The sequence below is a fragment of the Dasypus novemcinctus genome, chromosome 16, assembly GCF_030445035.2.
Source record: "Dasypus novemcinctus isolate mDasNov1 chromosome 16, mDasNov1.1.hap2, whole genome shotgun sequence".
Classification (NCBI taxonomy): Eukaryota; Metazoa; Chordata; class Mammalia; order Cingulata; family Dasypodidae; genus Dasypus; species Dasypus novemcinctus.
The window spans coordinates 91,406,510-91,476,302 of record NC_080688.1 but is presented as its reverse complement, the minus strand read 5'-3'; the positions used below and the strand labels follow the sequence as shown (position 1 = coordinate 91,476,302).

Here is a 69,793-nt window from a genome sequence, read left to right as displayed (position 1 = left end):
TTGGAGGGCCCACGGATGCCCCCGCCCCAAGAGCCCCCTCGCTCGGGCTGTGGGTGCCGCCTGAGGACCCTGCTCGGGGAGGGGCGTCCCCGCTGCCCCAGATCCCAGCCTGGCTTCTTGCTCCAGTGCCCCTTGGGCTCTGCGGGTACCTCCACCGTGAAATAGCTGTTTCCTCGGGTCCCGTAAGTGAGCGCGGGCCTCGTCCTACTGATCCACAGGTTGTCTGAAATGATGACGTAGTCCACGCCGGAGAAGAAACGCTGCTTTTCTTTTTCAACAAGCTCCTCCAGGGCGACGGAGCCCGCTTCCTCCATTCCTTCTAAGACGAATTTGATATTGACGGGAAGGTCCTGCATTCAACAGTGGAACAGCCCGTCAATCAAAAATCGCCCAACTCGTCCATTCACCTTTTAAAAAGCCACGGTGGGTCGTGGTTAATGTAACTACATTAGCCTCTGTATACATTCAATGGATGGCTCATTTACACTCTCAGTGGTTCTGCTTACAGCAATGGAGCTTAACTGCAACTGAAAAAAGAGAACTGGGAAGCAGATTTAGCCCAGGGGAAAGAGATTCCACCTACCACATGGGAGGTCCGCAGTTCAAACCCAGGGCCTCCTTGACCGGTGTGGAGCTGGCCCAAGTGCAGTGCTGATGTGCGCAAGGAGTGCCCTGCCACGCAGGGGTAACCCCCGTGTAGGGGAGCCCCACGCGCTAGGAGTGCGCCCCGTAAGGAGAGCCGCCCAGTGTGAAAAAGTGCAGCCTGCCCAGGAGTGGTGCCACACACACAGAGAGCTGATGCAGGAAGATTATGCAGCCAAAAGAGACACAGATTCCCGGTGCCACTGACAAGAATACAAACGGACACAGAAGAACACACAGCAAATGGACACAGAAAGCAGACAATTTGGGGGGAGGGGAGAGAAATTTTTAAAAAAAATCTTGAAAAAAAAAAAAAGAAACAAGAAAAAGGAAAACTGAAGTTCATTCCCAGTACGGCTCTCCGTGGTTGTCAAGTGAACCTTGATGATAAAGAATTTAGGGAAGGAATTCCTAAAGAAAAAGCGGCATCCTTGCCGCAAAGGTCTCCCGGCCTGACGTTCTCTCCTTCTCTCCAAAAGGAACTTTTCCAGAAAGCGTACTCAATTACAAACAGCTTTTCTGTCTTCTTAATTCTGAGCATTACAAATGAGTCCTATCGCCTTTGAAAGAAGGTCTAATGTTTAAGCCTCGGGGTGATTTTTATTTCAAATTGTCTAGTGTTTAAGCCTTGGGATGATCTCTTTCAAGAAGCTGTTCTTTTGCAATGACCATTTCCACCTGCCTTCTAGCCGACCCACAGGCTTTGATCTCGTGGCACAAGGGAACCCGAGGTTTTCTCTAGTTAATATTAGCGCGCTGAACAGCTCCTTTCCATTTTCCACGCTGTGCCTGTCCCCCTTGTGGTTTTGATCCTTTTGGGTCCTTATCTGCAACTTCTTAGCTTGGGGGGCCACCTGAAGGGGGAGGTCAAAGTCATCCCAGAGCTCAAGCACCCCGGAAACCTCGAGGTCAGGGCGGGCGGCCGCGCCGGCTCTGCGTAGGACGGCCTCGCCGCGACAACCAACGAGGGGCAGAGGGCTGCGTGTCGGGAGTGAGCGGCCTGGGTCCTCCCGCTGGGGTGGCGCCTGCTGAACGTATCTCTGTCCACCCGCGGGTCTTAGGAAGCCGAGCTGGTGTTCTGCAGCCGTCACAGTCATGGTTTGTGAATGTTCACCTGACCAGCGAGCCCTCCAGCCGCGGGCCCAGCAGAGGGGCTGGAGCGGCTCGTAGGAACCGCCACCTGGCCTGGGCCCTGGCCCTGGCCATGACCCTGACAGCCTGGGCCCTGGCCCTGGCCCTGACCCCGACGGCGGCCCAGCCTTTCCACCTCCCAGGCTGCCCTCTGTGCTTGCGGGGGGTGGGTGTGGAGCCTGGCCCAGAGAGGCCGTCTTGTGCCAGGCCCCGGGCGCAGGGCCGGAGGGGCCGGTCCTCACGGGGCCGGAGGGCGCCCCGCGTGCCGCTGTCCCGGCCCCCCTGCAGCCTTGGAGGCAGGCCTGAGGTGCCCCGACTGGCGACCTGCAGGGCGGTGGGGATGCAAGCTTTAGGGGAGCTTCTGCACCTTTTAGAGTTGAAGTGAAAACAGCCAAGCAGACACTGATCTTATTATAAGAACTTGCTTATACATTCTGCTTTCCTTTCCTTGTGGAGAAAAAAGATGAACAAGAGGGAAGGGGAGAGGAGGGAGGGAGAGATAAAGAGAAAAAGAGGGGAACGAAGGCTCTATTAAACCTTGTGAGTATATTTCATGCTCATGGAGAAGAAGATAGCTTTGAAGCGGTCGACGTGACCCAGCTAGAAAAAGGTTCTAATTTATTAAGCTTGTCTTTTAAAATGAGATAAAAGCCGCTGACACAAGAGTCCTTAAACCCCTCCGCCCTGTTTCAGTCCCAGGGGAAAATAAACTGAAGAGGAGAAGCCCTGGCCTCGGCGGAGCTCGGGCAGGGCCTGCGGTCCAGGCGGGGGCCCGGGCAGGGGCATCGCCGGGCCCTGGGCCTTGCGCTTGGGCTGAGTCCCCTGGCGCTGCGCTGGTCCCGTGGGTGGTGCCCCCAAGCCGGGCGGGGCCTGCACAGCCGAGCCTCGGGCGCCGCTGGGCCTCCAGCCGCCTCCGTCCTGAGAAGGAGCCCCTTCCCCAGAAGGTGGGCCTGCGGCCGGGAGGGTGCGGGGGGCACGGCTTTGATCTGTGAGCGGTGCCCTTGTCCTTTTCCTCTGTGAAGCCCCTGAATAGGGCCCATTTCTTTCTTAAATACCCAGTGTGGAAAAGTGCTTAATTCAATTAAACCGTGCCAGTAAGATTAGGAAACTATAACAAGACTATGGATTTTTCAAGTCAGCTTCACAAAATCATAATTCATCCCCCAAGGTCACAGAGCTAATGACTCCTGGAGTCAAGATTGAAATCTGCTCTAATTCCTGTGCCCTTCCTGCAACCCACAGAGCCAACACAAAGGATCACTGTTACACTATCACACTGAACAATTTTTACATTAGCTACTTCTGAATAGTAGGGTCAAATAGCAATCCCGTCACTGAAAATTAACTGGTATCAGCTTTCCTGTTCCAAAATGCAATTCACGGAATGTTCAGCAGCGGACACCCGGTTTGAGCTGAAGAGAAACCCTGTTCCAAAGAGCCTTGATGAACTTTCTAGAACGCCGAGGCCATCTCAGGGGCTCAGCGTGCCGTGACACGGTCCAGGCAGGACTGGGGAGCCCTCGCGGAGCCTGGCGTGTGCAGGGCGCAGTGCGTGTGCTCCCTGGGTGATGAGGCATAGGAGGCTTCCCCTGGAAGAGCCCTGGGTGCTGGGGGTCTGTGCTGGCGCCACCCCCTCCCCTACCCCGTCTCCTCGGCGTAGGCTTTGCCGCCTCTTGCCCGAGCTTCCCTGAACGTGAACCTGGAGCAGCAGCGGTGGAGGCGTCTCCAGGCCAGCCCGGGAGGAGGGCCGGGCTAGACCACGTGAGCCCATGGTCTCGGCCAGGTCTGCGTGGACGGGACGCAGGCAGTCAACGGAGCCCCCTTGGAGAGCTGGCTTCCAAGCCAACACCCTGTTTTCACAGAACAGAATCCAAAGCCCCGGGAGCTGAAGGGCTCCCCACAGTCGGGCCTCAGTTTGGAGTCTTAAGTGCTTTCAGGGGAGAGAAGAGTGGTTAAAATGAAACCTCTCTTTTGACAACATCCCGTGAGACGGTTAAAGATGTGGGCCCGGCTTCACCACGGACGGGCCGGGCGGCTGGAGGGAGTCGGCACGCCTGCCTCCCGCGCTCTCCTCCTCCACGTCACACCCCTTAGTGGACTCCCGTTGAAAACCAGGGGGCTCTCATGGGCTCAGACAGAACGTCACGTGCCAGAGGTTTCTATCTTGATGATTTGCAAAGCAGCCAACTAATTGTCTGCAATATCTGCATGTCTCTATTAACAAAACCCTACAAGAAGGAGAGCAAAATTTAAAAAAACAAGATAAGATGAAGATAAAAAGGACAGGTCGCAGCAGATAGTAAGGGAGCTGCCGGCTCATCCCGTTTTGTTGCTGTGTCTTGACTCGTAACCCGGTGGGTGGGTCAGGCTGGCGTTCATCCTTCAGTACCACTCCCGCCACTTACTCACGGGCCTCTTCCAGCAAATCCCCTACACCGTCAAACCTCACCCTCCCAGCTGTTCAGTGGGCGCAGATGAACAGGTGGGTGTGAAGAGTGAATGACATAAGACAGTTTAAAAGTCGGATCACAGCGGGCAGCTCAGATCACCACGGCCTCTCCTTCCCCCCACGCATGACCACCCCCCTACCTGCTCGAGGGCCGCAAACGCGCTCACGGCGTTGAGGAAGGCCAGGACAGGGCCTTTGTTGTCTGTTGCGCCTCGTCCGTAAAGTTTTCCTTTAAAAACAGGGAAACAATTTTCAGAAAAGCACTGGTCCCTCTGCCAAGTTGAATGAATTAAAAACGAATGTGCTTTTATGGTTAATCATTTTAACAGTGTTTTTGGTTTTCTTCTAGGGACACATCTTGCTCGGAAATGACAAAGTAAGATTTCTTACATACAAACATTATGGTCATCACTAGTCAGGGAATGTAAGATAATTTGAAATACACAGATCCCGTTGACCTTAATGGTAATGAACTGTTCTATCCAACTTCACTGAAAGGAACCTGAGGATTTGTTGTAGAATGTCACGGAACAGCCTCTCACTCTGAATTTTACAATGAGCAGAAGAAGAAAAGACATGCAGGTGTGTCTATTACCCTTTCTGGCTTTTAATTTTCTTTATAAAATAAAAATTGTGCTCAGTGGTCCTGAAGAGGAAAGCATGTGGCCTGGACAACTGTTTGCCCCACAACTGAAGAGCCTCCACGCTGCAGAGCTAATCCACCCTGTGGAGCTAATCCACCCTGCGGAGCTAATCCACCCTGCGGAGCTAATCCACCCGAGGGCTTGAGTGCTCAGTTTCTTTCACCAAGGAAAGGAAATCAGCTTCACTGAACCCACTGAGCAACTGCGAAACCGTGTACTAATCACCCTTAACACGACAGGCTAAGACCTGGCGCCTGGGACAAAGCCACGTCTTGACCTCCTCCATGCTGCGGCTCCCCCACCGCCCCAGAAGCACGCGGCACCCGTAGGTGGGGACTCACTGACCGTCTACTTCGGTCAGCGTGTAAGGGTCGGTGAGCCACCCGTCCTCCTTGCGGGCAGGCTGCACATCCAGGTGTCCGTAAAAGCACACGGTGGGCTTCTCGGGGTCGTTCCCCAGGTCGGCCAGGATAATGGGAGGTAGCGGGAGGCTCTGCCCATCAGGCAGCTGAGGGGGACAACGGAACGCGTTAAAAACAACAGCAACAACTACACAGTTTCAGTCACCCAGGAAACGCCCCGGTGCGGCCCTCGGACTCCTGGTTCTGTCACTGGGTCTCTGTCCAGCCCATGGGAGTTTTCTGAGTGTCACTTTATCCATCCCTAACATAGGCTCTGGGAGGCGCTTTAACTTGACAGGTGAAACAATCCCACGTCAAGTCCTACCTAAGCCACACTGGCGACCCGTGTACTGCACTGCACAGGCTCTTCACTGAGAACTCAGGCCTCGGCTGGTGACCCCTAGGTGGACAGAGGCCCTGAGGAGCCCGAGGCCCATGGCCCTGAGGCAGGCTGCACGGGGCGTAAGGTGCAAGGTCATCCGTGATGGAGGGGATGTTCTCAGCAGTGATTCTGACCAAGGTCGCAGCTCTGCATACTGGCCCTTTGGGAAGGGACACTCTGGGACAAACCTGAGCCATGCAGGGCAGGGATAAAGGACCGGCCTCCACTCACCTTCTCCACCTGCTTCCAGGCCCCCCCTCCCCCGGTCCTCAGATGGCTACAAGTCAATGACGCAGTCTCAGCTGGGGCTAGGCAGAGGCTGTCATCCTTTTTGGAATAAGGGTTGTGGGTCTGTTTGTTGAGGATCAGGGGGACCCCATCATGCCAGCACCACAGAAGGCGTCGCTGGTCTCCCTGAGAAACGGGAGGTGACCGGCTGGGCCCGAGCCGCAGGGTGGGGGCTGCGCACCTGCTGGGTGCCCAGGTCCACCGCGTCCACGCCGGCCCCCAGGTGGCTGAGCTTCTCTGCAGCCAGGCCCATCATCCTCACGATCTCTTGTCTGAAGCCAGGTGTGGGCTGGACAGAGTCGCTCTTGACTGCCACCCACTCCTTGAGCGTCTGCGAGGAGAGGTGGGAGCAGTGAGCACGAGGGAGGGGGCCACTGGCCTGCCGGTGTCGGGGAGACCGTCGTGGCCAGAGTGAGGGCAGGGGCTTCCAGGGCCAAGTGTTCCCTGGCCTCTCCAAGCCTGGACACAGACAAATGGGTTGGCGGATTCATCCAGAGCTCCCAGCCGCAAAGCAGAGAATGGATATCCCCTATGGTACCTGGGCACTGCCCCCTGGGTGTCCCCCAGGATTGCAGTGCAAGGCAGATCCCAGCCACCATCCCCAGCTGTGAAGAATTAAGACCAGGGAATAATAAACAAAATGAAATCAAAGGAACAAGTGCAGGGAAGCGGATTTGGCTCAATGGATAGAGCATCCACCTACCACATCGGCGGTCCAGGGTTCAAACCCCGGGCCTCCTTGACCTGTGTGGTGAGCTGGCCCACGCGCAGTGCTGATGCGCGCAAGGAGTGCCCTGACATGCAGGGGTGTCCCCACGTAGGGGAGCCCCATGCACAAGGAGCGCACCCCGTAAGGAGAGCCGCCCAGCACAAAAGAAAGTGCAGCCTGCCCAGGAATGGCGCCGCACACACGGACAGCTGATACAGCAAGATGATGCAATAAAAAGAGACACAGATTCCCGGTGCTGCTGGTAAGGAAAGAAGCAGATACAGAAGAACACACAGCAAATGGACTCAGAGAGCAGGTGGGGAGTGGGGAAGAGGAGAGAAATAAAAAACAAAAAAAGAACAAGCGCAGCCAGCCACCTCTCCCCAGCCCGGGCCCCTCTGCGGGCAGCTGTCCTTCCCAGGACTGGGTTTTGTTTTCCTTCTGCTTCCCACACGTGCCCGTGGGGCCCCGGCGAGCGCTGCCACGGCCTCGGCCAGTTGCGGTGTCCTCTCCCGACCCCCTCCGCCTGGGATGCTGGAGCCGCTGGGCGCGTCGACCCAGGGTTTCCAGCCCAGTCCCGGTTCTGCCTGCGCACAGCCGTGTGACACGGAGCGTCTCACTCACCTGGACAGCGGTGACGCCACCTGTCTACCCAGAGGGCTAAGTGTGGTGAAGAGAGCACGAAGGCCTGGCCCCCAGCAGGCGCTCGAGAGGTGCCGGCTAGTGCTTAATTATTAACAGTCATTCACGTTACAGCGATGGGATGTGCGCTGCTTCTCCTGGGGTGGCCAGAGGTTGGTGAAAAACCACACGTATCTTGGATGGCTGATCTCGGACTCCACTTCCCACCTCATTTTAACCTGATCTCTCGATTCCTGTCACAGCAATTTTTTTTTTTAACTAAAGGTATTTTTTTAACCCTTAGGACTCTTCTCTTTACACATGTCGTGGGGTTCTTTTAACACAGAATTTACAGAGCAGAAGCAGCCCAGTTCTCCTTACGTTTAATGGAGGTTGGGAAGAGGAGATGTTTGGCTGAAAGGCCAGTCTCAGCACGTGCTCCACTCCACAACTCCTTCTCATTCCCGTATGAAGTCCAGCCTGCACGGCTGCCCAGCCTTCTAAGCTCTCGGAGGTGTTGGTGCCAAGTTCACAGTCCAACGTGGAGAAAGAGTAAGTGAAGGTCAGGCCTGGGCCTTCGGCTTTGTGCCTTCAGCACGAAGCACCAAGGTTGGATAGCTAACTGTGTGCACAGCCATGGTCCCAGACTTGATCGATCGATCCCAGAAACGTGGACTGAGCGTTTGGCACGGGCCAGACGCGGTGTCAGGTGCACGGGACACAAAGGCAGGAGAGAGGGAGCGTGCCAACATGTCAGAGTGCGTGAGGACAGCGGTGCGGGGGGCATGAGAGCCACGGGGGCCTGGGAAGTGGAGGGGTCAGCCAAGGCCCGGAGCAGGAGACCACCGGCCGGTGCACAGGCGAGTGGGCATTCCCGGGTGAGACGCGGGGGTGGGCGCTCTCCTGGCCCCCCGCCAGCCCCCTGCACCCCTTCGGCTCCCCGCTCTGCCTCTTTCCCCCTTCTCCCCTCCCTTCCTCCCTCCTCTCCTCCTCCTATTTTCCCCATCCTTCCCTCCTCTCTCTTCGCAGTCCTTCTCTCCCCCTCCTCCCTCTTCTCTAGCTTTCTATTTCTCTCTGCCTCTCTCTTTATACCCACGCACATCCCTGCACAGTGCAATGGACAGACGGGCATGGTGGTGGGTTAGGGATGAAGCGCAGGGTTCCAGAGCAGGAGGCAGCATGCACGCACTGTACTATGAAACAAACCCAGTTGCCTTTGACCTTTGCAGAGCCCTGGGGCTCCTGGCGCCTTCTAGCCCAGGCGTGTGGAGGCAGGTGGCTATTCCGCGGGGCGTGGCCTTCTGGGGAGAAATGGCTAAGAGGGACCTCGTACTAATGAGTAGTTAGTATTGCACTTCAAAGAAAGTCCCAGGCCTTTTAAGTGCAACGAAATCATCAGGCCAAAAAAATGCACGTCTGCCAGCAAATCATCTCATTTCACCGAGATAGCCGGTGCGTCCAACGCAAACACTGGGTACAGAGTCCCTCCTACCTCTACGAATTCCTCCTGGTGAAGGTCTATGTACTGGAAGACCCGCTCCAGCAGTCCGGAGGGCAGCGAGGAGGAGGAGAACATGCCCCCCTCCAGCAGCAGCAGCACAGCGAGGACGGACGCCGCCTGTAAACCGTGGACCGGGAGGAACAGTTTGAAATAAACACCAGTGTTTAGACTTTGAACCTTTCACATACTTCAAGAAAGCTTGCGGTGTCCAACACAGCTGCTACTTCCTACTGGACTAAACAGGAAAAGCGAGTTTACCTAGAAATATATTTTTGGCTACACGTTTCCCCCAAACACTTAATCTTCGATGCTAAGGAATTTTAATAAGATAGAAACCAAATAAAAGCTTGTTGTTTGTTTGTTTCTAGGTACCAGGGGCCGGGACCTCATATGTAGGTACCCAGGACCTCGTATGTAGGAAGCTGGTGCCACATTGGCTTCCCTGAGTTGGTTTTTTCATTTGTTGTTTGTTTTATCAGGAGGCACCGGGAACCAAACCGGGACCTCCCATGTGGGAGGCAGGTTCTCAACCGCTCGAGCCACATCCACTCCCTCCAACAAGCTCGTTTTTAGATCTTGTAATCCAGGTCATTTCTAGGACACCATCTTTTCCATGACTCCTCTTCCTGTAAAGCTAAGTCAGTGCTCTCCATCCCATTTCTTAAAGAGACATTTTATTTTTATTTTTCCCTTTATTTTTTTTTAAATGTGACATTAAAAAAATATGAGTTCCCCATATACACCCCAGCCCCTCACCCCACTCTTCCCACATCAACAACCTCTTTCATCATCGTGGGACATTCATCATAGCATTTGGTGAACACATTTTGGCGCACTGCTGCACCACACGGATAGTGGTCTACATTGTAGTTTATTACACTCTCCCCCAGTCCACCCCGTGGGCCATGGCAGGACATACAACGTCCAGCATCTGTCCCTGAAGAGATTCTTTCTAAGAGAGAGATGAGTAAGGTAATGAAAAAGCTTCTATGTGTGAGTAGACATTTTAGTAAAAGAAATCTCTTGTAAAGAATGTCTGAAACCCCATGCAGAACGGTGGGCTTTCCCACCGGCTCCTGAAATTCTAGTGCTGTAAAACGAGAGAAAACGCAGCCGATACATCGTCCCCGGGGCTGCCCTGGGGTGCTGAGACCACGAACCTCGGCTGCTCCCCGAGGACAGAACCCAGTGCCAGCTGGCCCCCCGCCTCGCCGTCCCTGCTCGGGGCTCCCGCGGGCTCAGCTGGCAGTCCCTGCCCTCCCCTCCCTCCAGTGCCACCCCCGCCCCGAGCCTCGACGTCACCCCCTGGCCCTCTGACCTCGAGGCTCCCGTGGGCTTGGCTGGCAGTCCCCGGGCTGGGGTCTCCCCTGCCTTCTGTCCAGTGCCACCCCAGCCCCAAGCCTCGACGTCACCCCTGGCCCTCCGACCTCGGTCCCTGAGCTCGCCCCTCCGCAGCGTCGCTTCCATCATCCCCTGGCCGCCCTGCCTCTGTGCCTGTCCCACAGCCGTGCCCCTGCCCTGGGCGAGGCGCCGTCCCCCTGGCTCACTGCTGGCCCCAGGGGCGCCGCTGGGCGGGCGGCTGGCGCTCGGCGAAGGCTGTGGGAGTCGGTCCATGCCAGGCTGAGGCACCCGGCGGCGTCCCGAGGCTCTGGGGGGCCGAACGGGGCTCCTCGACGGGGCGCGGCTGGACTGCAGGGAGTGCACGCTGCACAGGGGCTGGGGGCAAGCCCGGGCCATCGTCCCCGGAAAGCCAATATCGACACGCTGTCCACGCAGAGAAGGGAGGCTCTCGCCCCCAGGCCCCTGCGCGAACCGCTGTCCCGCGTGGATTGGCAGAGCCTTGCGGCTGTCCTTGCCCTGCCCCGCGGCTGGATGACCCCCAGGAGGGAACCCAGGGCGTGCCAGCCTTGCCCATTCCTTGGGGATGAGAGGCTGCGCCTCCCGAAGCAACAGAGGGGACAGCCCCCCTCTGGCTGCCTCGCGGCTGCTGCCACCGTGCCTTGGGCGTCCGCTACCTCAGCATTAATATAAGGCTCCGAAAACCTCTCACTGTCCCCAAACTCATTGTGTACTAGCGAGAAAAGAGCAGGCCTTGGCGAAAACGTGCGGGGTGTGAGCAACCCTGATAGGAGAACAGAAAACAAACTTCGGGAGAAGAGCTGCGACTGGAGCCTGAGCTCGTTTTCCAACATTTCCCGTTTCCCGCCCCTGAGACGCCCGGGAGCTGCCGCCTCTCCCTCTCGTCTCCAACAACGGGCCCCGATGCGCGCGGGAAGAGCTCAGGTGCCCCAGGCGCGGAGGAGGGACCAGCGGCGCCCAGAAACTCGCCCGCCACGCCGCCCGGTCACCGCCCTCGGTGTTCGCCTGCCACGGGACTGGAGGGCCCAAATCTCGCCAGGCCACACGTGGTCACAGCCGGAGAACAGACGCTGTCCTTGAGTGCAGCAGGCCCGGCACGGCATTCCATCCCATGCCGTTCAAGAACATGCATTGGGCACCAGCTGTGTGCCAAAGGGATGCAAAGATGAGGAAGCCACTGGGTGGGGTCCTGGGCCAAGGACATGATGGTGAGGGGCAGCCCGAGACCCTCGGGCAGGCGGTGGGTGGGGGCCGTGGTTGTGCTTGCAGGAGGCGGGTGCTCAGTAAGAGAGCGCACGCGGGTTCCGCCCCTGGCGCCCGTTCCTGCCGGGTCGGGGTCCGTGGGGGGCCGAGGCAGCCCCCGAAGTTCCCGGGGAGCGGTGGGGACGGTAGGCCTGGCCAGCTCGCGAGGCAGCTCTGGCCTTCCACCAGGTCTGAACCCGTCGAAGGCAAGGCCCGACTTCTGGGAAGCGCAGGGAGGTGCCCACTGGGGTGCGGGCCGGACGCCCTGGCAGGGCGCGTGGTTACAGGAAGGGGCGCCGCTGAGCCCACGCAGGCCTGGGCGCGCAGGCGCTGTCGTGCTCCCGACCGAAGCGCCTCGTCTCGCGACGTCGCCATGCCATTGCCTGCTTACCAGGGACCGTCTGCAGGTTTGCTGGGACAGCGGCTGATGGACTAGTTTACTTTTTTTTTTTCCATCAGTCACTTTCACGACTTCCTCTTTTGCTCCCCAGTCCCCGCAGCGCAGCCAGGGGCATCTTTTTAGAAGGTGCATGGTTTAGTTTCCTGCCGCCAAAGCAAACACCGGGCAGTGGGTCGGCTTCAACGATGGGGATTTATCGGACTGTGGTTTTGAGCGAGGAAAAGTCCAAACCCAGGCCTCATCGGGGCGATGCCTTCCTCCTGAAGACTGGCCCTCAGGGGCCTGCCGGCCACCCCGGCCGTGGGCGCCTCTGTCACACGCGAGGTCCATGGCCGCTCCTGGCCTCCCCGGCTCTCCTGGGCTCCCCCTTCTCTCCCGGTTATGCTGACCTTCAGTGTCTTGCTTTCCCTCTGTCTGAATTTCATTCCGTTCATAAAGGGCCCCAGTAACAGGATTTGGACCCATCCTGAGGCGCTGGGCCACACCTTACCTGAAGTCACCTCATTGAAAGGTCCTGTTAGAATGTGTTCACTCCACAGGAATGGACTAAGTTTTTGTTTTTGTTTTTTTTTTAAAGATTTATTTTTTATTTATGTCTCTCCCCCAGTGGTCTGTTCTCTGTGTCCATTCGCTGTGTGTTCTTCTGTGTCTGCTTGTGTTCTTGTCAGCAGCACCGGGAATCTGTGTTTCTTTTTGTTCCGTCATCTTGCTGCGTCACTCTCCATGTGTGTGGCGCCACTCCTGGGCAGGCTGCACTTTTTTTTTCGCGCTGGGAAGCTCTCTCCATGGGGCACAACCCTTGCACGTGGGGCTTCCCCACACAGGGGACACCCCTGTGTGGCATGGCACTCCCTGTGTGCATCAGCACTGCGCATGGGCCAGCTCCACACGGGTCAAGGAGGCCCAGGGTTTGAACCACCGACCTCCCATGTGGTAGGTGGACGCCCTAACCACTGGGCCAAGTCTGCTTCCCTGGACTAAGCTTAAGAACACATTTTTTTCTGGGGTGCAGAGCTCCGACTACACAGTGGATTACCTCATATCACTCTGAGCTGTTTTAAAACTTTTCAAGAATTCCCGTGCACTCGGGAGAGAATCCAGGCGTCCTTCTCTGGCCTGCAGGGTCTGACAAGGCCGGGTCCCCTCCAGCTGCACCCCCCCCCCCATGCAACTGCCTTCCTCCACTGTCTGTCGGTCCCTCAACCACCGCCAGCCACATGCTTCTTCCTACACCAGGCCCAGCAGAGCAACGCCGCAACGAGGACCCTCAAACACGGTTCATGGACTCTAAAAGGAACTTGCAGACACGGATGCAATTCACTTCCAGTGAAACACTCTGGCTCTGCCGAGCATGCCCCAGGCAGGCAGAAGCAAGGGGCACTGCGCCCTCATCGGACCCCTGCTCCACCTGGGTGGAGAACCCCTGCAAGGCTGAGCCAAGCCAGGGCTGGAGGATGTCAGGACGCCCAGGTTTCAGAAACCATCGGAGTGGGGCTCAGCTGGCATGAAATCAGAGTGATCTCGGAGAGAGCCCCGTCGTCACCAAACAAGGAGGCAGAGGGAGGGCCGCCTTCAAAGGAGGGAGAGAGAAACAGAGCAGCGGCGTCACGGGGACTCGCGGGGAGGACGTTGGCCTGGTGGCCAGGAGGGCCGGCATCAGGTGTCAGGCGCGGAAACCACTGCACCTCCCCACGAATGTCAGGGCCGCCTGGCTGCCAGCATCCCCAGGGAGTGGCTCCTGGCCACGGGCAGCCACGAGGCTCCACGGCAGGCTCCACGTGGAAGCGCCTCCTCCAGACGTGGCACCGCCCGGGCAGTAGGCCTCTGGCCTGTTTTGGGGCCCAGGGTCCAGAGAAGCTGCCGCTTCCCTTGCTCACCACTGTATGTTTTTGTTTCCTTTCTGGCCAGCGAGATGTTTATTAAGATGTTTATGGGAAAATGGACTTGGCCCAGTGGTTAGGGCATCCGTCTACCACATGGGAGGTCCACGGTTCAAACCCCGGGCCTCCTTGACCCATGTGATGAGCTGGCCCATGTGCAGTGCTGATGTGCACAGGGAGTGCTGTGCCACACAGTGGTGTCCCCTGCGTAGGGGAGCCCCACGCTCAAGGAGTGCGCCCCGTAAGGAGAGCCACCCAGCGTGAAAGAAAGTACAGCCTGCCTAAGAATGGCACCACTCACAGGGAGAACTGACACAACAAGATGACGCAACAAAGAGAGACACAGATTCCCATGCCGCCGACAACAATAGAAGCGGACAAAGAAACAGGACGCAGCAAATGGACACAGAGAACAGACAACTGGGGTGGGGGTGGGGCAGAAATAAATAAATCTTTAAAAAAAAAAAGATGTTTATGACTGGTCTGTGTCTCCTAAATTAAAATTTTATAATACACTCACATAGTGCATTGTTTGAGCGACTGGCGGGACGGTAAGAGTGAACTCAGGCTGTGTCTTGATCAGAAGCCCCTGCAGATTTCAGCTTCCTGGAAGGCCCGGTCCAGCGCCAGGCACGGAAGGGTCTCCACATGCAGAATCCACTGAAAACACTAGCACCCTGCAAACCTCCCCAAACAGAAAGGGAGCAGCGTGAGCGTGACAGTAAGAAGGCAGCAGGCAGGGAAGGCAGAGCGACAGGAAGGCATTCCGCTCTGACCATGCTCTTGAACGGCAGTGAAGTCCACTCCAATAGCCCCAGCGTGCAGGGCCAGGATGTGCCATTGCTAGCCAGTGCGGACCAGGCCAGGAGCACCCTGGTGCCCCCGCGCCGCTCCCGCAGACCCAGCCCCTGGCTGGTTAGGTACCAGGCTGCGCCTGGCGAACTGCAAGCTGTCAGGCGTGCAGGGCTCCTGGGCCCTGGGGCCTCGGCCCTCGTGCCAGGGCTGTGGGGAGCTCTGCCTGCCCCCGCCTTGGCCCTCTCCTTCCCCTGCCACCCCCCGTGTCCTCGGGATGGCCTCCTGCACCCCATTCCCGCAGGGGCGTGTGGGGACGGCGCCCCGAACTTGGCGAGCTCCTGGCTGCCGGAAGCCGGCTGTGCTGCGCCTTTCGGTGCCACGAGCGCCTGTGAAAGACGCCCCTGTTCCCAGGAAGCCCGTTTCAGTGGGAGGACCGCAAGGCCTCAAAGGGCTATTGTGGCCGCGGGCACGGCCAGGCTGCGGAGGGCCAGGCGGTCGGGGCCACCGACTCCCAGCGAGGGCAGGCCTCCGCCCCTTGGCCTTCGCCGGAGGTCATCCTGTGCCCGCAGCAGCAAGCCCGCGGTGGCGACAGCCTGCCAGGCTCTGCCACAGAAACCCTCTCCTGGGCCCCAGCTTGGGGCAGGCTCCCTCCAGCGTGGGCCCAGGACGGCCATCTGCCCGTCTGCTCACGAAGCCCGGGACGGGCCGTGGTGACCCGCACGCGCTCGCCCACGCAGGAAGCAGGTGGTGGCCAGAGACGTGGCGTGGCAAGTGCAGAGCCCACGTAACAGGTTTATGTCCAGGGCTGCTGAATGCCGTCGGGCTTGCGGCTGGCCGCCCTCCTCCAAGGCCATGGGCAGCGCCCCCCGCACGGCACAGCCTGCCCTTGCCAACCACCCCGACCCAGGAAACCAAGGGAAGCCACCGGTGCCTCGCTGAAGCCAGACCTCGGACATGATCTCTTCAGCCTTCCTCGGGTGACACCTCTGGGGAACAAAAGTAACTTGAGGCACCTCTTCACCTGCGCAATAATAGAATCACGTCCTTTTGCAGACAGAGCCAGTATTCTCTTTATCAGTAGAGGCAACCACACACGTTAGGGAAAGCACTGTGCTGAGCACAACAGCCATGACTTCCCGGATCACCGCAGCAGGGACCCCTGCTGCCCCATTGCACAGACGAGGAGCCTGAGGCTCTGCCCAGCGGTGGCACAGAGCGGGGCAGCAGGGGCCTCGCAGCCACGCTCCCAGCAGGCTGAGCCCCCACACCTGCCAAGCTCAGGACCGGAGCTGCCCGCCTGCTCCCACAGGCAACGCCGGTGAGGCGGGCAGAGGCTCGGAGCGGGCCAGGTATGGTGCCAGGTACGGCGCCAGGTGAGGCGGGCGGAGGCTCGGAGCCAGCCAGGTATGGTGCCAGGTACGGCGCCAGGTGAGGCGGGCGGAGGCTCGGAGCCAGCCAGTTACAGTGCCAGGCACGGTGCCAGGTGAGGTGGGCGGAGGCTCGGAGCCAGCCAGGTACGACGCCAGGCACGGCACCAGGTAGCCAGTAAGGCAGAGCTGGGTGGCGCGTGGGCCATTTACCAAGAACTGACGCGTTCTTCCCCCAAAGGAACACTTTCAGCATTTGCTAGGAGTTGAAAATGAAGATGGCATAGAAACAGACGACGAAAAGAGAAATCGCTTAAAATTATTTGAATTCTTGACTTGTTCAAGGTGAGAGAACAATTTAAAGTTACCTACTACAGAATGAAGCAGAAACTTTAAAACTCCAACAATTACTGTGAGACACTTCCAAATTGCCAGGAAAAAGTGACCTGGCTTCTTTAACACAAATCAAGTAAAAAATAAAAGAGGGTAGCATCTAGAATAAACAGATTTAAGAGACACAGCAACCAAATGCAGCGTGGAGACCCTATTCAGATTCTGACTTTAAAACCTACTGTGTAAAGACATTTCACTGGGAAAATACAAGAAATTTGACCACAGGTTGGCTCCCTGTGGCTATTATGGATTTATTGTGAGTTCATGATCTTACGGTGTGCTGGTGGTGGTGTGTGTGTATAAACTCAAGCTGCCCTGAGCTGCCTACAGCTGAATGAGGCATATCCGGGGTTTGCCTTAAAACAACCTGGGGGCTGGGAGTGGGTGGCCGGCGGGGGCTTTAGAGGAAACCCGGTGGGCCCAGGGCTGCTAACTGCTGAGAGGGGCTGCTGGCCGTGGGAACTCCTGCTACTCACCTGTCTACTTTGGTGCCTATTAGGAATTTTCCATTCAAAGGAGAGGCCTGGCTTAGAGGCAGCTGGAGCCTCGGCGAGCAGGGAGACCCCCAGGCCATGCCCATGCGGGCCCGCCCCAGGCGAGGAGCGGGCGGGGTGGCTGCTCAGGGGTCCTCTCGGGTTTGCTTGGAGAGATCCTGGCGCAGGAGAGCTGGAGGAGCCGCGCCACACGCGCAGCCTCCCCGGCCCAGCTTGGCCGCGGGGCCCGAGGCTCCAGCCTGGGGCCCTCCACCCCGCGGGCACCCCGCGGGCGGCGGGACGGCTGGGCAGGAACCAGCACGCGCTGACCAACGGAGGTCCAGCAAGGCCTGCTCCATGGCCCAGCAGGCTAAAGCCAGGCGCCGAGGACTGCAGCGCGGGTGGAAATAAACCCCCGGGCTTTCCAGCGGTCAGATCCCCCGCAGACGGGGGAGGCTCTGTTTGGGGGGGACAGGGAGGAATCTGGCTTCTTGTTGGAAGACAGCCTTTGCAGCAGACAGCCACCCCTGGTGTGGCCATCGGCTCTCCCTCTGCTAGCTTCCAGCCAGCTGCAGGGCAGGGTGAGCTGAGGCGTTGAGTGAGAGCCGGGACGCCGGGGGGTCCCAAGAGCAGCCAAGAGCAATCCAGGGGCAAATGAACTCGAACCAGGAAACTCCCTCAAAGGGCGAGAGCGGACCCCTCCACCAACACCCCTTTATGGAGGGGTGGTGCCATTGTTAAAAATGCAGCTTCCTGGGTCCCTATCCCACAACTGTTCACCCTAAAGGCGGAAAAACCGAGTTTAGGGTTTCTCGAGAAGGCTGCATCTAATTCTCCATGCCTCATCTGAGCTGGACTTGGCCTTTTGTAGACAGCAGCTAGAAATTGTGCTCCATCGTTTTAATAAGCATATGAGTCTTTGCAGGAAGAGAAAAATGAGTGTTGGAAGCACACACTGGTCTGTGTCCCTACCTCAAGCCCACCTGGAGAGCTGCTTGGGCCAAGAGCCCACATCCACCCAGCCTAACTGCCCCAGGCTAGACCCGAGGCTCTGCACACGGAGCAGGCGGGGAAGGCCTGGCAGGTACCACCAGACTCGCCCCTCGGACCTGCCGGCCCATCTGCTGTCGGGGGCACTTGGTCTCCACCACGTGAAGGAAGGTGTTGGCCTGGCTTGGGTTCAAGGCCCCAGTGAGAAAGCTTGACCCTTCCTTCTTTCGCTCGGTCTTGGAAAAGGCAACACTCACCAGCCACCGGAAGAGGGTGGGCCTCTCCATGGGTGACATGGACCTCGCTGGACTCCAACCTGGCTCCTGCAGGACAGGTGACCCCGGCTGCACAAGGCTTCACCTTAGAATCGCAGTGCCTCTTTCTAGGGTCTTTTAAGTATCAACCTTCTACAAAATTCTGCAAATTTCTTTGGTTGAGTGTGTGCATGTATTTGCAGTGGAAAATGGCCTATGAACAACAAAAAAATCACCACCCAATACAGTTGCCTCCTACTTATTTTTCTTAAGAGCAGCTTTCTAGCCTCTTGTAGAAAGCAGAAACAGAATCTTAGAAATCCTATAGAGAAAAGGCTCTGGTGGAATTTATTCAAGCAGTCCCCCTTGCCAGATGATAAAACCAGTAGAGCTGAGAAGCACCAGGATCTCATGCTGACACCCCTTAGGCACGTTCTCCCAGGCTGCAAGCTTCTCGGCTAGAGGATCGGCTGCTTTCTAACGACAGACAATTTTGATTTAACAGGGGAGAGTTTATGCAAAGTGGAATATGAACTACTTAAAAATAATGCCGTTTGGTGGTTTCTGGGCACGTTCAAGGGCCTGCGGCAGCCCGGGAAGGCACCCCCACTCCACGCCGGGCCACGGGCAAGCGCGCCACAGCCTGCGCCAGCAGCACGGGCGGGGAGCCTGCAGAGGCCGAGGGTCCACTCACCATTCTTCCCAGCTTGGGGTCCATTGGGCCTGGTGCTGGGCCTCTAGCAGCTCCCTGGACCTTGCAGGGAGGGGGAAAGGAGAGCCGGCCCCATAAATCTCCCTCCACCAGCTTCTCCCCCCACCCCACCCCCCAAGAGGAAGGCTGGTGCAGGGGCTCCATTCACAGCCGGAAACAAAGCGGCCTCAGAGATGCCCATTCAGCACAGAGAGGAGCCAGGCGGCAGGTCAGCTGAGGCTGGTGGAGGGGGGAGGCAGCCTGCGGCTCCTACAGCTTCCTCGGGCCACGTGGTGGCACCACCCGTGAGAGCGAGTGGCGCCGGGGCCAGAGTCGCGGCTGGAGGGGCTCCACAGCCCCCAGGCCAGCAGCCGGTGCTTTGTGACTGAAGCCAGCACCACGTCACCTCCAGGCCAGACCTCAACAGCCCAGGCCTCTGGCCCCACCCACGGTCCCCACCCGGCAGCTGGGCCAGGCCTGATAGGGAGGCCCCGGTGGGCCCGGGTCTCAGGGTTGTCAGAAGTCCCCAGGTCAACTTGGAGTTGTCCTGAATGATATTGCAGGGACAGAGGCAGGACATTATATATCCTGCCATAACCCACTGAATGGACTGGGGGAGAGTGCGAACTACAATGTGAACTGTTATCCATGTGGTGCAGCAGAGCTCCAAATTGTATTCACCAGGTGCAGTGAGTGTGCCACGATGATGGAAGAGGTTATTGGTGTGGGAGGAGGGGGGTGGAGAGTGGGGTAGATGGGAACCTGTTATATTTTTTATTGTAACATTTTGTGTGATCCATGTATCTTTAAAAGAGAAAGATAATTTTAAAAATGAAAAAAAAAGAAAGAATAAAATTAAAAAAAGCCCCCAGGTCAGGCAAGCTGCAGGCGGGGCCCTGTGGCAGCTGAGGCCCAGAGAGGCAGGGCTCGGCCCAATGCCCCCGGACCTGGCCTGGTGTCCTGGGACAACAGGACGGGCAGCCGGCCCCTCGGGTCTGTGGACCAGGATGTGGCAGCTCTGCGGGGGCGCCTGGGCTGCCCGCTGGGAGGCCCGGAGGTGCCTGAGGGGAGAGCGGCGAGGGGAGAAAGCCCCCAGCCGGCTCCTGAGGGGGACAGGGGGCCACCCACCCCACCCGGGGCTCCTCTCCCAGGCTTGCTGGCCCAGACCCCCCCAGGACACACGCACCCCAGCGCGTCCCCTGGCCCGGGCGCCCGGGCGGCCACCTTCCTCCTCGCCACGGGGCAGTGGCCTTTTCCACGTCTCCGTTTTCCTCCAAGGCCCTGCGACCATGTGGTGGCCCAGTGGGCAGCTCTGAGGCCCCGGCTGGGCTGTGGCTGGACGCTGGGGGGCCCTGTGCACCCCAGGACCGTGGCTGCACTCCTGAGGACCCTTCCGGGCGGCCTGTCCTTTGCAAAGGTGCCTGGCTCCCCAGGGCGTTTTGAAGGGCCAGGGCGCTGCGGTTGTACCTCGTCTGGATTTGTGAAACCCCCTCTGAAGGCCCAGCAGATGTCTTCCTTCCGGATAAAAACAAGGAGAGGCAGACCTTTATTTTTAATAATTTTCAAGATTCTGATCGTGCGCTATCTTTTGTATTCTGGAAAAAAACCTCTTTTACCGTGTTAAAAATCGGCCCTGCTTACGTGCGGCCACGCAGGGTCTGATCCACCCCCCTCCCCATGTTCCTGGAGGACCCCTGCTGCTGGCGGGGCAGCGGGCCACTGCCCTTCACAGGGGGCGCAGACTCGCCCTGGCGGGGTCCCTCTATCCCTCCCTGGGCAGAGGGGTCGTGGGGATCAGAGCAGATGGGGACCTGCGGTGGGGGACCCCTGGCCCAGGGTTCCACAACACGCCAGCTTCGCTCTTGGGGACGGTGTCCCCTCACGTCACAGCCCGCGGGCAGTGAGCCCCCTCCATGCCTGTGGGCCCCCGGGGTCGTCCCTGCAGCGCACCCGGGCGCCGCCCTCGCTGGTCGCCCGCGCTGGCACCCTCCGGGAGGACGGCCCTGGCTCCCCGGGAGGACGCAGCCCCCGGCTCGGGGCGCTGGCCCGGGGGGTACCGCCAGGCCCAAGGGGTCGGTGTGGCTGGGAGGTCCTGCTCGGGCTGAGGACTGCGGGGCCGCGTGCGCCCCGGGCCAGGGCGGAGGAGGGGGCGCCGCGCGCCGACGATTTTAACTTCAGGAGCCACAGGGCAGTGGGCCGTCGCACACGGAGCCCAGGCGCCCAGGCTGGGTCGCTGAGCCAGGGGCAGGCCCTGCTGTCCCCGGCCTCCTGGGAGCCGCGCCCCGGCCCTCCCTGCCCTGCAGGACTTTGCACAAGGTCCCAGCCTGCGGTCGTTGACGCTTCCCCGACGTGCGTCTTGGCGAGAGCCTCGGCGGCGCGGCCTCGGGCAGCCCGATGCCCACCCGCCGGGCCACGGGACCCTCTCCAGTGAGGGTGGACCTTGGGGGGCCCTTTCAGATGGTGCCCGGACCCCACGCCCCTGCTCCCCGGCCGCCCACCTCGGGAGCCTGCCTGCAGGGTCCTGACCCGCACCCGACGGGGGTCTTCTCCCTTCCTTTCTTCTCCACTGAGGACCTGGGTCTGACTGCAAGGAACAGCCGCCCTTCTCAAGCGTCTCTTTATTACCAGCATGGACTCAAGGGCACGGTGTTAGTCTGTGGGTCCTAACCAAGGCTTACTTTGTTGCGTCAGCGCTCTTGGCTTTAGCCATTGGGAGGACTTCAGGTTCCTCCCGCGTCCTTTTATTTTTTTTAACTTTTAAAACATTTCATTGTGGTAAAAAAAATATATATAGCATAAAATAGGCCACTTTAGCCATGTTTAAGTGTACAGTGGCATTACATTCCTAATATTGTGCAACCATCACCTTCCATGACCAAAACACTGTTTCGCCGAACAGCAGCTCTGGACCCACTGAACGCAGCTGCCCACTCCCTGCCCGCCCCAGGCCCTGGAAATCTACTTTCTGTCTCCAAGGATTTGCCTGCTCCAGGTATTTGTGTTCCTGCCCTTTTGTCTGGCTTCCTTCACTGAGCATGTCTTCTAGGTTCATCCGCATAACAGCACGTACCAGCCCTTCGTTCCTGTCCACTGTGCACAGACCACGTTTTGTTTCTCCGCCCAGCCACTGAAGGGCTGTGTCCACCTCGTGGCTGTTGTGCATAGCGCTGCTATGGACACTGGCGACACGCATCTGAGTCCCTGTTCCTTTTTACTTCTTTGGGGCATATAACTGAGGAACTGCTGGGCAATACGGTTAACTCAACTTTTTGAGGAACCATCAATGTTTCCCAGAGGCTGCACCATTTTTACAATCCCACCAGCAATGCAGGAGGGTTCCCATTTTCTGCATGTTGACCCTGTTTTCCATTTATTTTTCATTAATAGCCATCCAGTGGGTGTGAAGTGTCTCAAGCTGAAATTGATTTGCATTTCCCTGATAACCACTCTTTGGGGAGCATGCCCTTGCTTTCTGCTGCCACCAGAGGCTCCTCTTGTACTTTTCCTGTCCCTGCCCTTGTCCAGGCAACCCCTTCTCTAAGGAACCCTGCTGGGCTAACGAACTCCCCATTTTGTTCAAGCCAGCCTGACTTTCATTTTCGGTGACCAGTGCAGTCAGGAGTGGGAACAGGGGCACTTCTCTGAAAACATTACAGTAGGACCTTGTTTTGCACGAACTCAACACACACAAATTCGTGTACACATGATTGGCAATCAGAAAATAAAGGCAGAAAATTAAAATTTTTATAAATGATTTCTATGATTAATTTTATGCACCGTCGCTGGAGTGTTACTCACCTTATTAAAAAATGTCATGGGAGGTACATAGACCAATGGAACCAAATTGATGGCTCAGAAACAGACCCTCACAGGTATGGTCAAGTGACTTTGGACTAGCCTGTCAAACCCACACTGCTCAGGCAGAACAGTCGATTCAACAAATGGTGCTGAAAGAAGGAAAGAGGACCCCATCTCACACCTTATCCAAAAACTAACTCAAAAGGAATCAAAAACCTAAAAATAAAGGCAAGAACCATAAAACTTCTAGAAGAAATTGTAGGAAAATATCTTCAAGACCTGGTGGTAGCTGGTGGATTCTTAATGGGGATAAGAGGAGGACTGAGATGGACTATTGATGTTTAATGTATATAGAAGTTTTAATTAGCTTTACTGTAAAAGTGTGGAAATGTGTAGAATGGATGGTAAAAATAGTAGTAGTTTATAAATAGGGATGTGGCTGAAAATGGTAGTCTAGAAATGTAAATGCCAATTGACAGAATGCTAGAGAATAATCTAGGCACTGAATAGCATAGTAAACCAAGAGGGATGAGAATTGTGGTTGATGGTACAGGTGCAAGAGTGTCCTTTGTGAGCTACAGCAAATTTATATCACTTCTCTAGGGTCTTGGGAACGCATGGGAAAAACACAACTGGAATGACCTATGGACTGTAGTTAGCAGTAAAAATATTCTTGCATCTATGCTGAAGATGTACTGTTGATAATGGGGCAGTATGGAATATGTGAGCCAAATGTATACTATGGATATGGTAACAATCAGATGATATTATCTTATCTGTAATAAATGTTCCACCAGTGTAGTGTTGATAGAGGAGTGTTGCTTGGGAATTCTGCATATGTACATAATTGTTTTATAAGTTTAAAACTTCTGACATAAAAAATATATAAAAAAAATAATAATAAGGTGTATTGGGGGAAAAACACACCAAATGTAAGATAAGGTCTATAATTACTAGTAAAACTTTGACAATATTCTTTTGTAATTTGTAAAAACATCTCATGACAATGCAAGGTGTTGGTGGAGGGTTGATGTATGGGACCCCTGTGTGATATTACACATGTTTACTTTGTAAGTTCACAAATTTTATTATACACTTAATTGTTTGTTATGTTCATATATAAATGACATAAAGGTAATAATAGGGAGGGTTGGGGTAAAATACTTTGGTTAGTAGTAATATTTTGGCAATGCTCTTTAATCATTAGTTAAAAAGGTTTAACAACAATGCACGTTATTGGTGGTGGGAGGAGTCTGAGAGTCCTGTATGATGTTATATACATGTTTTGTAAGTTCACAACTACTACTATACACTTATTGTTTATGTATGTTTGTGTGTGGGTGATATATTTCAATAAATGTAAAAAATAAAAATAAAAATAAATTTAAATTTAAAAATTAAAAAAAACTTCATCAGAAAAAAAAAATGTGTCATGGGTATGTTCATCTAAGAGACACTACATAATGGGGTTCACTATTATGGGCGATTTCCAACTTACACGAAGGATCCTGGGGCATATCGACTGTGTAAAGCCGGGTCCTACTGTACTTATTTTTAACCACAAGAAGAGTCCGAAGACCTGTGCAATCTGCACTATTGACACATGTGGAGTGCGTGCTGGAGACCAGGCCTGTGTCCCGAGCCCCGGCTGCCCGCCATACACGCAGTCACCAGAGCACCAGGGGTGGGGGCCCGCACAGGTGGTGCTCAGAGAGGTGGACGGCCACTCTCTTAGAGGCTCCTCCTTTTTATTTAGTAGCACAGAATGAGACAAGCTCTTCCTTCCAGCTAGGTTAAGGTTTGAGGGAAGAGGAAGGAAAACAGAAAATGACGATAGCGGTTATGGTCTGAGAGGAGGGCAGAACTTGCAGGAGAGCAGAGGGTCAGAGAGGACCCCTGGCGGCATCAGGTGCCGACGCTTCAACCTCGTGAACTTCAGCAACCCTCGGCAAACGTCAAGTTCATGTCAATCCCAACTCAGTGACAAGCAGGACCTTCTGCTGAAGAAGTTGTGCTTTGTTGGACGTAGGCCCTTTCCTGGAGAGCTGAACGAGGGGTGACTCAACTGTCCCTGAGGGCCACTGATAAGACCTCAGGGACTGGCCGCCACAAGCCGCCAGAGTGAGCTCCTGCTTCCCAAGTAAAGAGGAAGATGGCGAGGAGGGAGGCGGGGTTCCTGAGCGGGACGCGGCGCTCCGGGAAAGCCGGGCCCCTCAGTGCTGCAGCTGGGACACTTCATACAGGTATGCGGCCAGCATCTTCGTCCCTTCTATGTAGTTATGCCTGATGAAGGAAGGATGGTTCTGGCTGGGCCGCCGCATGCAGGCAGCACCCCCGAGCCCAGGCGGTCCGCACTCCTCCCCGAGGGCCCGTCGCCTGGCCTGGCGGCCGGGGGTCCCGCCTGCACTGTCACAGGGCGCCTCATTTCTAACCGCAAGTTCAGTCAACCACCCCTCCCGGCCCACCCTGGTTCTGGTCCGCCAGGGTGCAGGTTTCTCCCCGGGCCTAGCGCGACCTGCCTTGACCTGGGTCCCCGCCCCTCGGCTGGGGGTTCTGATGATCGGGGTCCCGCCCATCTTAGTCCCTGACTGGCCTCATGGGGGGGCAGGAGAGAAGGGACGGTGGGGGGGGGGGCTGAGGGGAGAAGGCAGGGGGAGGGCCTGGGCAGGGAGGACTCTTCAGAGGAGGGCCCTGGCTACATCCGGGGCTGTGGGGGACGCGGGGAAGGTGTAGCCCGAGGCCCGCTCTGCCTTACCTGTTGAGCTTCTCGTTCTGTGAGTGCGCGCCATCGTCCGCCGAGCCCACAGGCAGCAGCATGACGTTCTTGCCTGTGGCCTCCTGGAAAGTCAGCGTCACGGGGATGCTGCCACCCTCCCTGGTCAGGTCAGGTTCAACACCAAACACTGGGGAGGGGACAAGAGCACCTGTGAGCTGCAGGCAGGGGTGGACTCGCCGCCACCCGGCCCTCGGCACAGGCTCAGGCAAGCTGCGAGGGAGGGGGTGCTGAGACAGCCCGTGCCCCACTATCCAACTAGCCCCCCACTACCCAACCAGCCCCCCCACTACCCAACCAGCCCTACACCCCACTACCCAACCAGCTCCCCTGCCACTACCCAACAGCCCCCCCACTACCCAACTAACTCTACCCACTACCCAACCAGCCCTGCACCCCACTACCCAACCAGCTCCCCTGCCACTACCCAACAGCCCCCCCTACTACCCAACCAGCCACCCCACTACCCAACCAGCTCCCCTGCCACTACCCAACCAGGCCCCCCACTACCCAACTAGCTCCACCCACTACCCAACCAGCTCCCCTGCCACTACCCACCCTGCCTCCTGCACCTCCCCACTACCCAACCAGCCCCCCAACCCGCCCAGCCCTGCACCCCCACCCTGCCTCCCCACTGACATGGTCCCGTGTTGGCAGATGGCGCCATGGGGGCAGCTGACCTGTCTTCAGGGCTCTTCTCCCAGCCAGGTAGTGGGGGTGGTTGAAGTCTGACACCCAGGGCTTCCCACCGTGGCCCAGGTACACCCTGAACTTGTTGGGGCTGTGCAGCTCAGCAAACTTCTTGGTCAAGTAACTTGTAACCTGGACCCAACAGAAGAGGCACAGGAGGGCTCAGCCCAGCAGCTGCCCCGAGCTCGGGGTCCGCGGTGAGCCTGGCTTGTCCACAGCTGGCGCCGGCCTCCGTAACCGGGAGAGTGGGAGCAGGGCTCTCACCAGAGAAGATAAAGGACAGTTTAATTCAGTAGCCATCCTGTACACAGCTACTCCCAAAGGCACCACCGTTTAGCTCACAGAATCGCGAGCCGTCGTTCACCTGTTCACCCAAAGGGTGCCGGGTGCCTGGGCACGCCCGCTGCCCGCTGCCATCTGCAGCTCCACACAGCCCAGGGCCTCCGTTTGTCCTCCCCACCTGATCCCATCGCCTCCTGAAGCCTTCCCCCAAGCCTGGGGGGCTTTCAGCATGGGGGGGGGGTCCTGCCCTCTGCCTCCCCCCAGCCCACTCCGGAGCCTCGGGGCCAGAGGTCAGACGTAGGTGCGCCCTGGCAAGGGCGAAGGTCGCGGAGGCAGCCTGCCTTTACAACCCTTATCTCAAAGTTTCAGCACTGCTTATTCTAAGGACTATGGAGCTGGGGCGCCAGGAAGCAGGGGCTCTCAGCCATCAGGCCCCAGATGGCCCTGGCGAGAACCCGGTCATGGGACCCCCGCCCAGCCCCACATGCCTGCTCGGTGACGACCTCAGGGGTCATGTTCGGCACGAGCCTTATCGAGAACTTGCCGATGACCTTCTTCGGAATCACAGTCTTAGCTCCAGCTCCCGAGAAGGCGCCTTCGATTCCATGCAGGGAGAGGGACGGGTACCTCCACCTGTGCATCAGGGTGTCTTTCTGCAGGAAAAGGACGAACGGGTTGAGACGTGCTGGGCCGGCTCCAGCACAGCCTGGGAGACCCAGGCCAGCTCCCCGCAGGACGGGGAGGGTGCAGCCCCGCGGGACCCCCACGGGAGCCCCACGGGCAGGACCAAGCAGCTGTGACGTTTTTAAAACCCCAGCAGCGCCTGATCTGATAACCCCCTGCAGGAGGTCTGCAGGGGCAGTGCCCTGCGGGGGCCCACGCCTCTGGGCCAGCACCTGCCGCGGCTCCCAGGACCCCACGCAGGGCATGGCGCAGAACCGGCACCTTGCAGGTGTGCAGCAGCGTCTTGGTGCCAATGTCCTTTGCGTACTCCTCCACATCAAAGTCGATGTTGTCATAGAGCGTGAGCTCCTCGTCAGTCACGGGGGCCACAGCTTCGTAGATGCCGGGGATGAGGATTTTCCCCTTTCTGTCTATCAGACAGCCTAGAGAAAAGGGGCCGAGGATGAAAGCTGTTCAACGTGCCGGAGGCATGGAACCAGGCGGCACCGCGCTGGTGGAAGGCACACGAGCACACAGGAGCCCGCGGGGGAAGGCGGTGAGATGCAAGTGACCCGCGAAGGCCGCGGGCAGCGGTGGCCAGTCCCACTGGAGTGATCACGAGGGGGACGTTTTCTGAGCATGTCAGCAGGCAGTGGCAGTCTCAGCATGCTGTGCTTATTGAGACGTGGAAGGGGGTGATGGCCCAGGCTGCACCGAGGCAGCGGCCAGCTCCAGGGTGGACACCAGGCGCCGGGCGGCAGCCGAGGTCCTGTGTACACGTACAGTCCACGGAACTCGGATGTGCCCGCACGGGAAGGGGCCTGCGGGCGACAGTGTGCTCTGACCCCTGGGAGCCAGCACCACAGGGGAGGAGAACTGACCATGGCCCTGGGGCCACCGAGCGCCTGGAGGAAAGGCCGAGTGCGTCACCATGCGCGTGGGAAGGGCTCGTGCCGTGCCCACCCCAGGGGAGCCCCGGGGAGAGAGGCGGGCGTTACTCCGCAAGGGCTTGCCAGGCAAGGGCACCCTGTGAGGCGCTTACAGAGCAACAGAGGCCTGCCCATGGGAACTCAGGCATCATGGGGCCCCGAGAAAGGAGCCAGTGTTTAGGGGAAACGTCAGACAAATGCCGGGGGTCCACAGCCGGCCGCGGAGGCAGAGGTGAAGCATGGTGAGCGAGAAGGGGCGCGGGGCGGCAACTGGCCGGGAGTGCTCAGGCAGAGGAGCCCGGCTGTCACCTGGCCACGACGGGGAAAGACTGTGCGGGCCCAACGCTGAGGTTAGGGCGTCGCGAACGGGGCTCTGCCTCTCCCTACGGTGGCACCCAGGGGCGCCCCATGCTCACCCATCAGGGAAATGAGGTCCGTCATGGCCTCGTGCACGGAGCCGCCATAAACGCCAGAGTGGAGGTCCTTGTCACTGCACTCCACCTGCAGAGAGAGGCAGCTGCACCTGATGCCACTGAGCTCGTTTCCATGTGGCAGAAAACCACACACACACACAGCCTGACAGGCAGCGTTCAAAAGCAAAAACTGACTCCCTCAGAGAGCAAAGCAAGGAGTTTCCTAAATTACAAAGTGAAGGCAGCAACAAAAAGTACTCTTGGAAATGCTACCCAGAGATAAAGGGGAAGTGCTAACCCAGGTAAGGGGTGTGCTACCCGTAGTTACGGTGGATGTGCTACCCACAGGTAAGCGGTGTGCTTCCTGCAGGAAGGTGGATGTGCTACCCGCAGGTAAGCAATGTGCTGCCCACAGCAGGATGTGCTACCCAAGTGAGCTATGTGCTTCCTGCAGGGAGGTGGATGTGCTACCCACAGGTAAGCGGTGTCCTGCCCATGGTGGGATGTGCTACCCGTGAGCTGGGTGCTTCCTGCAGGTAAGGTGGACATGCTACCCACAGGTAAGCGGTGTGCTTCCTGCAGGAAGGTGGATGTGCTACCCGCAGGTAAGTGGTATGCTGCCTGCAGTGGGATGTGCTACCCGTGAGCTGGGTGCTTCCTGCAGGAGCAGTACTACTTCTCCAGCACCCAAGGCCTTCTCCAGCCCAGTTAGCAAGACTCCTTGCAGGGCCTGCAGAAAGGGCACTACCTCACAGAGATAAAAATGACATGGCCTTGGCAGCCAGAGACCCAGCTTCAAACCCAAGCCCCCCACTTGCCAGTGGTGTCGCCTGGCCGAGTTACCTAACCCCCTGGTCTCTTGATTCCTTACCTGTAAAATGGAAATACTAGAGTGTTCAACTCTCAGCTACCATATTATCCTAGGTTATTTATAGAGCACACAGAACAGTGCTTTGTACACAGCAAGTGCTGTGTAATTTCTAGGACTTTCCAGTTTATAAAATACTTTTATATTCGTCATCTGGTATAATCACCATAATCTCCCTGGGAGGCTCCAATTCACCAGCTCGTCAGTAGCAGGTCCACTGTGGCCCCAGGCTCTCCCCACCATGCATCCTGCACTGAGCCTCCCTAACTGGTGGATGCTTCAGTTCCCTGCCTTAAGACAAGGCCATCATGGAATTAGAGCTGCAACCTTAACTCTAACCCTCAAAAGGAAATATTGCTAAAGTGCCTTGCACATGTCGCAGGCTTATAGACTCGCCTTTGATCTTTTCTCACTAACTCTGTGGCAGGCCTCTAAGTCAAGGCCCAGCCGGAAGTCGCTGAGAAACTGCCCTCTGGCCCCAGCTGCGCGACAGGGTGGCTTCCCTAACGCAAGCCTCGGGGACGACGGGCACGTGGTCCCGTCACTGCGTGGTGCCGGCCGCCTACCTCGATGAAGAAGTAGCAGATGCCGCGGAGCCCGTAGGTGATGCACGGCTTCTTCTTCCCCAGCCAGTAGTTGTCGGAGATGCACACGTAGTCCACGTCCTGGAAGAAGGTGTCCTTGCGTGCAAAGATGAGCGCGTCCAGGCCCTCGGAGCCGGACTCCTCCATGCCCTCCAGGCAGAAGCGGACGTTGACGGGAACGTCCTTTGGTGGGAAAGCGAGCGTTAGGAGGCACTGCGCCTTCAAGGGCTTTTCCTTCTTAGAAAGGACAGGAAACTACTGCTGCTTGGAAACCACGAATTTCAAACATCTTAGATCCTCCAGACCAAAGCCCTGGCAGCTGCCCGTGCGTCTGCAGGACTGCGAGTGCGCCCGCCTGGTCCCCACACCGCAGGCAGGAGCCTCTCGGAACGGTACCAGGTCCACGAGAACCCCCAGACCCACCCAGAGGCAGTAAGGACCGTTTGCCATCGGCCAATGTTGTGCCTCTAAAACCACGGCCACGGCCCCAGTCTGTCCTTGGTGCCATCACAGCCAGCACGCAGCAGTGAAGAACGAGCGCGGTGACGCCCCTATCTAAGAGGTCCTCAGCTCCACGGACAAGGACAGGTTTTCTAAAGAGCGGGACGGTGGCTGAGCACAATGCTGTTTATTCTGAATCACGTGCTACTTTTCCAGGTGTCCGCCCGACTGAGAAGAGGCATGTGGCACCCCACTTTAGAGGTGCAAAATGGAAGCCTTCCCTGAAAACAGGCCCGGGTCACAACAGGCTTGTGCAGCAGAGCCCAAGGGGGACCGAAGGCCACCGAGATCCAGGCAAGCACCCTGGGTGCAGCTGTGCTGCTGGCCTCGGCCTTGTCCTGTGCTAAGCCAGCCCGAGAGCCTTCTGGTCCAAGTCCCAAGCCCCCCACAAAAATGCTAATTATTCTATCACAATACAAGATCTTTACATGACAATCCAAGCCCATTGCCAACAACTGAGAAGACTGGTAAGCAACAAAATATTACGGTCTTTTTAGGAGTGGGATTTGTGCCAATATTTTTCTTTCTACTTTTTTGTATTTCACAAATTTCTACAATGAGAAGATATTTCAGTTATAAAAATGTATTTTAAAAAGTAAAACTGATTTTTAGGAGGAGCTAAACAGACCAGGAAAGGAATCTACCCAATGTCACAGAGCCTGTCTTATGTCCCAGCAAGTGACCACATTCTCAAGTTCAATCAAGGACTGATAATGCACTTTTCAGGTGCTGGCTGGGTTCTGCTGAGTCTTTACTATTAGGACCTTTGGTCGGCTATAAAACAATTAAACTTTTAATGTTTTCCAAGGCTGAAAAACAGAACCAGGACCTTAGACCTGAGCCAAGTGCTCTGGTACAGCGTGGGGCAAGTTTGCTATCTCGTATCTGGTGACCTTTGACCATCACACACTGTCCGTGAGGATGGAGACTGCCAGTGGATGGGCGATGTACCTGGTTTGTCTTCTGAAATGCTTCCAGGGCATTCAGCCAGCCAGCGACGGGCCCCTTATCGTCCGTTGAACCTCTCCCATACAGCTTCCCTGCGAGAGCAATCAGCAGGGTCATCGAGTCAGGACTTGAGGGGGCAGCGGAGAGGCCGAGCACCAGCTCCCGAGCCCGAAGCCCCTCGCCTCCTCCCAAAGCCCTGTGGTCACTCCGTAGGGAGCGGTCGGCCTCCATCCAACGCCACTACTAGAATTTACAAGAGAACTAGTCATAATCGAAGGGGCGGGCCTTAGGTCATAGCTGCCCCTCTCCCACTGTGGGCACGGGCAAAAGGCGCCAGTCCCTGTGGTACGTGAAATGGATGCTCAGCTTTCCCGGAAAGCTCCGCCAGTGGGTTAGTTACCACCTGTTCACCACAACCCGCCTGCAGGAGGGCGGGACGGGAGGTCTGATCTTAAGAAGGAACCACAATTCACAGATGTCACCCGCCCCACTTCTGAACCTCACTTGATGAAGCCTAGAGCACGTCTACCTGGGCCACCTCTTCTCTAGGTCACCACTCTCAACGGATGTCACCTCCAGTTGGCACCTGCTTCCCACTGGCCTCAAGGCCCCCACAAAGCCCAGCCCGACCCACACTCGCACAGAGGTCAGCAGCCCTGGAGGAGGCCCTGACGGGAACAGAGACGGGCAGCAAGGCGCCCCCGCGGCCTGTAGGGCTCGCAGGCTCTCTGTGGTGGGCTTGGCCGGTCGCTGACCTCCTCATCCTTAGATGTTCTCCAAGTTCAGCAGTTTCGACATGATCCACACCAAAACCAGACATGGCGTAAAGCTCAGGGAATTTCCTTTTACAAACTTAACCCAGTGTTTCACAAAAGCTAAAGATCAAATACAAACTCTAATTAAAAAAAAAAAACAACCTGGGGAGTGAGTGTAGCTCAGTGGTTGAGTTTGTGCTTCCTATGTACGAGGTCCTGGGTTCAATCCCCGGTGCTTCCTTATAATACATGTTAATATATTCTTGTTTCCACAACACACACTCACTGAGTAACCACTGTGTGCCAGAACTGAGCTCGCCAACAGAAATACCCCACTGCCAGTGCCCACCTGACAGCGGGGACACGGCCTGGAGCCAAATGCCTGCCGTAAAGGTTCGTCGGCGCAGGTGCCTGTAAGAGCCTCATAGAGGACGTGGGGGCTGGACGGGGTTTGCTGTGGGTGCCACCCTGCACAGAGGAGCGCAGTGTGCGGAGGGGCTGGAGGGCCACGAGCAGGAGCACGGGGAGGGGGCAGGGTGGGAAGGGAAGGTGGGCGGGGGCGCCAGACAGCCCTTCCCTGCCGCTGCGGCCTTCAGCCAGGCTCTGGAACAGCAGTTACATGTCCTCGTTGCTGGGGGCAGCAGGGGGTGAAGGGCAGAGCCCCAAGGAGGGTGTGATGAGACAGCTGAGGTGGGAGGGACAGGGAGAGCCAGCCCAGGACAGGGCCCGGGGGAGCCGGGGGGCCGCAAACAGGGACGGAGACGCAGATGCCCCGTCCGGGCACGACGGGGAGGGGCCGTTCACTGAGACAGGGGGAGGGACACAGAGGAACGGCCCCAGGGCCGAGCGGCCGCTGAGGGGCCTCGGTGCCTAAGTGAGGGCGAGTCTGCGCTAACCACCACCGCCAGCAGCTGCCCCGAGATGGCGAGGGCAGGGGCGACGCTTCATAAAAGGCTGATGGCAGAAGGTTTGCCTGCAAGGTAGAAGGCGTCTGGGAACTGGCCCAGGGGGAAGGAACAAATGGAGGGGGGGTCTTTACCTGCCAAGGACCGTGTCATGTGCCATGTGCAGAAGCACAGGACATTCCAGCAGTGAAGGCAAGAGAAGACCCCCACACCAAGAGGGGCTCTGAAAAAGAGCCGCCCAAAGCCGGGCCCTGCGTCAAGCGGGGCCCTCGCTGGACCAGCCCCTGGGGCCCTCCCAGCCGGGCCGGGCTCTGGGAAAGGCAGGTGCGTTCCCGGGACTTCAAAGCGCGGCTCCTGAGGCTCAGCCAGGGAGGCAGCTGTGAATGGGGGTGAGGGGTCGGACAACGGCTTCGGGGGCGGCGCTGCCCCACTGAGAAGGCTTTCCAGAAGAGCCTTCAGGAGTAAAGGGAAGGCCAGCGGGCCCCGGCCAAGAAGGGCCGCGCCTGCAGGAGAAAAGCCAGGCTTCCTGGAGTTCACCAACCAGAACCGCCGGCCCCCGTTCAGAACCTGCTGAAAACGGCCTGTAACGCAATGGCCAGAACCAAGAGACCACCAGCAATTTTCCAACACCAAGGCTGCAGGCACGCTCCCCAGACGCCAGCAGCGAGCGCCTCTCAGGTGAAGGAGACGCGCAGGGCTCTCACCGTCTCGCTCCACCAGGGTGAAGGGCTCGCTGTCCCAGCCGTCCTCCAGGGCCGCCGGCTGCACGTCCAGGTGCCCGTAAATACACACGGTCTTCTTTTTTGGGTCTGAGCCCAGCTTGCCAAGCAAAATGGGAGGAAGTGGGATCTCTGAGCCATCAGGCAGCTAGGAGGCAAGGGGGAACAATCAAGGCCTGTCTGTTTAAAACTTTGAGATTTGCAGCACATATTATTAAATATCTTGAACTTCCTTACCTGTTCTCACCAGTCAACTTCTACTACAGAGTATAAGGTCACACTGTTCCACTGAGGTGTCAACTAGCAACACCCCCTTTCCTACATTCCAAAGCACACAAACTGAATCATGGTCACCAAATGCCGGCAGCTTGAAAATTGTAAAGGCTGATTTTTAAAAAATTATTTAACAAAACATATTATAAAGGCTGAATTTAGAATGCAACTTAGCTTGCTATTTTCTGAAATAATGGTTAAAACCTACTGCAATCGTAAATCTGAATTAGAAGACACATTTCTGAGATTCTGTAGGCAGATCAAAATTGCACACTGGAAAGGCCAGAAACTACAGCACGAAGTAACCACAGCACGAAGTCATGGCACTCAGGTGAACCAGGGTAGCCCCAGCTGGTTCTTGCCGTGAGCTGTCTACAGGCCTTCTCGTCTACCCCAGTCCCTGAAGAAGCTGTCCCATGCCTCTCCCTTTGTCCAGCACAGAATTGGAGGTGACGGGAAAAGCAATTTCAGCCCCAAGTCCATGCGGGCCTTTCCCACTATCACGTCAGGCCTGCATTTTCACCCTGGCCCATTCGGGCCGCGCAAATAGGCCCCTATCCAGGTACCTCCTACATTCTAAGAGCAAATTCCTTGATGACGACAAGACATCCCAAGGAGATGGCGCAGGCAGGTGAAAACCACGCGTACTTCTGCTGTGGCTGCAGGGGAGGAGGGTTTCTATTTGGACCACTGCACACACATGTGGAAGCCTGGTTGCTAGAAAGCACTGCTCTTGAAAACACACCCAAAAACCTAACGTACAAACTGAATTGCTAACACAGCTAACCAAACAGTTTTCAACTAAGGGGCAAGGGGAGCAGGGTGGGAACAACACAGAATCCGGCACACAGGGTGCTGGGCTGACCAGAGGCCTCCCGGAGACCCTGGCTGTGAGCAGCGCTGCGGGGCCTGTCTGTGCTCCAGGGCCTGGCACTGCTGCCAGGTTCTCAAGGCACTGGAATTTGCTTACTCTGTGAAGCTGGAGTCAACTCGCCTAGCCGGCCCGGCTGCCCCGGGATGGCCATGGGGCGGGGGTGCTTCTCCTGCAGCCCCTGCCCTGCTCGCGCACCGGGCACGCAGCCCCTGGAGTTGCCTCTGCCCTCCGCTGCTGGCCAGGAAAATGAGTTTTAGAAACAGCAGATCTTTCGTGAAATCAGTTTCTATTTGATGTACCTCCTCTGAAATACTGAAGCCTTTTCTTCAGAAGCCAATGGGACCCAAGTACCTGGCTGAGATGCACGATCCGGCCTTTAGGGGGACAAAGGGATACCTGGGCTCCACTGCCTGCCTGCAGCCCCCGCCGTGCTTCCCCGTGCCCCGCCTCTGCGCCGGCCCCTCCACCCGAGCCAGCCCCAAGCCTTCCCTCCTCCTCCTCACCTTGCTGGGTTCTTCCCCTAGGACCCACCACTTCTCGCTTCCTGGGCGCCAGTTCCAACTTGGAGGTGGCCTGGTGGTTGGTCCCCACACTTTACCTGGGGTCTGGGACGGGCTCAGAGACAGACCCCAGTCCCAACTGCAGCCCGACTTCTGTGACCTTCTCACCCCACCACTGTGGGCGACTCGGTCTCCAAAAGGCACCCAGGGACCTGTTCAGGCAATGGGCCTTTTCACCATGAGCCCCCTGCGGGGAAACCTGCACGTGGGGGAGGGTGCCAGGCAATGGGGAACAAAGCCCGACAGAGCCCCAGTCCCAGGCCTGTGGCTCAGGATGGCAGGGCTGCAGGAAAGGCAAGAAAGGGCCCCGAGGGACCAGGAGGTGGCACCCAAAGCATGGGTGCCAGGGCGGCAGGCAGTCAGGGGAGAGCTGGCCAAACCTGGGGGGGTCAGAGGCGGGCAGCCGAGGCCCAGAACCAGGAGAGCGGGCCACGCACAAGGGCTGCCCATCACTGCCTGTATCACAGGCTGAACGAAGGCAGCGGGGAGCGCCTGAGAAGGTGCAGCAAAGAGGCCATGCCCAGCACCACTAGTCCACGTTGGCAGACGCGCCTCTCCAACCTGGCTGTAAAGATGGCAGTATTTTCTGGACCCCTCAGCACACTCAACCCAGGGATGAGCACTTGGGAGTGTCTCCTGAACGTTGGCAGGTGAAAACCAGGTATCACCTGTAAAGGGCAGCCAGCCTGAAAGAGTTTCCAAGTCGAAAATTAAATAAACTTACCTTTTTTCACCAGAATCACAGTACAAAGGCAGTGACCGTGCTGGGCCCAGAGACACGGGGCAGGCTCCCCCTGCCCTCACCCAAATCTCTACAACCCCTGCCCCTGCTAAGGCCAGATAACTCCTCCCCAGCCTCGACCTGAACGTCATACTCCAGACGTGGAAATCTCAGTCTAGATTTGAATGCCTTAGTCCAGATCTGAACGTCTAGTCCAGACATGGGTGTCTTAGTCTAGACTTGACCTCCCCCTGCCCGGCCCTGGCAGTGGGGCCAATGCCCAAGGACTCCCAGCAGTCCTTCCTGACAGTCGACGCGTGACCCTCCCGCCAGGCCCTGCCCCTGGGGTCGGTGACCGGCATCACTGCTGAGCACCCTGCCCTGGATCCCGGGTGGCCCCTTTCCTCCACGAGGCTGAAAATGCACTGGCTTCTGCACTTACATTAGATGACGACCAATTCCACCTCCATTCCTGCCCCAAGTCATCACCACTTTCTGAAAAATGCAACTTTTTGCCAAACGAATGTATGGGAAGACAAGGGAAAATGTTTCGTAACCTCACAATCGCATTCAGCAACACTGCAATATTTCAGTAGAACTTCTCAAACAGTGATGGAAATTTTCAATCACTTGGTTTAAAAAAAGGTGTTATTTAATTCAAAGTAGTGTAATAGCCATTTCAGCTTTTTGCAGAAGGTTCTTTCCTAAGAATTGTACTGTAATGACGGTGACAAACAGTAAATCTATTTACTGCAATGACATAACTTCTTCATGATTATTTATAACCACAAGATTTTTTTATATATTAGGAAAAATGGAGGGAAGCAAGTGAAGTATTCTTCAAAATAAAAATAATACGAAGAAACTAGGCTTAACTCCCAAGAGAGGAGGAAAAAATATTTGGAAGCTGTAGCATATCTTAAATCAACTACTAAATTTGTTGTCAGAAGAAAATCTCAAATAACTGGGAATCAGGAGGCCTGGATTATAATCCCGGTTTTGGGATGAACCTACGATGGGTTCCTAAGCAAGACACAGACCGTCTTCCATTTATGAAAAGAGCGGATGGAAGTGGAGGTCCACACCTCAAATTCCATGACTATGACTTCAATTCAACATCTAAATCATAAGGCAAAACGTGTTAAACTTGCAATATAAAAGAATATTAAAAACTTTGAAAATATACCACACAAAGCACATAACTAACAAAGGACTGACATCATGTGAAAATAAAATAGTGGAATAATGAAGCATCAAGTCAGCTTGTTCATTTAAATTAAGAAAAAGTTTTCATCTGTCCGAATCCTTCATTAAAATATAACTGACCTCCACCCCTCAAAAATCTCTTTTTCAGGAACCAGATCATGAAAAAATGCCAACTCTACCTACTGTGAAGCTAGAGAACTAGAGTACTAAGTGGAAGCTTTTTATTATTTTTAAATCTACAAGGATAAAGTGTAACTTCCTAGTTTGAAAGTTCACTAATTTACAGTGGGGAAATCTCAGCTATTTTTTAAAAATGGTCATTATGTTAACTTATTCTTGAAGAGTTCTCCTTCCTGGAGAAAAAAACTATCACAAAACCTTTGTCCCAAGCCAAATGAAATAATTGTACAGATTAATGCATGCAAATTGGACTTTTTTTTTTAAGATAGATTTGTCTGAAGTGTAAGGGCAAATACAAATTAAAAATCAGAAGAAAAAAAATTTAATTCTCCCTGTTATAAAAAAGGAAAGGTTTTCCCATTGCCCTTTCTTAAAGCACTTCCTTGGAAAACTTGCAAGTTTTTTCTCTGCCTCTTTGAAATGTATGTAAACCTTTTAGAAAGCTAAAAACACCTATTCAGTTTTACAAGCCAAGAATGCCCTTCTCTTTGAAATGAAATCTTCAAGGAAGATAGCACCCCTACCACCTAGCTCCCATGGGACCGCAGAAACCTAACTCCTGTTGTACGGAGAAGAGAACTTTATCTTTCCTTTTTAGGAAGGCAATCAGTAACACGGTTGGTCACCCCAATTACCAAGCCAACTCAGGATGAACCCCACGTGACAAAAGGTGCTGTGAGCCCCTCTTACTTGAGAACCTGAGTGGGTGGGAGCTGTCTGCCCGCCTGACGGAAGCGTGTGGTCTCTTTCCACCTTTGCATTCTCCAGCAATTGCCTCTGATGCACGTCACCTTTGGGTTTAATGCTTACTCAGTGGTAAAACCACTTTCTTTCTCTTCTACCTGGTGGAGGGGTTTTCTCCATTGACCAGAGACTCCGTCTTTAGCCCTCGGGAGTCACCTGCTCCCTTGTAGCTCTGCCACACAGAGGTTGCCGGGAACGTACCTTTTGTGTCCCGATATCCACCAGTTCCACCGAGCCGCCCAGCTGCTGGATGTCGGCAGCCGCAACTTCCATCATCCGTTTGACCTCGCCTCGCTTCTCGGGCCACGCAGACACACTCTGGATGGCCACCCATTCTGCAAGTTTCTGTTGTGGTAATAAGCAAAAACGGATTCTGAAGAGATAACCCTTGAGGGAGGAAAGACTTCAGGCACACAACGCTGATGCTACCTGTGGCCGTTCTGTTCTGAATCCACTGACTAGATGTAGAAGAATGGACCCGTCCTACTGGTTTTTTAGTTAAGATAAAAAAGTATATACATTTGTACTGACCCTGTACCAAGAACTATAGCATAAAAGGAAAATGTCAGATCGTGTATTTTTCACTATTAAGCATAAGATGAATGTAAACAAAGTTCCATAAATAAGTTTATACTGAATCTAACAAAATTATAAGTGAAGGATACTGGAAATACCTAACGTTTCCACAGCTCAAACTAGCTTACTTATCACCCTATCAATGGTCAAGGATTCTAAAGTGTAAGTTTTAGAAACAGAACTCTAAAGATTTCGCCTCAAATTTGTCGCCTATTAATACATAAAACTGCAACTGATGCCCTCAAAACAAGAGACAGGCTGCTGGATGGCAGCGCCCAACACACGCGCACGTGCATGTATGTGCACTTGGTATATGTTAATGTCCCCATGAGGGGGCGGGTCGTAAGTGAACCTCCTCGCAGGACAACACAGGTTAGAGTTGGAGTGGAAGGGACACGGGGCTACCTCCCCCAGGAGCAGGGGGTTTTGCAAAGTAGCCCACTTTATTGATGGAGGGCCCTAAATGTTAGAAAACTTTCCCAACACTGAGTGGAACTCGGCCTCTGTATAATATTCATGTTTGTCCTACCTCTATCCACTATGAACTTAAACAAAAATGTTACTCTTCTGTAATTTTTCAAATATTTAAAAACACTACCATGCCATGCGTCGAGACCATAGGCCCTCTCTCCTTGAACCAATCTTAAAGAACATGACTCTAGGACCTCTCACCACTAGGAGGGTCCACGGATGTGTCCTCCAAGTTTGTAAAACATGTACAAGAAAATCGCTTTTCTTTGGTTTCTTTCCTGCTACTTTAAAAGACACCGTACTGCAATCCACACAAGCATGAGGCAGCACGGGGTGCTGATGTGTATGGTCAAATAATATTAAATTATCCCTATTGCCAGGTTATACCTCATGGTCGAATAATACAGTCACCCTCCTTCCCACGCAACGGTGGTCAGAAGGTTTCCAATCATAGTTTAAGGAAAATAGTTCTTTAAGCTGTCCACCAGAAGAAATTAAACCAAAATCCCAGATCCATGCTGCTCTTCCTGGAGGCATACATGAGGACCCTCTATCAGAAGTGGTCCCTTTACCTTACGCTGTAACGAGAGGGAGAGGAACAGAGCTGTTGGCCGTATTTTATATACTTGACAACAGCCTAATTCACAGTAGCTTTTTGAAAGTTTCTCTTGAACCCCATGGGTTTCAATAATTTTAAAGTTTGCGACAATGAACTACCCCTCACCTTGATGTAGCGCTCCTGGTTTCCGTCGATGTACTTAAACAGGCTAGAGAGGACCGACATGGTTCCACCAGACAGCAGGCTGGAGAATCTCTGGAATGAAGGGCAGCGTCCCTCCGGCTGCTAGGCAGGAGCTGTGCCACCTCCCAAGGCTCAGGGTTATAGAAAGGGTTACTCCACCCTCCCAGCCGGGATTGCGACACCCTGGTCACAAGACTCGCAGGAAGAAGCAGGAAGAAGCTCAGTTCTTGAAGTCAGCAGTCTTGGCAACCAGTGAGCGGCTGGGGCAGCTCTGCCAGGCTTTCCTGCTTTCCTCGGGGAGAAACCTGTCATAAAACTCAGGTGTGAAAATGGCAGGTAACTGACGAAACTTAAAAGTAGATACTTCCCATTCACACCAACTCAAACCCTTTTTAAAAAGTTATATTCCTAATCCCAGGGAGAAGGTTCCCACTTAGCATCACCGTGGAGTAAAGGGGCACTGCAGGGAACCCTGGAGTAAAGGGGCACTGCAAGGAACCCGTGGCCAGGTGAGGCCAGCTCCCCAAGGCCACAAGCCCTCAGCACAGCACCAAGGCGCCCAGCCGGAAGGAAAGGCAGCTGATAAGGCCAGGCCCAGCCCTGCAGTGGCCACAGCGGAGGCCGCCTCCCAGAGTACTTCCTAACGCACAGTTGATTGCGCAGGACCCAACACTCTCCGTCCACCTGACAGATCAGGGGAATCCAAATGAATATGAAATTTAAAAAATGGTTCTGGTGTTGGGATTTCCAACATGGGTTCTCTTCCCTTCCTTCAACTGGCAATCTGGATTCTTTCAAGCAGACTCAAAGTAGCAGTTGCAAAGTGCCTCAGACATACTGAGCCACTTCAGCACCGGTGCTGAAGGCTGGAGAGGGACAATGCCTGCTGGGTCCCCGAGGTTGAGGTGGGAAGCCAGACGCCTGGTGTGCACTGACATCAGCAGTGACTTCAACCACTGCAGTAGAGCCAGGCAGCTGCTCAGCGGAAAGAGGAAGTCGCCGCAGCAGGCGGGGTGACGCCGAGGGTAAATCTTGCCTCTCAGCACCTTCTTCCTCCTCTGGGGACATGGACTGCTTCTCTACCGCCTGGCCCACGCAGAGGCTCTCAACTGAAAGGGCCTCAGCGAGACAGTCCACGCACGCTGGAGAGGCGTCTTAGGAGCATAAGTCAAAATCGCATCCATCGACCACCAAAAATGTACACTGGGAAGCTTCCTGTTTACATGAGAAGAAACTCCACATAGTAGCAGGAAACTGACAGCACTGGGTGCTTTTCACTTGGGCTGCTGGTCATTAAATTCCCCAAATCCCAAGCTCATTGTGGCAGATATACATTGATATTGTATTTTCTGCAGCCAAATTAACCAAAGGTCTTTTAGCTAAACATTCAAGGATGGGATTATCTAAATTGCACCTTTTATCAGAGGACAGTACAGAGACCAGGTTGCTCAGCAGCCCAGGCAGCTGCTTTGCATAGCTCAAGCTATATTAATCAGTCAAAGCAGGTTGGACCAGGTCTACTTTCTCCCTTTGGCTCACAGTTCTGGACTGCTCCTGTTTCACCCTCCAGTACCAAAGCCATTAAGTGGGGTGACTTTTATATGCCCTAGTGAAACCAGTTTATTGAGACAAAAGCAATTCGTTGGCTCGAACAAAAACTATTAATCTTACAAAATAAACTCACTCACTTCCCTCCTGAAACCTTAAATCCAGGAGGAGTAACATAATTTAAAAATTGAAACTTGTGAGAGCGGAAGGAGAAAAGGACACCTGCAGCACCTGGCACTCTTGCAGTACACGAACTGCTCGATTCTAGTCCCAGGGCTCTCCGTCCTTGCCTCTAACTGGAGGCCCATAACAAAGAGCCAAATCACCGTTTCATGTCTGTGGGAACACCTCTGAAGCAGGAGAGGAAACTCTAGTTGGCCCATCTGGAACTGGATTCCAGACACACCTCAGAATTACCTCTTCCTGCAAGCTTTAGGAACAATAAAGGCATTGGGAGAAGGTTCCCCTCAGGGCCTCCAGGGGGTTAAACGGAGTTGGCCCTGGGATCACCCATGCTCTGTCCACGGCTGCGGGGGTTAGGTGAGGACCTCAGCACAGGTAGATGAGCTCATCTCACTTAGGAGGAAGCCCAGGTTGACGGGCTAAGGCCCTGCCCTGGACCAGCAGAGCTGGCAAGGGGATTTCTGCCTCCTCTCGGGGGCTCTTTCGGTGCCTTCCATGCCGGTTGGCAGGGACCCCTGAAGAGGGGCTCTGTGGCCCCAGGGACAACGCGGGCCTGAAGCCTCGGGGACAGGCGGCTGGACCTCTCTGCGGGCCTGGAGGGGCCGGGCTCTGCGCTTACCCGCCTCGCCCTGCAAGCCCACCCCAAACCTGGGGGCCCCTCGCTCACACGCCCCTCCCGAACCAGCGCCGCCGCCCTTGTTTCCATAGCGACCGCGTGTCCCTGCCCGCGGCGGGGTGGGCCGATGGCCGCTCGCAGGTGACCCGGGCGAACGAGGCCCGCGCGGTGGAGAGGGCCCCGGGGCTGGCCAGGGCTCCTCCCGCCGGCAGGACCCCCGGGGCGGGCCGGGGCCACTCCCGGTGGGCTACGCGGGCGCCGGCGGCTCCGGAGGAGGCTGGGGTCTGGGGAGGGGCCAAGGCGCCGGCCGCCGAGGGGAACCCCGGGCTCGGCCCCGGGCCTCCCCGCGCCGCCCGCCGCCGGGGCCGCACACGTCAGCCCCGCAGGGCGCTTACCCGCCGCGGGCTCCGGTTCCGCACCCGCAAGCCCAGGCCACGCCCCACCACGCCCACCAACGCCGGTCCCCGGCGGGGGGCTGACGTCACCCGCCACGCCGTCGCTCCCGGGCTCGGTCGGTGAGGGGCGGGGCGTCAGGCACTGCGCGCGGGGCTAGGACCTCCGAGCATGCGCCGCTCGCAGGGGATGGGTGGTGCGCCGGTGCGCAGGCGCGGGGCAGGCGGGTGGTTATGGCGTGGGTTGGTGTGCGTCTGTGGGTCCCACCCGTGAGTCCTCGGGCCTTGGGGCTCCACGACGCCTCCCGCCGAGCCCGTGTGCGGTCGAGGCCCGGGTCGGGCAGACTCCTGAAAAACGAAGAGAACTTGTGGGCTCTTGTGCTGGTTGCACAAATTTCAATTTGACGAAGCTTAGCCCTTTACACCAGCACCTTTACGAAGAGTAATTTTATCATTTAGGTCCCAGATCATGGAAGTTAATGAGATGAGACACATTATTTACTGAGGGCCTGCTGAATGATCTTCTTAATCCTTGTGCGGTCATTTATCACTGGAATATGCTAATTTTCGTTGGAGTTTTCCCAAAAGAATTTGGAAAACATATTCCTCCCACGTGTTTTTAGGAGTGATTGCTCTGGGACTTTTTTTAGTAACGAGTTTAATAGTTGTAGAGGATGCAATATCCCACGTACTATGGGAAATTAAAATGCTGATACTTTAAAATAAATTACTTCCCCCCCCCCTAAGTATTACCTGGTTTGTTTTTCCTTTTTGATTTCTGTTTCCATTCTACATCCTGCAGAATTTTGTCAAATTTAATAGTTTTATGCTTAATGTCTTTAATGGATCACTATCATGCTTTTCTGCAACAAAATATGTATGTAAATTAAAGCTAGTATGTAATTTCCTATCCAAAAACTAAGAGCTAGACTTTTTTTCTGGATTAAATGCTCATTACTATTAGTACATGATTGGTTAAAACAAGTTAAATATATATTTTGGTAAAGAATTTTTAAATATAAAAATATTTATTAAAAATGCACCCTTTAGGGATGCGGATGTGGCTCAACTGATATAGAGAGGCTCCCTGTCAATTGCACCACCTCAGTTCCTTCTCTGCTTTAAAATAAAACAAAATTTACAATTAACTGGTATCCTTGATTAAGGAGGTATTCTCCAATAATTTAATGTGGTATTTCAAATCATCCCCTTGTTTAAAGCATTTGGGGTTTGTTTTTGTTTTTTACAGCCTGAAATGATATATCATTGTAAGATTTGGGATATTTTGCTTTGGGGCTGATTATAATAATAGCTGCCTTCAGAGGCAGAAAGTATGCTTGAAGGAGTTAACAAACGTACAGCTCTTAGAGCCAGGCCTGTCACCTAGTGATGTCTTCTAGGTGTAACTACACTTCTCCCTTCTCTTTATTTTGTAGAGGGGATGGGGGCACCTGCCAGCAGGGAGATGGGAGCGGAGGACAGCAGGCTAGCTCCACGGCCCTCGTGTTCCTAAGCACATCCGTTTTAGGAGAGGCTACATGTGGCATTTGAGCAGCTGGAAATTGGTGCCCTTAAAACTCTCTGAGCCCTCCCTTGAGGTTTGAAGACTACTGCCGTACGCCACTATTAAGAAGATGAGCTGCTTTTTGAACCTACATGTGCACACCTCCGAATGCCCAGCAGGCGGCCCTGCACGTCCATTTCTGGGTGCATTGCAAGGAGTACCGTTGTGATCTTAGCTTAAGGAAATAAATAGGCTCCTCTTCTCTGCTGGATTTGGGGAGAGCAGGGGCAATATGAGAGAAAACAGGAGCGATGCGGACTGGAGGCTCCAGGGTGGGTGCTTCAGAAAGAGAAACTGTGTGACCTTACACTGAGGATTTAGAGCACGTAGGCCTACAAAAGTTGCTCTTGATTATGGAGCCCCTCGTGCAGCATTGGTCGGAAGCCTTCGGCTTTGTGCTTCCAGTAGCTGCAATTTTCAGTTGACCAGGTCCCAGGTCAGTTCTTTTTAGCCAAAGACAACAGGATAATCTGTCACCCTGGAAAACCAAGAATTTGCCTAGGAGCAAAGTCCACTTTGGGGAGCATAATTACTTTCCCGAAACCCAGAATGCAGAGAAATAGCAGAGAATGACGTGTCCAGGTGACCGCCACACAGGAAGCAGACCTGGTGATCACCAGACAGGCTGCATAAAGAAGAAACAAGGCGAGGTCAGGCTCACACAGCCGCAGATGATGGCATCTTGGCAGCTCGTTGGCCTTGAGCAGCGAGTACTGTCCGCTCCAGCCGGCCTGCATTCGATCTCCAGACCCAGGTGGTCATGCTTCCAAGGACTCATAGGCCCTTCCAAAGCAGTACAGCCAAAGCCAGACCCTTTGTTTTCCCCCGCCTGCTTCACCTCTGAGAATTGTCCCCTCCCTCGAGCGTGTGGGTCTGGCCTCATCAGGCGAGCCCTCTGAAAGAGGATCCAGAGGTCGGCAATGAGAGAGCCTGCTGCAGATGTTCTCCTGGGAGGCTACAAATGCCACATGGCAGCAAGTGGCAGCAGCCTCCGGGAGCCAACGGCTCCTCACCATGTAGCCATCTGGAAATGAGCTCTGCCACCAAGCAGAAGTGCTTGGAAGCAGGTTCTTCCCCAGCCAAGCCCCGGATGAGAGCGCGGCACAGCCAGCACCTTCCCCGCAGCCTGGGAGACTGAGCAGAGGGGCTAGCCTGTGAGCTGATACCTGCTAAATACACAGCAATGCATAATGAATACCACCCGCAGCAGGTCTCCTTCGCAGCTGGAGGCTTTTGACTGGTGAGAGATTCCTGTGGCTTCTCCTGCTAAGTGACTCTCCATTTAGGCCCTTCTCCCCTCGCACAGTCCTCACTCAGGTTTGGGCCTTTGTCTTTGCTTTCAGTGGTGGTCGGTGGGCGTGGGATGAAGTGAAAGCTTCCCGATACAGCATCGCCCTAATGCAAATGGCATGACCCTAATTGTAGGAAATCCTGAAAAATCCACAGCAAGGCTACTAGAGCTAATAAACCCATTCCATAAAATGGCTGTTACGAGATCAACATGCAGGGAAGCGGAAATGGCTCCACAGACAGAGCTTCCACCTACCATATAGGAGGTCCAGGGTTTGATACCCAGGGCCTCCTGGCCCATATGGTGAGCTGACCCATGTGGAGTGGTACCACACACAAGGAGTGTCGCCCCACACCAGGGTGCCCCCTGCACAAGTGTTGAGAAATGAAAAGTATAATCTTACAAGAATATCTAACGAGACACTCCTGCCCCTGCTTCTGTAAATCAGCCTGGGAGAACATGGCCTTGCAGGAGAATATCAAGTGAACAACTCCTGCCCCCCTCTTCTGTAATCTAACAAATGACTCCTGCCCCCCACTTCTGTAAGTCAGCCCACAAAAGCATGGCCTTGTACCTGCATTCTGTTTCTGTAAACCCGCTTGCAAAATTTTGCCTAGCAACGTGTTGGCCAATGAACAAAAGTCATGTTGATCCCACATGAAATCCTACACAAACCTATTAAAGCTGAAAAACGGCTCAGAATTTGAAGATTGACTCTCCTCTGGGCCTGTGTGTAATAAATCTACTCCTCTGCCTCTCTGAGTCCTGTCTTAGGTTTTGTCTGAAATTCAGAACTCCTGGCTTAGTGGCCCCCATGCAAGGAGTGCAGGCCTGCGTAGGAGGGTAGACTGCCCAGGAGTGGTGCCACCCACACGGAGAGTTGACACAGCAAGATGACGCAACAAAGAGACACGGAAGAGACGATATGAGATGCAGAGAGCTAGGGAGCTGAGGTGGAGCAAGAGAATGATTGCCTCCCTCCCACTCTGGAAGGTCCCAGGATGGGTTTCCAGAGCCACCTAATGAGAATACGACAGACACAGAAGAACACACAGTGAATGGACACAGGGAGCAGACAATGGGGTAGGGGGAAGAGGGGAAAATAAGAAAAAAATAGATCAACATGAAACATTGGTACTTTTACATGATCAATGAACAAATCGAACATGTCTGAGATGGAATTTATTATGTGATCTTAGAAACTGACAGTTTATTCATTGCAGACATATAGTCCTATGAATGCAAATTCTTACATTCTTCACCTGAAACGTCCATATTCAAAGATTTCTCTCATTTCCACAGCCCTCCCCCATTCCAGGCCTTCATGTCCTTCATTTTGACCCTGTAGACGCCGTCCTAGAGCTGGACCCCCTCGGCAGCCTCCACGCTGAGCCTTCCCCCCGATGGTGCTGGGGAAATAACAGCAGCCCGCGTGGACTGAGGGTTACTGCATGCCACGTGCCAGCGGTCATGCTAAGCACTCACGTGTGAAGTATTTGGGGGAATTTCAAGTCCCAAAACTTTGTTGTACAAACGTGAAACTTAATTTATTATTTTTTTAATAACAGAACTTGATTTTCACCTCAGAATTCCGGGTGTGTCTGATGCAGGAAACCATCCCTTTCAGGCTGGCTCGGCGGCCACCGCAGTGAGTTTCCCTTGTTGGTTTGGATGTCGCCTTAGGCGTGTGCTGTGAATTTGCTCCGCTCCTTCCCCTTTGGCCAGTGCTGGTTGGCCTGCCTTCTGGTGGGTGTGGACCCACATAAAATGGAAGGGTTCCAAATGGGAGTTGGCTAAGGCATGGCCTCCCCCCGAGGGCGGTGGGCTTGAACCCCGATACTGGAGTCCTTCACAGGCAGAGTGCACGTGGACAGCGGGAAGCCGGAAGCTGGAAGACAAAGGGGCCCAGAAGAGAGAGGAGAGCACGTGGCCCCGTGCATCCCCGTGGGACGGAAAAGTCGGGGTGCGGCTGGCCCCAGAGCCCCACAGTCTTTGGGGAGAAAGCGTCGCCTGCTGACACCCTGACTTTGAACTCAGAGCCTCAAAACCATGAGCCAGTGCACTCCCGTTGTTTGACCCAAGCCCTGGTATGGCACTGGTTTTAGCATCTGGCTGCCGTGGAGCTGAAGGCCAGCGTACCTGCTGCCTGCGGAGGGAGGGAGAGGTTCCCCTGCTTCTCGGCCTCCGTTGATCTTGGTCCTGCAGGTAGCCCGGGACCCCTGTCCTCAGGTGTGTCCCCTGACACTGTGGCACGCCCCCCGCCCCCCCCCAGCTGTACCCCCGCTGTAGCCCTCTGCACCTGCTGGCCATGGGCATTCTCTTCTCCTGACTTTCCCAGGGCACATTTGCATGCTCTCTCTGCCTTTTGAGGAACCCTCGGGCCCACCTCTGTCCTAAAGCGTCACCTGCAGCTCCACAAGAACGGTGATGACTCAGGAGACCTCTCTGACAGGTTTGCCCTCTCCAGGACTCCCCCAGGTAAGCAGATTTCCCAACCTCAAGGAGGTTTGGGCACATACTCCACCCTGCCGTGTATGACTGGACACGAGGAGTCCTTGAACACTCAAAAGCTGAGTGTGGGAAGTGGATATGATTCAAACAGCTGGGCGCCTGCCTACCACGTGGGAGGTCCTGGGCTCAGTTCCCAGTGCCTCCTGGAGAAGACAAGCAAGACAGCGAGCTGACGCAATGGACTGGCACGGCTGACGCTACCAAAAGACACAACAAGGAAACACAATGAGAGACTCAACAAATAGGGAGGGGAGGGGTCTCAAGCGATTGGGCACCTCTCTCCCACATGGGAGGCCCCGGGTTCAGTTTCTGGTGCCTCCTAAAAAGATGAGCAGACAGTGGGGGGCAGGGTGGGGGGAATACATTTTAAAAAATAAAATAAACCTTAAAAAAAAAAAACAGAGTATGAGCTTTCTAGGCTCTCTTTGTGGGTCAGCTGTGGTCTCCATCCCCAGTTCCCGCGGCGTGGGCGGTCTGGTTGGCTGGAGAGGCAGAGCAGTGGAGGCACAGCCAGCTGCAGGCCCCACACCACTCTGCGTGCAGATTTTACGTTTCCTGCGGGCAGAGGCCCCTGCTGTACCGCGTGTGTCCCGGCTGGGAGCATGTCCTGGGCAAGTGGACGCCAGCCTCCCTAGAAGGAGGGACTTGGCTCTCTGCCCAGGGTCTCCTGCGGCTAAGGGCTCCTACACGCCAGGCAGTGCAGGGCTCCCCGGGCAGTAACCTTGACCTTCACCAGTAGCCTCGTGCTTTCCTGTTCTAACCTGGAAAGTAATTTTGAAGCGCTACCCAAAGGGCCTGGGAGAGGCAGGGCGGCTTCTTTACTGAGCTCACTCTTGCATGGCCCCTGTGTGTTCCTCTTCCTCGGCTCCCCCTGCCCACGCCCACCCCAGCCCTTTGCCAGCTGAGCCATTTCTCAGGGGTGGGGGCGGAGCTGAGGCCTCCGAAACCCCCTGCCTTAGAGTGGAGACCCACCCCGGGTGGGGAGGCTAAAAGGGCTTCTTTTAGTGCCATCTGTGCGGAATAAGGGGACAAGAAGGGCCCCCAGGAAGACGGGCAAGTCCCACGGAGACCTGGTGCCCCAGCTGGCATCCCCCCCACCCCCCGGTGACCTGGGGCTGCCGAGGGGGCACGTGGCCGGGCCGGTTTCCTGCTCCCCCGGGTCCACTCCCCCTTCCTGCTCGCACGCCGGGAGGCTCCCCTCTCTGTCTCTGGTTGAAGTTCTCAGAAGCCAGCCTGTGGCTGGTCCAGCTCGTCACCCCTAGGAATAAAGCCCCCCACGGGGCGGATGCTTCCCCCGGCTCCGGCTCGTCCGGCCGCACGCTGGCGGCCGCCTGGGCCAGGCTTCTTGTCACCTGTCCCCGATGCAGGGCGGGAGGTCAGGGAGGGGTGAGGCTCTAAAGCCGTCAGCGTCAAACACCAAAGCATGGAGCCAGGCTCCTCACCCCACACCGTTACTCCCAGCCCATTCGCCTTGTTTACCTTTCCCTGTCCCCCGCGAGACTGTCGGCTTCTTGAAGTTTGTCTCGGGGCTCCTTAGACCATATCCCCGCAATTTTCCTAGGGCCTGGTGTAGAATAGCTGCTCAGGAAGAGTTGAAGAGCAAAGGAAGAAGCGAATGAGTGGATAAAGCTGCTCTTTCTTGGTGCCCCCCTTCCCTGCCTCAGAGGCTGTGTTAGTTTCCAGCTGCTCAAGCAAATACCGTGCAGTGGGTTGGCTGAAACAATGGGAGTCTTTTAGCTCATGGTTTTTAGGTTAGAAGTCCATAACTGAGGTGTCATCAGGGGGATGCTTTCCTCTGGTAGACCGTGGCATGCTGGGGCCGGCTGCCACGACCCCTGGGTCCGTGGCTCTCCTGTTCCGTGGCTGTGCGCACAGCGGCCTCTCCTGCCTTCTCCATTCTCTTCTGGGTACCGCTGACTTTCAGCTTCTGGCTGCTCCCTCTTCGTGCCTGGTCTTCTTCTCGCCTCCTTCCCTGCAAGGCCTTCGGTAATAGGATGAAGACCTGTCCTCAGCACACCTTACCTGAAGTAACCTCACGCAAAGGTCCAACGTACAAGGGCTCGCACCCCCAGGAACGGGGTAAGCCTGAGAGCGTGTTTTCCAGGGGCACGTGGCTCCAAGCTGCCCCCCAGGCTTGGAGGGGCCGTGCCTTGGCAGGACAGTTCAAAGGCTTTCCCTTCACTCCACACCTCCCACAGTGCCCAGCGAAGTTGGATAGCAATATCTGTACACACATGTGTGAGACTCAAGTCCATGGAGGCTACCAGAGGAAAAAACGAAAGAAAAAGGCACCCGTCCCAAAGCTTGTAATGTTTCACTTTCCATTCTTCCCTTCATGCAGTCCTCAGAGCTCTGCGCCCTGCTGCCTTCTGTTTAGTTTATGCTGTGTCACGTGTTAAGCTGTGGGTGCCACGGGCTGACCAAGGAAGAGGGTGTTGCCTGGATGCTTACCAAAACCTGAAAGACAACCGGACACGTGAAGTTTCCCCTTTTTTTGAAAGGAAAGAAAACAGGTATGATTCTCCATATACGAAAAGTTAACTTTGTCAGAATTTCTAGAAAGCATTTTAATGCCTATTTGGCTTTCCTAGGTACAGACTTCACAACGTCCTTGGTTCTTCACAGTCAAAAGAGAAAAATAGTAACTTCCTATTCAAGAAGGAGAAACTGTGGCACTTCATTTGAAATTACAGTGTCATCCAATTCAGTGAGAAGGTAGGTCTGGTCCTGGCAGATCACATGGGAGGACATTTTAGAAAACGCTGAGGGGACTAAAGGAGCTCCCTGGGCAGGAGCCAGCCCACCTCCTGTGCCGATAAGGGGGTGGGTTGTGAGCACAGCAGCCCCTGTCCCCTGAGCCCCCGCAGGGAGGTCTGGGCTGAGGGATGGGGGGCTGGTCATCGAGGTTACTTACCTTGAACATATACCCTCATCATGCCAATCATCAAAAAATATGATTTCTTTTTCATTTCAGTCATTTGCACCTGTAATTGTGTATCTGAACTTCCATGATGTTGTAAGAATTTCTGCTTGATTTTGGAGCTTCACAACTATTAATGCTAATTCAGATTTGTCATTGTTTATGAAGTAACAAATTACCAGGACTCATCTGTGCACTTGTAACGACTTCTGAGTTTCTATTATCTCTTGATACTACAAAAATACCATTATGTGCTTCTCCTTACATTTATAAATATCCAAGGACCTGAGAATTATATATATATATTTTAATAAACCAATTTTATTGATACATATTAGTGAAGTATAAATCCATCCAAAGTGCACAGTCAATGGTATTTGGTATAATCACATACATTCATTATTTCAATCATTATTAGAGCATTTTCATTATTCCAATATTAATAATAATAATAAACAACAAACAAGACCTCTTCACCTCTCAATCTCTCTATGCTTCCCCTGCCATACATAGCTGATATTCTCTTTCTGTTTCTCTAGTCTATTTGTATTTCTATTTTATTAATATAAAAACAGACTTAAATATGCTATAGCACCCACATTTGTATTTCACAGAAGGTTTCACTATGTTATATAGTTCCATGTTACAGTTTTTAGCTTTCTTTCTAGTAATATAAATGTCCTCAGACTTTCCCTTTCAACCACTGTCATACCCATATATAGCGCTGCTAGTTCCAAACACTATGATATGCTTTCACTATTTCATTTTCAAAGATTTACAAAGTCTTTTCACCAGTTTTGCACAGATTAACCTCAGCTGTCCATTCTCTACCCTCCTATTTTCTGGTGACATATATTCTAATGATTAACTCCATGAGTTTACACAATATATTTTGTTCATTTGTCATACAGTATTTGTCCTTTGTGTCTGGCTTGCTTCACTCAACATAAGGGCCTCCAGGTTCATCCATGTTGTTATATGCTTTGCGACTTCATTTCTTCCTACGGCTGCATAATAATTCCATCATCTGAATATACCATAGTTTGTTTATCCATTCACATGTTGATGGACATCTGGGTTGTTTCCAACTTTTGGCAATTGTGAATAATGCTGCTATGAACATTGGTGTGCTGATGTCTGTTCGTGTCACAGCTTTCAGTTCTTCTGAGTATATACCAAGCAACAGTATTGCCGGGTCCCATGGCAAGCCTATATTAAACTTCCTTAGAGATTGCCAAACAGTCCTCCACAGTGGCTGTATCATTCTATGTTCCCACCAACAGTGAATAAGCGTTCCTATCTCTCTACATCCTCTCCAACACTTGTAGCTTTCAGACTTTTGAATAGTGGCCAGTCTAATATGTATGAAGTGATATCTCATTATAGTTTTGATTTGCATTTCCCTAATCGCTAGTGATATTGAACATTTTTCATGTTTCTTTTTTTTTTTTTTGCCATTGGTATTTCTTCTTTGGGCAAATGTCTCTTTAAGTCTTTTGCCTGTCTTCTAATTGAGTAGCTTGCATTTATATTGCTGAGTTACATGATCTCTTTACGTATCATGAATATTAAACTCTAAGCAGTCTTTTGCAGAATCTGACTGAATAAGGCTTAAGCAAACAAGGCCGGAGAACCAGAGAAAATCTCAGAAATCATTTTCTAGCCCAACCCCTTTGCCTAAGAGATAAGGAAGCTACTTCAAGTCACAGAGCAAGTTAGGGATAGAACTGGGTCATGGGAAATCTATTCTTTCAAACCATCTCCCAAAAGCTGGATGGTAAATCATAACCCTTCGTGGTTGAAGCTATTTCATCTTGAGGTCTACTTTCCAGAAGAAGGGAAAGAGGAAATCCTGGGTAAAGGGTTTCCTCTTAAAGGAAATGACTCAAGGAAGTTTGGCACATCACTGAATTCACACTCCATTAGCCCGAACTGAGCCACACGGCCACACCTGGCTGGCCACGGCTTTCCATGAGGTCAGAAATGGTCATCTCTGCCCGGAAGCTCCTCTTTTACTTATTGCTGTGGACAACTAAAGAAGCTGAGTGAAGTGCAAAGAGCATCTTCTTGAAAGCATCAAAGTGCTTATAAAACACTGAGGAATTTTGGAGGCAAGCTCTAGTGGCAGCTGTGGGCGGTCAGGCACGTGGTGGCATCGTCTGAAGAGGCTTTCTCTCAGCACTCAAGCCCATGGCAGGGCATCATGGTGGCCTGCTCGTCTCTGTCCTCTTCTCCCGGCCTGTGGCTTGTTCTGCTTTGGCCACACTGTCTGTGGCTCCTGTCTTCTTGCAGCAGTAGGTGACCCTGGCGTCCTCTCTCCCATGGCAGGATAGAACGGTGGCTCTCTTTCTCTGTCTCTGCATGTCTCTGAGGATTATATTGATCAATTAATCAAGAAAAAACATTTTTTATGTTTGAGCCTACTCTCCCTTCCTCCAGCTTGCATTGATTATGTAGAAAGGAGCCAAATACTGAGTTTAATTATAAACATATGATACTCGCAGCTTCAGACTTAAAGTAAATGGAAAAAAAAACAGTAGAAATCTATGTGCTTAGCAAAAATCATACCTATTAATGAATAGCTTACAGTAGATTTCTGCCAGAACAACTCTCATAGGTTGTATTTAGTGTCCTGTGAGTTTTTTACATCTTCACTTATTGCTTACACTTATGCAAGTAAGAGTTCTTAGGCGTTAACGGTCTCAATTTTCCTTCTGTTATTTCTGGCTCTTCATGTACCTCTTCTTTTCTTATTGAGAAGAGAAGAGCATATTTGGGGATTTAAAGGTATGTCATTTGTGTACCTTTTATCGGCAGCTTGAAGCTATAACCTCAGCTTGTTTTCCATTTGAGAGAGAAAAAATCTATCCTGTTTCAGAATAAACCCCCGAATAAGCAGGGGAAATTGAAACCATCTAATGTTCTAGCAAATACTGAAAGTTCTGTGTATTTCAGGTGATAGCAATCTGTGGAACTCTTAGAGGAGTAAAAGAAACCTGGGCAGGCAGATAAGCACATTGTAGAGTTCCACCGAAAACCTGCAGACGTCAACTGAAAAGGCAGTTCCTTCCTTGGGCACAGCAAAACATTGGAATGCATGGAAACACATTCAGTCGTGCTCCTGCATTTTCTGTTTGCACTCACATACTTGACATCCTCCAAGCTCTAAGGAAGATTGTCATGCTTTGGTGGGCCGGAAGCAAGTCGCTTGCTGGACTCGTCATTTACAACGAGCCCAACTGAAATCATTTACAATTAGTTGAAGTGGTGACTCCTTCGGGACCCATTTGCTTTCAGGTCTTGCCTCTGTGAAACCAAAGGCCACGTCAAAAAAGCCCACGTCAGCACGCACGGTGGGGTGCTCTCCTCCCTCCCACTGGGGACTCCACCACGCGTTGTTGACGTGTGTTTTCACTTCCCGTGTCTGCTGTAAACCGGGGGGCTTACAACGACAGGAACCTCTGCTCTCACAGCCCCGGAGGCCTGGAGGCCCACAGCCCGGGGCCTCGGGGACGTCCTTCCACCTTGCAGGCATCCCCGGCACCCCTTGGCACCGCTCCCATCCTCCCCCGTCCTCAACGGCCGTCCGTTCTGTCTCTGGATCCTCTTTTCTGACAAGGGCACCAGTCCCTGAACTTAGAACCTAGTAGTACTTCATTTTAACCAATTACGTCTGTGTGGACCCTATTTCCAAATAAGGCCACATGCTGAGTGCCTGTGGACAAGATTTCAGGAGCCCTCTTCAGCCCAGGGCAATGTTCAAAATCACTTACGAGTGTGGAGGATAAAGAGCGGAGTATGCCTCTCTGCCCTCAAGGAGGCGCTTTTTGTCTTAATTCTGTTAATGGTTCCCAAACTGCCAACTCTCGCTCCATGGAGTTCACCAACTCCCTATGAACACGGTCTAGAGCAGTTGGCTTCTACTGGTACTTCTAGAAGGAAGAGGAAAAACAGAGGAAGAAAAATAGAAAAAAAAAGGCAAGACGAAAGGACTACTTCATGGAGAGCAGAAATTGTAGCAAGGAGATGAGAAAGCAGGCCCCTGCCAGTGGTGGAGTGTCCCGGGGGCCAGAGCAAGAAGAGGAACCACTGGCCCCCGACAAGGCCAGAGGGGAGTTGCTCTGCTTTTGAAGCGTAAAAGTGCAGCGGGACGATGCCAGAAACTGCTGGAGTCATTCTACTCAAATGTAGTTGAAGTGGAGATGTGTTTGTTCATCAGGGCACACCAGGGACAGTTTTCATTTACTGCCCCGTGGCAGGGTTGGGACTAGGAACTCCCAGGTGGGCTGTGCACAGACGAAAGCTCCTCCACGGGCTCTCCCGGCCTACTCGGTAGAAGGCCTCACAGAAATGCTCTTCTAGTCACAGAGGTCTTAGGGCAGACTGTCAGCTCCCCACAAACGAAGAAGCTACGCTGGCCTAGCATTTCCCCAGTGGTCTGGTGGTTTGGCCCCATATGGACCCCAGCTTGTGGTGGAATCCTTTAGAACTATTCAGAGAAGTTATTTACCACAAAATTAATGAAATTTAAGAGTGAGTGTCCCTCTCCCACAAGCCCTTCTAAATAAATGTTCCTTTTTGTATGTAATCGTTTGTTTGCTTATTATGGTAAAATGGTGTGGCAGTTTGAGATTATTTTATGACTCTCAAAAAGAGAAAGATTAGGCTTGTAAACTAATCTCTTCCTCTGGGTGTGATACCCTTTGATTGTATGAAATTCTGTGAGGGACTCTGATTAAGTTTACTTGATAAAATCAATTTAGGGCTTCTGATTGGGCTACATCAGCAGGGGACACTCTCTCAAAAAGACAGATGGAAAAAGTGAGAGCTCTGTCATTTTTGGTTCTGGAGCTCTGAGGAGAGATGAACCACTTGCTTGATAGCTTACAGCTACCCTGAGAAAAGAGTTGAGACTGATACAGGAAGCCCTGAGAGACAAGCCCTGTGCCAGCCGGCAGCTGAGATGGGGGAGAAGCTGGGCCCAAGGAGCTTCAAGAGAAAGAGGAAGCCCAGAGGGGAAGGTTGAGACCCCACAGAGGTCGCCCACCATCTTGCTTCACCATGTGGCAGCTGGCTTTGGTGAGAAAGCACCTCTTATGGTACCTTGAGTTGAACTTTCCATGGCCTTGGGACTAAGTATCTTATTTAGGGTATTTATTTATACCCTTTATAAAGGCCAATAGATTTCTGATAATTTGCATTGGTGCCTCTTTGGCAGACTAATACAAATGGATATAACATAACACATTTTAATCATTTTTAAGTATAGAAGTTAGCATCATAATTCACAATGTCATACAATCAAACCTATGGCCTATTTCCAATTTTTTTTCATCCCCTCAAACAGATACTCTGTCCCCATTAAGCAATCATTCTGCAATCCTCCTCCCAGGGCCTGGTAACTCTCTGTCTCTGTGAATTTGCTTATTCTAGATATTTCGCATAAGTGGAGTCATACAAATGTCTGTCCTTTTGTGTCTAGCTTCTTTCACTCAGTGTCATGTCTTCAAGTTTCGTCCATGCTATAGCATGTATCAGCACTTCATTCCTTTTCATGGCTGAGTACTTTTCCATTGTGTGGGTAGATCACTTTTGGTTTTTCCATTCATCCATTGATAGACAATTGGGTTTCCATTCTTTGGCCAAGTAATGCTGCTATGAACATTGGTGTGCAAATATCTGTTTTCAATTCTTTAGGGTACATATGTGTCTCTTTTCATTTAAAGCTCAATATTTTTTTCTTAAAGAGAGCCCCTGAAATGCAAACCTGGATCCACTGCTGGGTCTAAGGAGGGTCAACACGGGCTGCCCCAAACTGTCAGGCAAAATGTTAAAGTGCCAGTGCAGCCCTGGATCCCAGCTGCTACCCTAAGTCGACATGAGGATTTCATTCCTGAGCTTTCTTGTCTCTTCTAAGTCACGCTGTCTATTTTTAAAAATCTATTTAGCTTTTCACTGTACTTAATTTTCTAGAAAATAAAATTTAAGAAACCATCTGTATTAGCTGTTCCACTATTACTTTTAGCTTAAGTTCTTGATTATCTTCTAGAACTATCACAGTCAATGGAAAATTACCTGAGAAGCTTAAAAAATACCATTGCCTCCTTCACCCCCAGATTGTAATGTATCACGTCTGGGGTGCAGCTTGAGCTCCAGGATTCTAAAAGCTCCCTGATTGTGCCCCTAAGGTTGGGAACCCCTAATGGGAGTCCATTTTGTTTATCTGGATAGTTAGGGAGTTAGGAGAAGCTAAGGGTCTTTCTCCTACATTCCTTAATAACCATTTGATTTTATGTGTATTAACAGAATGTTAAATGTTAATCTTGTTGTAGTCTTGGACTTTTGAGGGAGAGGGAAACTTCTAAAACTGAGAACAATACAATTGGTCCATGCATTCTGAAATCCATATTGGCCACCCAGAATTTGCAAAGAAGGCATCTAATTTGGGCCCTGCCAGGATTAGCCCTTCACCAACCTCCTCCTGCAGGCTACAAACAAAGCTAAGAGTGTGCAGAGAGGTTGAAGAGGCAGTTGATGAGAATTTCTGTGGAGTAATGTATTGGGAACACTGGAAGCATCAAGCTACTTGCAAAGCTTGGTGTAGGTCCATTGACATGAGTATCTAATTTATGCTGGAAAAGTCTACAGCTGAAGCATCATGGCTACTGGCTACCCTGCGGAAACAAGATGGGAATGGTCAATGCTCCCAGAGTTTCTTGTGGCCAGATGTGGGCCTTGCAGACACAGACTGGGTTCATCCAGAAAGAGAGTCCACACAAGAGAACCACTAGGCTCCCAGAAACCAGGGGCAGAGGACAAAATGGAAAGCAATCAGAGGAGACATTATACATGTCAAGGAAATTGTGGGCAGGAGATGGATCCCCGGTCCTGAGAGGAATGTCTCTGAAGAGGTCACGAAAAGCATCCCTTGAGAAAGAAATCGGCGTTGGAAATAGGCCACGTTTAAAGGGCCTCAACATCAAATTAAAACTGCCCTAGTTGAGCCACCTTTCCTGCCCAAGACTGTCATGTAAATGAGAACATGTCCCCTGGAACTTGGCAGGGCACAACCATTCTTGGAGACTAATTTTCACCTCTCTTCTATCCCCCACTCCAAAATGGTAAGGGCCTGAAACCCCCGCTAGCGAGTGGAGTTCCTGCTAAACTGGAGACTTAGCAGGGGCTTCTGCCTCTTTTCTCACAAATCAACCCTGGGTTAACCACAAGGGGAATGAAACCACCAGGGAGGTCCAAGGACTGAGCGGCAAGACACTCCACATTTAGAGGTTGGGGTGGTGAGAATAAATCAGCAAAAGAGAATGAGGTGAAGCAGCCAGGAAGCGGGAAGGAAAGCCAGGTCAGATGGTGTTCTGGAAGTCAAGAGAAGAAGGAACTTCTAGGAGGAGTGATCAATGTGCTCCGAGGCTGATGGTCGTAAATAAGACGTGCACTACAAAACCACCATTGGACATAGCCATGGAGAGGAAACTGGTGACTTGACAGGAGCAGTTTTGGTGGCATGGAGGAGTCATAAGAGCAAAACATGATTGGAATAGGTTTGAGAGAGAATGTTGATAGTGTTGACAATTCTTTTGAGGATTTTTGCTGTAGGTGGAAGGAGAGATAAGGGAGTAGCTGGTGGCAGAGAAGTTTGTTTTTGTTTTTGTTGTTGTTCTTTTGCTTTGTTTCTAGGAAGGGAGAAATAATAGCATGATTGTGTCTGGTTGGGACTGATCCAGTAAAGAGGGGGGAGTGGATGATGCAGGAGAGAGGGCATAAATCACTGGAAGAGAGAGGTGCTCTTGGATGGCAAATCAAGGGCTTCCAGAAATCCACTTCTCCACACAGGCATAAAAACAATGGCAAACACACACACATAAAATGAAGAAAACATACATATATAAAATTGCTAAAATGAACTTTTTTAGAACTCTGAAAATTACCCCAAGTCTTGCAACTCAGAGGAGTATTTATTCTAGAAATATAGCTAACAGTAAGCTTTGTTGCCTGTTAACTTCCCCTGTTCCCATGTCCTTCTCCCCACCTTCGCAGTAGTCTTGAAAACCTACAGCCTCACAATCACGATGGGAGGGAAAAACGTCAGTCTAGCAGACACTTGAGTGGGCAGAACAGGTGTGGAGTGCCCCAAAAGCCAAATCATCAGAGAATTGTTGCCATTTGACCTGTGTGGGCTCCCTGGAAAAGCTCCATTCTCAGAAACTCTTTTTGTTTGGCCTGCCTCAGAGCTTATTCTGTGTGAACAGCCCAATCCCCAGGGCGTTTGTCAGCAACAACCAGCAGCAACAGTTTAACATTGCACCTGCCTGAGGCAGCAGTAACAGCTGGCACCAACAGGAGGCTGAACAGTGAGATGACCATAGGGGGATCTGAAAAGTTCTGACATATCCTGGGAATTGAGAGGGTAACGCACATGCAGAGGGCTGTGTGCCTGCCCAGAGAAGACCCCAGACATGCCTGTTCTTTCTTATCTGGTTGACCTTGAGGCTCTGCAAAAGCAGAAAGTGAAGGCTAAGGCAGTGCTAGCAACTGCCTGCAGAACCATTGAATGCACACACCCCAGCCCCTTAGCAAAGGCTGGCACACTTATTGGGTCAAGGCATTTAAGGAAATCTCTGCCCAATGGCTAGCTTCCCACAACACTAATGAACACAGACCTCAGCTGTTGTACTAAGAACACAGACTTTACAGAATTAGTTCATGAAAGTCACCAGACAAACATTAGTGACAACAACAAATAGGAACAACCTAATGAAATGGAAAAATTTCTAGAAAGGCAAAAACCACCAAAACTGACTCTAGAAAAAACAGAGGATCTGTATAAACCAATAACACATAAAGAGATCCAGTTAGTACTTGAAGACTTTCCCCAGTTTCACTGGTAGAGTCTCTCATGTGCTTAAAAAAGAGTTAATACTAATACAAGCCCTTCCCAACAATACAAGAGAAGGAAATTCTTTCCATCTCGTTCTATGAGGCCATTATTACCCTGATACCAAACCAGACAGAGACATTAGTAGAAAACTACATAAACAAATATCTCTTAAGAATATAGTTGCAAAAATTTCAATAAAACACCAGTGTATTGAATCCAGAAATATGTTAAAAAGGACTATGTAACATAACCAAGTGGGATTTATTCCAGAATTCAAGGTTGGGGGTAGAGTGGAAGTGATGCGTCAAAGAATAAATCCCCTTTGTAAAAGCTATCCTATTTCTGGTATTTTGCATTGGCAGCCTTTGGCAAATTAAAACAGAAACTAATAGAAATTCTCCCTTCAAAAGTAGAAACAGCAGAATCTGTACACTGAAAATGAAAAAAAGTTTTGAAAGTAATCAAAGAATGTCCAAATAAATGGAGAAATATACTATCTTTGTCGACTGGAAGACAACATAATAAAGATGTTGATTCTTCCCAAATTTATCTATAGATTTAATTTCAACCAAAATCCTATCAAGGTTTTTGTTGTTGTTGTTGTTTTTGTAGATATAGACAGTCTAATTCTAAAATTTTCAGAAGAGCCAAGACAATTTTGAAAATGAAGAATAAAGTCAAAGGAATCATACCACCCTATTTTAAGACTAAATAATGAAAGCAATCAATGTTGTGTATTATTGGCAAAGGAATAAGCACATAGATACACAGAACAAAATAAAGTGTGCAGGATAGACCCACATAAATATGATCAAATGACTTCTGACAAAGGATAGAAAGGCAATTCAATGGTAAATGGATATCTTTTCAGCTAATGGAGTTTGAACATTTGAACGTCCATATGACTAAAAGTGAACCTTGAATGATGTCCCTGATAATGGTGGAGTGGGGAACTCTGGGACACTGAGCAGCCATGAAAAAAGCTCTCTATCTAGTAAAATAACTTAAAACAACCACAGGAGGGCTTAATGAAGAAAAGCTACTGCATGTGGTAAGAGAGTGCCACGACCTTGTGAGTTGTCTACGTATCTAGCTATCTCCCTCCCACCCCGCCCCCTCCCCCGGGTCAGGAGGGCCCGAAGACGGCAGCCCACACTCCTAGGAAGGTCACCAGAGCCAGAGAGAGCCGCATGGATCTTATTCCCCAGGAACAGTGCCGGGGCTTTTCCACCTGACTTGGGATGCCCTGGGGATCAGTGCAGAGGCTTGCCTCGGCTTCACCCATCCTGGAGCACCCCAGGGTGGGGGAGCTTCCCAGGTGAGTTTTGCTGAGAGAATTTAAAGGCAGAGGTATTGGTGGTGGCAGCCTGGGGCAAAGTCTAACTCCTAAGACAAGAACAGACGAACTGAAAAGCCTGGGAAGGAAGAGGCTGGGGGAGAGGTTGTGGGGTGGGTCCCTGGAGGTGGGCTGGGAAGGTCAGGAGGCCTGAAAAGACCCTGGGCTTTCACTTCTGGCTGACCTTCAGACTCCAGCCTTGCAGGAGTAAAAGAAAAAAGTGAGAGCGCTTTACTGAACAGAACACAAAAATGAACCTCAATCTCACACTTTATTGAAAACGTAACTCCAAAAGTGAAATTAACTGTTAAGAGAAGGAAAGGACAAGCTCCATAATGGGAGAAAATATTTGCACACCACGTATTGAATAATGGACTTGAATGCACCGTCAAATTTACCCTATTAGAATGACTAAAATATGAGATAATGGCAAGTGCTGGTGAGGAAGCGGAGCAACAGGAACTCTCGGTTCATCACTGGTGAGAATGCAGAAAGGGTACAGCCATCTTGGAAGATAGTTTGGTAGCTTTTTATAAAGCTAAACACCTACTAAACTGCTCAGTTGTGCACTCCTAGATATTTACCCACAAGAAATAAAAATTTTTGTTCATCATAAAACTAGTCTGTGAACATTCCTAGCAGCTATGTTCATAATCACCCCAAACTGGAAACAACTCAAATATTCTTCAAAAAGTGAGTGGGTAAACAAACTGGGGTGTGTCCATATAATGGAACAAACTATTGATAAATATATGGCCATGTGGATGCATCTCAAGGGCAGTGTGTTGAGTGAGAGAAGCCAGCCTCAAAAGGTAACAAACCGTAGGTTTCCATTTGTATGACATTCTCAAAAGAGAAAACTATAGTGATGGATAACAGATGAGGGTTGCCAGTGCTAAAGGGGCAGCATGAGCAAGTTTCCTAGCTGATGGAGCTGCCCCGTGTCCAGCAGGGGTCACACAAATCTATGGTTGCATCAAAATTCATGGGACTGGGAAGCAGATGTGGCTCAAGCAGTTGGGAGCCTGCCTACCACATGGGAGGTCCCTGGTTCAGTTTCTGGTGCCTACTAAAGAAGACAAACAAACATCAAGAAAAACAACAAGCAGACAACAAGCAAAAACAACGAGGAGACAAACAAGGGAGTCATGGGGGAGCATAAGTAAATAAATCTTTTAAAAAATTCACGGAACTCTACACACACACCCACAAAAGACATTCTACTGTATGTTGATTTCAAACTGAAATTCAGGAAACTGTAGAAGCTGTCCCTGTGACTCCACATGGTCTCTACAAGGCCCTCTTTAGAGTGGAGTTCCTGAAAGCTCCTGGTAGTAACTGTGGATCTTCTTCAGCTCTAGAAACAAAATGTCCTACTGAGTCACAGGAAAAAAAAAGTAGGAGCAAGACTCCCATGCCGACTACTGCTGCTGTTTCTCAGGATCATACTGGAGGTTCAAGACAAACCATACTAAAGCTCCCGGGACTGCACTCAGCGCAGCCGGGCCTCGCACGGTGCTTCTGGGTGAGGCCACCCTGTGCCAGGAAAGGAGGGAGTCTCCAAACGCGCGCCGGGGCTGCTGGGAGGCAGCACACGACCCTTCAACGCCCAGAAAAAGAGGCTGCTCCTTCTCTCTGAACGTGACTAAGCAATGAGAACTACAGGAGTATTCAAACAACTAGACGCTGTGACTAAAAAGGGCGAAGCTGCTTTCTGATCGCAGGGAACAAGGCGCGTGGGCTTAACATGCCGATGAGAGGCGCAGACTGGAGACCAGAAAAGCCTCCAGGGCGGCGGAAGCCTGCCTGCCCCGTGGCTTCCCCGCCCCTGCTTTGCTTCACCACAAAACCCGCCTGCAGGCAACGCCCGGACCCCAAGAAAGCGAAACAACAACCTCCCTGACCTTGGCTTTACCTTCTGCGAGAACACTGATGTGTACGGTTCCCAGACAACTACACCAACATTTCCAATGAAAACTACAAGCTGTAAAAGAAAAAGGCTAAACGCATTTGGCAGAGGAAGTGAGTGACTCAGGGAAACAGTGACATGGGACATGAAAACCCTTGGCAGCGGGATGGAAAGGAGCCTGGGGTGCCCGGGGAACCTGCGAGGAGACGACGCGTGAACTGGCCCCCACGCGCGGCAGGGACTGGCCTCTGTCTTGCTTTGCTTTTTGGCTGGAGATCTTGGATGACTTGTATTAACTGGCATTTGTTGTATGAGATTTTCTTCTTGAGGAATCTTGTACCTGGGCAAGCATGTGAAATACATTTTTTTCCCTGGTAACTTTAAAAAAAAAGCAACACTGCTGGTCATGCCTTCAGAGCAACCTTAATCCATGTTTTCTAGAGAATCAGTTTTCTGATTTCACAGAGGCAACCATACTTTATCAGGAGGCTCTCTTTCCTAACCGTCTGATACTTTCTTTCATTAAAAATCATGGGAAGCGGATGTGGCTCAAGTGATTGGGCTCCCACCTACCTATGGGAGGCCCAGGGTTCGATTCCCAGGGCCTCCTGGTGAAGGCGAGCTGGCCTGAGTGGAGAGCTGGCCTGAGTGGAGAGCTGGCCTGAGTGGAGAGCTGGCCCAGCAATATGACGCAGCAGAAGAGAGACAATAAGAGACGCAGCAGACCAGGGAGCAGAGGGGGCGCAAGACATGGAGCATCTCTCTGCCACTCCGGAAGGTCCCAGGATTGGTTCCCAGTGCTGCCTAAAGAGAAGACAAAGACAAGCAGACACAGAAGAACACAGTGAATGGACACAGAGAGCAGACAACGGGGGGGAGGGGGATAAACAAATCTTTTAAAAAATGTTATCATGTTTTCTAATGGGGAATAGTAGCTCTTTCAGGCACTTATTTTTAAAATATTTATTTCTCTCCCCTTCCCCCTGACCCTGTTGTCTGCTCTCTGTGTCCATTCACTGTGTGTTCTTCTGTGTCTGCTTGCATTCTTGTCAGTGGCACCAGGAATCTGTGTCTCTTTTTTGTTGTTGTTGCATCATCTTGTTGCGTCAACTCTCTGTGTGTGCAGCACCATTCCTGGGCAGGCTGCACTTTTTTTGCACTGGGCGGCTCTCCTTATGGTGCACACTCCTTGCGCATGGGGCTCCGCTACACGGGGGACACCCCTGCATGGCACAGCACTCCTTCTGCACATCAGCACTGCACATGGGCCAGCTCATCACACGGGTCAGGAGGCCCTGGGTTTGAACCCCGGACTTCCCATGTGGTAGGCGGATGCTCTATCAGTTGAGCAAAATCTGCTTCCCTCAGGCACTTACTTATTGCCGAAAATTAATATCAACAAAAAATATGTAACATTCATCTCTTTATGAGTCAACATTTTTATTCTTTACTGATGTTTTCTCCTTTGCTCATTGTTTTCGTGCCAATACTATGTGTAAAATTTTCAAAGCGCCTATCAATTTAGGAAGCGATCCTGCAGCGCCCTCTCCTGCCCTTTGTGGAGGTCCGGTTAGTTACGTAAAAATTGCAACTGCGCAGCCTGCAAAGAGGAAGCCTCAAGAAATGAGCACGTTTCCATTTCCCTGTTGTGCTTGGGGCAGAAGTACCAAGGAAAAATCATGGAAACACTATCGTTTCTTTTACCAGCCTGAGGGGAAGCCACTTCTCTTTCTCGCTCTCACTGCCTGCCTTGGTGCCTCCTGCAGGGTGAAGCTCAGTCCTGCAGGACTCACAGCCAGGTGGCGGGCGAGGCCGGGTGCGGGAGCGGCCTCCCCCAGGCTGGAGGCTGTGGGTGCAGGATGCGCCTGGCACGGTTCTGGCCCTCGTGAAGTTGCTCCCAGGCTAATGGGGGAACCAGATTTGTAAACCACCACAGCAAAGCCACCCAACCAGAAAAGCACCTTGCGGAGGGCGTTAGCAAGTGCTGCTGAAGCCCAAGGGTGAGGTGGGAGGTGGGAGGCCGGGGAGGCCACCCAGAGCCGGTGGCAGTACAGGTGGGTCCCTCAAGGACCCCTGGCCCGGGGGTCAGGAGGCACAAACTCCTCTATGTAATGCCACAGCTTTGACTAACAAAGTCAAGGCCATCTTCCAAACACGCTTTGGAGAACCAAGATTAAAGAGCATGTGGGTTCTCACGTGGCGGCACTTAATTACCGCCCAATTCCCTTGATAAGGAGAATCTAACTCTGTAACCAGTGTTTGCAGGGCATTTACTCCGGGAAAGCTGTTACTGGCCCTAGTGTCGGTGCATTTCCCATTTTAACTCTCTAGACCCATCAAAGAGTTAAGGTCCCCTCCCTTTCATCTCCTTGCAAGAAAGACGCACTTACTTATCCCGATTCCAGGCTGAGAACGTAAAGCTGCAGACTGTTTCAGATACACTTTAGGGGTGAGCCCTGCTCTTCGCCAAGAGTTGCAGGTCACTTGCCAACAGTGAAATAACAAACTCGGCAAGCCGCCTTTTCCTAAGGCCCATTGTGTAAGAATTTCAGTGCCAAGCAGAGCATGGCCTCTTTTCCCTATGAGGTGCTCTCGTGTGAATAGCATGCGTTCCACTCAGCTCTTTCACAGGGGCTCATGGGAAAGTCCCACGAACGTAAAGTGCCTGCTGCGGAAAGAGGAGGATGGGCAAGGGGGTGGCGTCGGTGTCACCGCTCCCAGCTCTATGTTGGCGCTGGAGGAAAATCCAGAAATGAGCAGCTGTGTCTTGAATTGAAATGAAGATACAAGAAGGGAGGCAAAAAGGGCCAGAAATTTACAAAACTCTAGGCCCAACCAAGGCGGTGTAACTGGGGCCAGTCAGGAAACCCCGGGGCCTTAGAAACCGAGCCCGGCCCTGTAAGCAACAGGGTGATTCATTTTGTGCAAAGCTTTCTGGCCGACCTCAGCAGGCAGCTTAAGGACACCAGCGACCAGAGCAGCGAGACGGCAGGGGCTTCTAAGCTCATGATGCTCAGAACAGTGTAGAAATAACGTCCAGTGCCTGGAGCTTTTCCATTCTTGGCCTTAACCAGTGCTGCCCGTGTTCCTTCTAACAACCATCACGCTGGGTGTGTTTTGCTGAACCCAGTTCCCTGCAGCACGTGCCAAGAACACATGTTGCTCCAATTTCTTGGGCTCCAGCTCCACTGACAGCCCCAAGACGAGCCCTGAGTTTTCTTAGCTGTCATGCAGCCTGTCTCTACTACTTCAAACCAGGCAGTGCCACAAAGTGGAAAGAATCTGGATCCAAATGCCTAAAACATGGTTCTGTAATAGAAAGCATCTAATTGCAGGAGTACAAAAAGAACGGTTAATAAAGTGCAGGGCCACTCTCGGCCATTGGCGATAATATTGATGACTGCTCATCAGGGAAATGCAATGAAAAACCACCGTGAGAGGCTGCTTGGCACCCGCTCGCCCGGCCATGACCAATGCAGCAAGTGCTGGCAAGGATGTGCAGAAGCTGCAACCCTCGTCCACTGCTGCTGGGAATGTGGAATGGTGCAGCCACTTTGGAAAACGGTTTGGCAGACTTTTTAAAAATTATACATAAATTTACCATATGACCCAGTGAGTCTACTCCCAGCTATATGCCCAAGAGAAATGAGAACATCCACAAAAAGCTTGGGCATGAATGTTCGTAGAAGCATTATTCACAACAGCCGCAAAGTGGAAACTACCCAAATGTCCATTAACTGATGAATGGATAAACGATGTGTGATCGCCATGCAGGGGAATACAATTCAGCAGTAAAAGAAAGGGAAGTCCTGGTACATGTTACAATAGGAGGGAAACTCACAATCACGTATGCTAAGAGAAAGAGGCCAGGGAGAAAGACCACCTACTCTATGATTCTATGTATAAGAAACATCCAGAAAGGACAAATCTATTTAGACAGAGCCGAGTTTGCCTGGGGCTGGGGGTAAGAACAGAACATGACTGCAAACAGATCTTTCTGGGGTAAAAGAAGTGTTCTAAAACAGGATGTTGGAGATGGTTGCACAACTCTGCAAATTTGCTAAATATCATATTGTATACCAAAAGCAGAGGGAATTTTATTGCATGTAAGTTATACCTTATAAAACTTGTTAAAAAAATAGTGATGGGGGTGGATGTGGCTCCCATATGGGAGGTCCCAGGTTTGGGTCCCCGTGCCTCCTAAAGAAAACGAGCAGACAACGAGCAGACAATGAGCAAAAAACAAACGAGCAGACAATGAGCAAAACAACAAGCAGAAAACGAGAAATAATGAGCAAAAAACCAAAAATGAGTAAGCAACAAGCAAAACAATGAGCAAAACAGACGAGGGAGCCAACAACAACGATTACCCCCGGAGATCTAGACCCACTCAAGACCTCATGAAAACCCACGGCGTGGAGGGTTTATGATCCTTGATGAAGGAGGCACGAGGCTCAGGAACTAGGTTTCCCTCGTGGCACAGGCAAGAGTCAGGAGGGGCAGGAGCCATTGCGCCAAGGTTCCCCGGTCTCTGGAATTAGACAAGGATAAAGCCTTCAGCAGAGAAGAAAATGATTTACTCCTATGTCTTGGCTCCTCCCGCCCCACCCCATGGTCCCCCCGGGTCCTTCTGGGGTCGCTGTGTCCAGCAGAGTGGTCCTGGGACCCCATCCATTTGGGGGCAGCAGCAGACCCATCTTCTGGTGGGGTCCTCCAGCAGGCACGTGGGCAGGAGGACGTCGAGAGCGGAGATGAAGCGTCTCCTCTACCTAGGACCCCACGGCACAGCGCACCTGTTCTCAGATGGTCTCCCCAACAAGAGGGCCACTTCACTCTTCCTGAACCCTCTGACAAGTCATGGCAGCGAGAAAGAAAGACCTAGAAGCTCAGGACACCAGGGCCTCTAATCCAGTGTATTAGCCAAAGGGTGCTGATGCAAAATACCAGAAATGGGTTGGTTTTTACAAAGAGTATTTATTGGGGGTAGGAGCTTACAGATACCGGGCCATACTCATAAATTACCTCCCTCACCAAAGTCTATTTTCATGTGTAGGAGCAAGATGGCTACCAACGTCTGCGAGGGTTCAGGCTTCCTGGGTTCCTCCCTTCCAGGGTCTTGCTTCTCTCTGGGCTCAGGGTTCCTCTCTTCCTGGGGCTGGCTTCTCTTTCCTCTGTGAGCTTACTTCCTGGGGCTCCAGGTTAAGGCTTCAGCATCAAACTCCAACATCAAAACTCCAGCATTAAAAACCCTCAGCTCTGTTCTTCACCATGCCTTTTATCGGTGAGTCCCTACCCACTAATCATAACTCAGTCATGCCCAGGTACAGATCAGATTATAAGCATAATCCAATATTTCTTTTTCGAATTCGTCCATTATATCAAACTGCTACATGCAGTAATTAGTTAAAAATAACATTTTATTATTACACAAATAATGCATGCTGTTTTAGATAAAACTAGAACATCGAGATAAGCAAAAGGAATAAAATAAAAATTACCTGTAATCCTACCACCCCGAGATAATACAATGGAATTTTGATGTCTCCATCCACAATTTTTCCTATACATACGTAAATACATGGTGTGCTTTGAAAACACGGGAAAAACACACACAAATGCTCCCCTAAGAAGGATTCGTATGGAACAGAAGGTTTAGAAACCTACTCTTTTACTCCACAATAAACCAGGAACGTCTGGACAGGTCTAGATTCTTTCCACTGTAAATGCCAGAAATCAAGCTCCAACAGACATCAGCCACAAAGGGAGTTCATCCGTCAGTACCTGGGAGTCAGCTGGGCGCTCGGGAGCCCAGTTCCCCACCCCCAACTCCTTCCCCAAGGCTGGGGCTCTTCTCCAGGCCATCCCTCCCTGTGGCCGGCCCTGCATCCCCAGAGCCTGGCGACCTCAGGGGGAAGACAGCTGCTCTTTCCCGGCACTTCTGCCCAAAGCCTGAGAATCGCTTGGCCCTGACATCCTGCTGGCTGTGCCTGCCCCTGGGCCAGTCACGGTCTTGGGGTCTGTGAAGCTCTCCAAGGCTTAATCCTAAGCCCACCCCCGGGCTGTGGTGGGGACAAACCACAGGGCTGAGTGACAGAGTGTGACTCCCCGAAGAAAAAGGGGAAGGGGTGAAGCCAGGAAACGTGGGCGAGATTTCTCCTATAATGATTTCTCTGTCATCATGTACTTCACGTCATGATTTTGGATGGCACTGTGATTTTTTGTCTTATCAATGACTAAAGTTTATGTGACCAATCCCTATTACTGCAGATAAAGGTTATTCCAATGTTTTTGCTATGAAAACGTGTGTTGTAGAGAGCGGTCTGCCGCTAAATCTTTGCTCATATTCTTCCAGAATGCTGAATTCCCCTAAATCAGTGTAAAACAGACAATAAGATTTATAAACTAGATGTTTTTAGGGCTTTAGGCAAAATTGCAAAATAACCAGAGGTTTCTCTGGTACTTGGCTATTTCAGTTTCCTAGCGTACTAAAAGCAGCTACCAAGAAATGGGCTGGCTTAAACAACAGGAATTTATTAGCTTACAGCTTGAGACGGAGCATATGTCCAAGTCAAGGCACCATCGAGGTGATTCCTTCTTCCCAAAGTCCAGCTGCCAGCGTTCCTTGGCTCCTCTGCCACACGGCAAGCGTGTGGTGGCATCTGCTGGTCTCTCCCTTCCAGGTTTTGCTGCTTCCAGCTTCTTGCTTCCATGGCCTTCTCTCTCCCTCTCTCCCTCCCTCCCTCCGTCTCTCCCTCTCTCTCCCTCTCTCCCTTTCTCTCTCCCTCCCTCTCTTTCTGTATTTATTCCATTTATAAAGGACTCCAATAGCAGGACCAAGGCCCA

At 52.8% G+C, this 69,793-nt stretch overlaps 2 protein-coding genes across 5 annotated transcripts in view; both read right to left on the bottom strand.

Annotated features, from left to right (window-relative positions):
• The window catches only part of CNDP1 (carnosine dipeptidase 1), a 36,907-nt gene extending 18,007 nt beyond the window's left edge, over positions 1-18,900 (bottom strand). The window contains exons 1-6 of one of the 2 annotated variants that reach the window (XM_071208591.1): positions 18,616-18,900; positions 7,649-8,885; positions 6,119-6,268; positions 5,212-5,374; positions 4,363-4,451; positions 150-350 (exon numbers count right to left, since the gene is read on the bottom strand). In XM_071208591.1, coding sequence (XP_071064692.1) covers positions 150-350; positions 4,363-4,451; positions 5,212-5,374; positions 6,119-6,268; positions 7,649-7,729 — 684 coding nt within the window. In that variant the 5' untranslated portion in view covers positions 7,730-8,885; positions 18,616-18,900. The remainder of the gene's footprint in view (positions 1-149; positions 351-4,362; positions 4,452-5,211; positions 5,375-6,118; positions 6,269-7,648; positions 8,886-18,615) is intronic. The other variant, XM_004479129.5, reaches the window with a different exon arrangement.
• Positions 18,901-24,141: 5,241 nt separating this feature from the next.
• CNDP2 (carnosine dipeptidase 2) lies at positions 24,142-42,716 on the bottom strand. 3 transcript variants are annotated; one of them, XM_012519873.3, is made up of 13 exons: positions 42,530-42,658; positions 40,626-41,002; positions 39,770-40,092; positions 38,200-38,343; positions 33,426-33,588; positions 31,065-31,153; positions 29,595-29,795; positions 28,164-28,248; positions 27,101-27,261; positions 26,644-26,808; positions 25,864-26,005; positions 25,166-25,313; positions 24,142-24,693 (listed from the first exon to the last, which is right to left on the bottom strand). In XM_012519873.3, the coding sequence occupies exons 3-13, from the start codon at positions 39,827-39,829 to the stop codon at positions 24,624-24,626; spliced, it is 1,428 nt and encodes a 475-aa protein (XP_012375327.1). In that variant the 5' UTR covers positions 39,830-40,092; positions 40,626-41,002; positions 42,530-42,658; the 3' UTR covers positions 24,142-24,623. The 3 variants fall into 3 exon arrangements, with proteins under 3 accessions (XP_012375327.1, XP_004479182.1, XP_012375328.1); XM_004479125.5 differs by lacking the exon at positions 40,626-41,002 and having other exon boundaries at positions 42,530-42,716; XM_012519874.4 differs by lacking the exons at positions 40,626-41,002; positions 42,530-42,658 and adding an exon at positions 42,186-42,369.
• Positions 42,717-69,793: the final 27,077 nt, after the last annotated feature.

Coding starts and splice junctions, on each gene's coding strand:
- CNDP2 (XM_004479125.5), bottom strand. CDS start 39,829: ATGTCGGTCCTCTCTAGCCTGTTTAAGTACATCGACGGAAACCAGGAG. Junction 26,809..27,100: donor CGCTGCTGCACACCTGCAAG/GTGCCGGTTCTG, acceptor CTTTTCCTGCAG/AAAGACACCCTGATGCACAG. Junction 26,006..26,643: donor CTGAGGTCGTCACCGAGCAG/GCATGTGGGGCT, acceptor TGTTGGGTCCAG/GTTACAAGTTACTTGACCAA.